The sequence below is a fragment of the Antechinus flavipes genome, chromosome 5 (assembly GCF_016432865.1).
Source record: "Antechinus flavipes isolate AdamAnt ecotype Samford, QLD, Australia chromosome 5, AdamAnt_v2, whole genome shotgun sequence".
Lineage (NCBI taxonomy): Eukaryota > Metazoa > Chordata > Mammalia > Dasyuromorphia > Dasyuridae > Antechinus > Antechinus flavipes.
In genome coordinates this window covers 33,693,901-33,748,900 of record NC_067402.1, presented here as the reverse complement: position 1 = coordinate 33,748,900, position 55,000 = coordinate 33,693,901, and the positions used below count along the sequence as shown (strand labels likewise).

The window sequence follows — 55,000 nt, the reverse complement described above, 5'->3', positions numbered from 1 at the left end:
ATGTCCTCATTATAAATTTCTATGCACATTTATTCATTTTTGTTGTTGTTCATTCATTTTTTTCAGCCTATTTATTGGCTTTCAACTTTATGTTAAATTTGCGCTTGGTACTAAGGATGGCGTGACACTGTCCCAAACTTCAGGTTTTTATGCTGTTGTTTTCAGAGCTAGTTCTGGGGGTCACTATGTTTTCAGTCCTTACAGGGAGGAGAAGGGGAAGGTATGGCCAATGCTTTCCTGTCCTGTCTTGTGCTCTGGTCTGTGAGTTAGCACAAGTACCCTTTCCACCTAGACCTGTGATTAGGATTTTTGCTTCTGCTAGTGAACTCCTTGACTTGGGACTGAAACTTAGAACTGCACATAGGCAATACAAGAGGTCTCCATGCAGTCCCAGCAAAGGGTCCACCATAATGTGCTTCTGACCAGCTGTTCAATCTTTCGTGGACTGAAGGATCTGGAAGCCGCCACTTTTTACTCAGCAGGCAGGGACTAGCACTGAACTAGGCTCTACTATTATCCAGGGAAATAGACCTTTCCTGCTGACCTTCTAAGTCTGGAAAATTGCTTTATTTTGTCCTTTTGTTAGTTCTGCTGCTCCCTAGTTAGTTTGGGCCATTATTTTAATGTTTGCAAGAGAATGTACAGGTGACTCCCTGCCTTTACCCTACTATACTGGCTCCATCCCTAAATCTCTTTACTTTCACTTGACTACTACAACTCAGACCTAGGGAAGGGAAGGTCTTGAACCTTCCTGGCTTTAGTTTTCAAGTGGCTCTTTATTCTTCACTAATCAAAAAGTCTTACTCCCATAGCATAGGAAGATGAAATGGAGATTTGGGGAGACTTAAAGTGGGTTTAATATCATGTGGGCATTAATTATGGCGCCGCTTAAGTCCTGGGAAAATGTTGTGTGAAATGAGTGTTCTGAGCAGCAATTCTTGTTGCTTCTACTTTTTGAGGGATGAAACTTTTAGCAAGAAAGTTTGTCTGATGACTGTTAGAACCCACCAGAGGGCATCACATCAGGAGACAAAGGGTTAACTTGTTCTGCAGTCTTCAGAGAAGCCAGTAGAGGACACTCCAATCTGGGCTAATTAGGATCCACCATGCTTTGCGATTTTAGATATCTCAGCAAAGTTCTAAGTTCACAAAGCAAGACAAGTTTAGGAGCCCAAAGTTTAGCTTCAGATTGTCCTCTAAAATGATGAAGTCAGTGTTCTTATTCTTTCCCTTATTCCCTCATTACGAGAGTGCTAAGTAATTAGTTATAGCGGTGGAATGCTAGACTTGGAGTCTAGAAGACCTAGATTAGAATCCTGCTTCAGGGACTAGTTGTGTTAACCAGCTGCGTGCCATCAAGTGTTCAGGGACACCCGGTGGCAAAGTGGGAAGTCAATAGTTGCCTCTCTCCACAATTCAGCAACTGAAGATCGTCGAAACTTCCCTGAACTTCAGTTTCTTTTTCTATAGAATGAAGGTAATAATGTGGGTAGTCATAGTTTTATGCCTATGTCAAAGGGTTGTTAAAATTCACCCAATGGGGCAGTTCAGTAGTGTAGTGGAGAGAGTTCCGAGTCTGAAGCTAGGAAGACCTGAGTTTACATTTGTCTTCAGAAACTCATTAGCTGTGTGATCCTGCACAAATATTTCACCTCTGTTTGCCTCAGTTCCTCATCTGTAAAATGGGAACAATTATATCACCTACCTCTCAGAGTTGTTGTGAGAATATATTGATACAGTATTTGTAAAGCACTTAATGTGACCCTTTGCACATAGTATGCACTGTAGAAATGTTAATTACTATCAGATATTATGAATATAGGTGAAGTATTATATAAGTGTTTTCCTTTTTGTTGAAGATATTTCTTATCATGAGTGATCATGTGACTTCAAAGGGAAGTGATTTCTGGTACCTACAACTGAGAGCTTTTTAAGGCCATTGCTGTTTAAGGCATTTCTTCAGGTATCCTAAATGAAAATGCATGCATTTTGGACTATGATTGATGGAATCTATTTTTAAAGAAGTCGATTCTTTCAAAAGCATTTCTCCAAAGTGAATTGTTTTGGTACTCTATCTCCTCCAAGGAGAGACAACTTAGCACAACCAATAACCTGCTAGATTTGGCATCTAAAGAATTGAGTTCAAATCCTGGCAGCTAGCTGTGTGCATTTGAGCAAGTTCTTCTTCTTTGAGACTCAGTTTCCTTATCTGCAAAATGAAGGAGTTGCGTTCCCTTATAATCCCCATTTGTCCTGTAAGGTTGGGTTGTCATAGAGAGGCTGACTACCTTCCCCCTCAAAGTTCCATAGGTAACCATAAGGGGTTTGGATTTCTATCCAGTTAACTCCTCAATTGGATTTCTATGCAATTAACTTCTCAACAATGATCAACCAATTGGTATCAATTAGCTTTTACAAAAGGAATATTTACTTCAAAGGTATAACATTAACAGAAAAGACAAAATATCCCCCCAAACTGGGAGTGCTCTTTTTCCTCTGCACATAAATGGGAGACAGTAGAATCAGATTGGATACAAAGGTAGTGAGCCACACATGCAGGGAATATGTCAGATTGAGAAGTGCATCATGACTCTTGGCTCTGAGAATCCTTTCTCACTTTGTACTTCCCTTTCCAGTTCACTTCTGGATGGCAATGATGATGGACAAATCAATCCCCTGCTCAGCTCCTTTCAGAGCCTGATGTCTCTGTTGATGGCTCAATCCACTGCTGGGCTGGGTCAGGTAGGTTTTTTAGTTGCTACACCATCTGTTCATCTGACTTGGCTATTCCTGCTATCATGCTAGCAGCTGAGAGGATCCCTGGTAGTTTTGACAGGCTTTCCAGTATTACCAGTTTTGGGACACTTAACTCTTGGAATATTGGTTCTTATAATGGCAGAAAAGAATAAACATTAAAAAAAACCCCAAATGCTATTATGTGTTCATGGATACATAGTAGTCAATGGAAGAAAGGGTATCTACTGATCCTCTCCAACTCAGTATCTTGTCTAAATCTCTATTTGGAAGGAAAAGTGACAAAAGGATAAAAGGGGAGAGACATGTAATTAAACTCAGTTCTGGCTCAGTCCATCTGGAATCATTGACCCATCTGATCCCATAGCCAACCAGAAGACTCCTACTCATCATACATTGCTACTTCCCTAGTCACTCATGGCTAAAAGTTGTCTCTTTTCATTATACACTTCAACAACAATACTGTATGAGGATGTATTCTGATGGAAGTGGATATCTTTGACAAAGAGAAGATCTAACTCAGTTTCAATGGATCAATGATGGACAGAAGCAGCTACACCCAGAGAAGGAACACTGGGAAATGAGTGTGAACTGTTTGCATTTTTGTTTTTCTTCCCGGGTTACTTCTACCTTCTGAATCCAATTCTCTCTGTGCAACAAGAGAACTGTTTGGTTCTGCACACATATATTGTATCTAGGATATACTGTAACATATTTAAAATGTACAAGACTGCCTGTCATCTGGGAGAGGGAATGGAGGGAGGGAGGGGAAAAGTCGGAACAGAAGTGAGTGCAAGGGATAATGTAAAAAATTACCCAGGCATATGTTCTGTCAATAAAAAGTTATTTAAAAAAATAAAAGTTGCCTCTTTTAAGTTTCCATATACAATTGCATTTGCAGTAGGTGAGAAAGTATCTATACACACTCTGTATAGTTCACCAGGAATGCAAGTATGAGCATGTTCTAAAGTAAGGACTCCCATTGGCCATCGCCCCACAGAAAGTGTGTAGCAAACTGGAGGAATTTCTCATGAAAATCAGATTTCTCACATTACCTTGGTATTAAATCCTGAAATCCGATGCCAGACTATGCCTTTTTGGTGGTCCTCTTTGGGCACTGTTGTTGAATCTAACCCGATTTCTGATCCGGTGCCATTTTCTCCCTTTGGCTTCTAGTGGAGTACTGAGTTCCCAGTTGCTGATTTTGACTTATTACATTGCACTCTATCATCCTTTCTTCATGGGAAACTCCTGGCCCAGGACCTAGTTTTGCCTCTGGCCCCAAATGGGAAGCTTAAACCATTTCTGTGAAACACTTTCACTTGTGGCCTACGGCAGGTTCCATATTTGGCCCTTTCATGGAAAAATATGTCCATACTCTGTATTGAAATAAAAAGGAAATATTGTAGGATGTGGTACAATGAATTAGAATCAAGTGCTGAATCTGATCCTTTAACTTCAATCATTGATTGCCCATGTGATCCATGGCAAGTTACTTTTAGTCTCCGAGTTTTGATTTCCTTTACCCATAAAATAAGGATGCTACTCAAAGTGAGCTCTAGGATCCCTTCCATGGCATTTTCTTTCCAGCTGTAAATACATGATCCAAGGGGGCTTGGAACCCTAGCTGGTGTGTCATGGTAGATGAGTGATGGATTAAAGATTCATGGAGCTTCCTCCTGGTTGTGACTGCTTTCTCTGCACTTCTGCTCAAATTGCTAAAATCTTAGTCATTCCATCAGTAAGAAGGAACCTAAGTAATAAAACACTGACATAAATCACCATCTCATAAAAGTCTTCATAAACATCTGAACATCAGTCCTAATGATTAAATTGTGAATAATCCAAATCTAGTGAAGGCCTTGGTCCAATGGGAATATCTGGGTAGGATTTTCAGAATTATGACATTTCAACTGGAAAAGAGTAGCAAGACCTGTTTGGTCTGTTGGGAAAGAGCACCATGAGCATGAAGGAGAGAGAAGATTTTTGGCACCTCCCAGAGAAAAAAAGGAGAGATGGGGGGTGGGGGGAGAGCAATCAGCAGCAACTCATGATGCAAGAGACAGAATGTGACTCAGTGCTGTCTGGTCTTGGGTCGCTGCTGGGGAAGCTCAGTTATAATGCTGCCCTCCGAGGGGTACCTTGTGAAGTTTATATTCTTAATGTTTGTAATTAAGCTCTTAGCTATGATGGTGATTGGTGTCTAGTAAATTTTTATAGTAAATAATACTGCAAAAAGAGAACATGGAGGATTTGAAATACATATGGAATGAGCTGAGCAGAGTGCAGCTGATGGCCTACAAAGAAAGAGGAGTGGGTTGGGAGGGGAGTGTAAAGGGAAAGAGGGAAGAACTTACAGAAGGCAAGGAAACAATTGGAGAAATGCCAAAATGTAGGCCCTTTCATCATTCCGGGAAAGTAAATGCTAGGAGGCACCATGAGCACCGCAGACATCAAAAATGAGAGAAGAGGAACGAAATCAGCCCTAGGTGAAGCAAGTGACGAGTAGTGAAGGGACTAATTAGGAGTGTAAAGAGAAAAAGGCACCACTCTCACATATGGAGTAGATCTTTAATTACTTTAAATAGGCTGAAGACTCATTACAAATTAAGATTTTCTCCCTGGACATCCTCTGATATTAAGATTTTTATTTTTACCCTCTCCTTCCCTCCCCTCCAAATATTGGACGCCATCATGTCACTTGTGAGAGCACACAGTGTTTGTGGGAAATGCCAGGGGACTTCTTTTTCTCGCAGAGTCCAGTTGGAACAACCAATTGTCTTTCCAGTATGACCGCTCTCTGTTGCATTATGTAACATTCTACGGGGAGGCAAAGGAAGGAGGGAGGTCTTTCTGAGATGAGGGAGAATTCAGCCATAGAAGCATGTGCTCCAATTTCTGGTATCGTTACCTTCTCGGAAAAGATGTGGGGTGAAGGACTGATGGTTCCCCCATTCTTGAGAAGAGGCTCAAAGAGATCATCAACGTTCTCCAACCTGTGTCCACTGGCTTGTGCCTCTTCAAAATCAACACTGTGTTTGCCTTGGCTTTGTATTCTTAGTTATCTCACTGTCCCGACACTAAATGATCACTTGAACAGTTTACAAGATGGCAGACTAATTCCTCAGCTGAAAAAGGATCTTCCAGCATCAAGAGAATGGGAGCAAAATACTTGAATATTGTAAAAACAATCCTAATTACCCCTAGGGATCTCTTCCTTCTACTTCTTGTGGCAGCTAGATGGCCAAATGTATAAAGGCTGGACCTGAGTCAGAAGACTTGAGTTCAAATGCAGCCACAGACACTTGTGATCTGTTAGACTTTGGGGAAATCATCTAACTGCTCTTGCCCTCAGTTACTTCATCTTTAAAACGGGACTAGTAATAACATTTCTCATTCAAGATGTTCATGAGGATCAGAGGAGATATATTTCTAAAGCATTTTGCAAAATTTCAAGTGCCATGGAAATGCACTTTTATTTCTCATCAACATCGTTTCATTATTTATAGCCAAAGGCACTTCTTTGTTCTTGGCTTTTGTCATTTCTGTTTTTAAACACTTTGTCTCAGAAAAAAAGATGGAGGTGGTGAGATATATATGGAGGGAATATGATGCCTAAAATGTCTCTCATGACTCCTGGACCAAAAAGTCTTTGCTCATTTTGCACAATTCTCTTGCAGTTCACTTCTGGATCAGGCATGGGGAATATTTGACTTGAAATCTCAGCTCTCCTATTTCCTGTGTGACCATGGCCAAATCACTTAACCTTTCTGAGTCTGAGTTTCCTAATCTGTAATAATATGAGATATATCACTGAGATAATAGTATCTCTTATACCTACCTCATTAGATAATTGTGAGACTCAAATGAAATAATGTATACAAAGTGCTTTAGAAACTTTCAAATCCTATAAAAATGTCAATTAATTAATATTTATTTTTATTATAGAAACAAAATAACCTTTCCCCCCTCTGTACATAATAGTCTCCAGGCATATGACATATGGCAGGGATGAGGAAAGAATTGACCATTTCATCTGTGCAACATTTATTAATTCCCCACCATGGACAGAAGCCAATGGAGATGAACCTGGCATTTACAGAATCCTTGGAAAACCAGGGATATCTTTCATGAGTTTAATGATCTTGAATGAGGAAAGTGTTATCTTTATTTTCAGTAATTTCTAACTGAAATATAGCATTTATTTCAAATATTAATTTTTAAAATGATTAAAATTTAATTAAAAATTTAAAATAAAAATTCCACAATGATTCTGAGATAGGGTCCATAGGCTACAGCAGATTACCCACGGGATCTATGATATACCAAAATCCCGAATGTCTTTGAAACTGATGATGGATTTTAGATTCATTGGAGGAGGTGAGTTTGGGGTTTTGAGGGAATGGAGCCTTAAGTCTAACTGAAAATGGTTCATCGAGGGAGCTCACAGAGAAGAGATCAGTTCCAGATTAGTCAAAACAGACTGTGAGGGCCAGAGGCAATGGAACATGGCAGCAGGGGCTGAAAGGATGGAGCAACCACAATTCAGGGGCCACAGAGGGCCAGCCTAGTCAGCCAACCCAGCACATAGTCTTCCACATGTGCTTAATAAATGTCTGTTGAATCCAAACCAGACACAAGGAAGATTAAAGACAAGGGTTCTGAGAAGCATCAAAGAACCTGGAGGGAATCTGCTTCCCTCAGCCAGTTGGTTGGATGCCCCAAGGCTGGGCACATACTGCTGGCCCCATCTACCCCATCCGTGGTGGGTAGAGTCTAGCTGCCCACTATTTTTTGTTCTAGGATTCTCGGTGGACTGGGAAGCCAGGAGGAGGTCCCACCTTCAAGGGCTTAGAAGGATTGACCTGCTTGGAAAATCTGAATAGATTTTCATCACCCAGAATCAGTGCCAAAGTCATGCCCCATGGGATCTGGACAAAATAAGTGAGACAGCTAAATTAGTTTGCTGCAGAAACTCTTAAGAAAGTAATAAATGTGCTGTGCCAGGGGTTAGGAATTCAATCTGGAAAACTGAGTCTCAAATATAATTTCCTTCCTCTCTGGGTATTCCCCATAGCTGCCTTAAATACTTCCCACAATCACTTTTGTAAAGGCATATTTACAGTGAGTGACAATAGTAATGATGAAGGTCATGATGATCCTGACAATGAGGGTAGTTGACATTTGTTCAGTGTGTGAGTTCTTAACTTTGATTCTGTGAACTAGAACTTATATTTTAATACAATTGGTTTCCTTTGTAATTCTATATGTTCATTTGATGCATTTAAAAATATTATTCTTTGAAGAGGTCTGGAGGTTTCATCAGACCTTCAAAGAAGATCAAGGAAGATAAAAAAAATAAAGGAAGGAAAGAAGGAAGGGAGGGAGGGAGGGAGAAAAGGGAGAGAAGAAGAAAGGAAGGAAGGAAAAGAAAGAAAGTTAAGAACTCTGAGTATAGGGCTTCAATGTCTACAATTTTCCAAATATATTTCCTTAAGAGTATTAGAATTAGAATCAGGAAAACCCAGGTTCAAATGCTACCCTAAAAACATTATCTGTATGACCATGGATAGGTCACTTTAGTTCTCTCAGGTTTTTGAATTTTAAATCTCCTATATAAATATCATTTTTTTTTTCTTCTCTACTGATAAATAGGAGACCAGCTTTCAGTTGTGGAAGCCCAAGTTCAAATCTTGCCACTGACTCATACTGTTTGTGTGACCTTGAGCATATCAAGGAATCTTAAATTAAGATCTTGGAGGGACCTCAGAGACCATCCAGTTTATTTCCTTCATTTTACAGATAAGGAAACTGAGGCCTAAAGAGATTAAATGACCTGCTTCAGGTCGTTGTGAGTAAGAATCAGAATTGAGACTGAAGCTTAAATCCTCGACCCCACAATCACTATTTTCTCCATTGTTCTCCATGGGTTCTTTCTGTGTCCCAGTCTCTCTAAGATTATAAATATCACAATAATTATACAATAACAATAATAATAATAACTAGTACACGTTTGTGTGTGTGTGTGTGTGTGTGTGTGTGTGTGTGTTGCTTTAAAGTCTGCAAAGCACTTTATATTATCAGCATTGGAAGAGGGAGGTTTTTTCCCTCAGGGAAAGTTTGGGAAAATAAATACATAAATGAATAAACGAGCACACGCACATGAACATTCGTACAGAAATGCACACAACTATAACAACAATAATAACTACCATTTACATAGAAATTTTAGGTGTGCAAAGCACTAACAAAAAATGTCTTACATTTGGTCTTTACAATGACCCTGGGAGATAAGGGCTATTATTATCATCTCCATTTTATAGTTGAAGAAACTGAGAAATATTAAGTACCCAGCGGCACTTATCAATTAGTGTCTGAGATGTGGTTCAAACCTAGGTCTTCCTTACTGCAGTATTAACTCTCTAGTCATGGTATCACTTAGCTGCCTAATCTATATAGATTTATATTATAAATTTATATAATGTAGATTCATATATGAATATGTGTAGACGTATAGAGACATATAACAAATATATGTATATACAAATATACAAATGTATCTGTATGTAACATATAAATATGACACATATAAATTGATATAGGAATACATGTATATAAGATAAATGTAAAATATATGTGAATATATTAAATGAACCATATATTAGTATATCTAAATATATAATATAAATATATATGTAAACATATATATATAAATATAGATTCATAAATATAAATTATGTGTGAATATATTATATAAATATAAAAATATAAATATGCCACTTACAAATATATAAGTATATCTAAATATATATAGATTCATATAATATATGAATAGATGTATATCTAAATATGATGTATAGATTCATATAACATAGATTTATAAACACACACATAAATATGTGTGATCTTTCTCTCTTACTTTCCTTACATTGTTTCTTCCCCTTCTTTCTTTCTCCTCTTTTCCCTGCCTTCCCCTTCGCTCTCCCCTCTCTTCTACTTCTCTTTTCTTTTCTCTCCTTTTTTCTCCTCTCCTTTTTTCTGTTCTTCTCTCTTTTTCCACTTCTCTCTCATTTAATCCCCACCCGAATAGTATTATTTCCCTTTTACAGGAGAAAAACCATTATGGAGAATGGCAAAACGACTGGCCTGAGATCATACAGCCAGCAAGTGGGATGTGCTCTTGGAAGAATGGAAATGTTTTCAGGAGTGTAGAAAGTAGGGAGGAAGTTAGACCAACTGGGGGGAAAAGTCTGCAAAGTTCAAAAGGCTAAAACGGTCTCAAAACACTCACAGAAAGGCCAGAACTGCTGAGCTCCAGACAGGATTCAGGGCAGCTGTGACATGTGGAGCCAACTCCTGGTTTTGGAGCTCTCATGCCATCCCACCGCCCGGCCAGATCTCCCTTTCCATCTTTCTTTAGTTGCTGCCCATGTGGTAGTATGAGATAACTCAATTAGCACAAACAGATAAGGGCATATTAGAGTCCTGGGAGGAAGACATTCCTAGTTGGAGTCCCTAATGCATACAAGGAAAATGGTTAGATAAAGCCTTATTTAATTATATTGCAGGCGGGAAGGGAGGTACAAGGAATCATGCTGTAGTTAAGTATTTTTTTAATGAACTCTTCATAGTGGCTGTGTGGTTCTTGCCAGCTTGTCAGAGAGTCATCAATTACTCAGTCCAGCCATCCCTAGACGGGCAGATATCCCCTCCCCCAAGATTTTTCCATTATTTATGAACATCTATTGAACCAGATTCTCTGGGCTTTTCCTCTGAAATACTTCCTAAATATTTATCCCCGGTGAGGTGCCTTTATCCTTCCTGAGGGAACTCAGCCTCCTCCTCTACTCACCCGGCCTTCAGACCTTTCAGCGACATTGTCTTAAGTTTATTTTGCCTTAATTCTTTTGAGTCCCAAGAAGGTTGTCTACAATGTGGACAACAAGTGATGCTCTTGCTGCAGTCTGAAGTCCTACGGGAAGAGGACCCCACTGCCTTCAGAGGCCGACAGTCCCACTTTGGGCTGCTCAGAGGGTTAGGATGTGTTCCCCCTATATCGGGCTTAAGCCTATCCCTCTGCAACATCCACCGGCCACTTTGGTTCTACCTTTGAGGATGGGTAAAGCAAATGTAGCCTTCTTTCACAGGAAACCTTCAAACTGATGAAAGCGGAGCCCTGTACCCCAATTCTCCAGGTCCATTTCCTTTAACCTATAATATGGTCTCTAGCCCTCTCCTCAACCTGGTCCCCTTCTTTTAGATATATTTTAGCTTGGCCATGTCTTTGGTGCAATGTGGCACCCAGAGTTGAACCTAAAGTTCAGGTTTGACTAGTCTCATGAGTCTATCACCTTTCTGATTAGGAGTTCTATATCTCTCTGTGGAGCTTAAGTAGCATTCACTCTTTTGGGGTGCTACATCATAGAGCTGGTTTATATTGTTTAACCTGCCATCATCATCATCAACAAGCATTTATTACACCCCAAAAGGGGCAGTTAGGTGGTACAGTGGGTAAAGTGCCAGGTCTGCAGTCAGGAACATTTTCCTGACTGGCCTTAGACACTGTGTCACTCTGGGCAAATCATATAAACCTGCCTCAGTTTCCTCATTTGTAAAGTGAGCTGGAGAAGGAAATGGCAAACTACTCCAGTATCTTTGCCAAGAAAATGGCAAATGGACTCACAAAGAATCAGATTGAAATGACAGAACAACAATAAAAAAATTCTTCCAAAATAACATACAGTAATATTCGGTGCCTTTAAAGGAAACATTCAATTTCTCTAAGCCCCTGTTTTATTAGCTTACGTACAAGGGACTCTGATCACTGTGTTCAGTGGCTGTATAGTATTGTACTAGGTTCTAGACAGCTGGGTGATTAAGTGGGGTGGAGAACAGGGTATCAGGACATGGAGTTCAAATCCAAATCTGATTTCAGACTCACTAGCTGGGTGACCCTGGGCAAGTAACATGCCCTTGGTTTGTCTAATTTCCCTCAATTGTAAAATGGAGAAAAGTAACACCGACTTTGTTAGGATTGTTGTGAAGATCAAATGAGACCTGATTTGTAAAGCACTTAGTATAGTGCCTGGCATGTAATAGGCACTAGATAAATGCTTATTCCTTTTCCCCTTCCTGTTTCATAATGATAGTTGGTACTTAAGCTCCAAATAGACTCCCCTCCCAGAATTTGGTAACAAGACCCACAAATGTCACCCTGGAAAGGTGACGTTAACTGAAGCGTGAAATAGAAGAGATTAGCCATCTGCAGAAGTAACCCAGCCTAAGAGATGCTTTCTAAATGTGTTGCTGATAAGGCTAGGGCGTGCCCCAGATTTCAATTCAGCCTTCGTTAAAGGCTGGGGAGTGCTCTCAAATCTCAACAATTTAAGTGAAACTAAGGTAAGAGATAGGAATCTTGGGAACTGTAAACTGGGGGTGACGAGGACAATGCGAGGGTGGTGGCCGTCTGTCTCTAATGGGTTGGTTAAATGCAAATTCACCAAAGGGTCACGGATTTAGAGAGATCTTCCTGGTAACTGTGTCAGCCCCTCATGTTGTGAGACCCAGAGAGCCTAAGTGACCTTTCCAAGGTCATAGAGATTCTCCATCTTCAAATACAGGGTTCTCACCATTGCCGCGTCAGAAACTCTCAACTGAGAAAAACCAGTTTCTGAAAATGCTGAGAATTAGAATTTGAATATGGAGTGATGTCTGTAGGGTGCAAACAGCCCACCCAAGAACCCTGTTCTCAACAGCTAGCCCTCACTGGTCTCTTTGGCTTTACCATCGCTTTAGCAAATGAGTCCATTTGCCCACTGTGTTCCAAGGGTGATGCTGTACCACACATGCTCAGTGAGGCAAGTAGGTGGTGCAGCAGATAGTGCTAGGAGTTGCAGTCAGGAAGACAGACATTCGTTGGAATCCTGCCTTAGATATCCACTTAAACACCTGCAGACTCAGTTTTCTCATCTGTAGATATCCATTTAAACACCTGCAGACTCAGTTTTCTCATCTGTATAATGACAATAATAAGGGCACCTACCTTACAAGTTGTGAAAGTCAAATGAGATACTGAAGGAAAAGTACTTTACAGACCTTGAAGTAAAATACTGGGGATAAGAACTGGACTTCTGATTTCACTGATAGAGATTGTTGTTTGTCTTTTGTTCTCAAACATGACTTCAGGAAGGTGATTCCATGACATGTAAGTGAATTGGATTTAAGTGAGGGACAGCTGTGCAAGGTCACCAGCCTCCCTTTCCCCTCCAGAGCCATCTGATCCAAGGACCAGATAGAGATCAGGACGACTGGAGATGGCCAGTCAATGGGAGACCTTGACCTTTTAAAGCTAAGGTCTGCAACAGGCCTGAAGATGCACCCGTTCAGTGAGTAAGGCTAGGAAGGCACTCCCAAATGAGGAATGCAAATTGGTACCTTTTCTAGCCTTAGAAAATTGCTCAGGGCAATAGTATCAGACTCAAATGAACCTAAGTACAAATATCCCTGCAGGCTATAGATTGATTCGGAGAACTCATTAACATTATCTATAATCCATTATCTTTTTAATTATATCATTAAATATTTCCCAATTACATTTTAATCTGGCTCAGACTATACTTGGGAGTTCTGGGAGTAGGCATGGGATTTGTGACCGCACCTTTGATGCCTTTGGCCTAGAGCATCAGTAGGATAAGTGACTTGCCCACAGTCACACAGACAGTATGTGTCTGACATAGAATCTGAACCCAGGAATTTCCCCATCATCTCTACCCACTGGGCCAAAGCTTCTCTTCCTGTGGCAGATGTGAGCTACTGCAGTCTCAGTGGGAATCTGCTGCTGGAAAAAGTAAGTCCCACCACCTTTTCCAGAAGTAAAAGAGAAATTCTATTTAAGAAGGATAACTGGTTAGAATTTTTATTTTTATTTCCTTCCATTTTGAATTTCTCTGGAATCTCATTTATGGATGGACAAGAGTTCCCTCAGAAGCTTGAGGCTTTTGTAGGCCTGTGAAAGGCAGTGTAGCACAATGGAAAGCACTTATTTTAGTGTCCCAGGAGCTGGATTTGAGTCTTGCTCTGCTATATTTTGCCTTGTGATCTAGGGCAAGCTAGGTAGGCTTTCTGGGCCTCATCTATAAAACTATGGTTTTGAACTAGGTGCTCTCTCTCCAAACCTATGCTCCTAACACACTGCTAGCAGGCAGCAGTGATACTGGCCTCTCTCTGAAAACAGGAGAGACAGGAGTTCAAATTCTGCCCTGACATAAAGCATTTTTTTTTCTTTTTTGCCGCTGTGAACCTTCCCAAGCTACCTTGGGGTTTACTGGTCAGATTTATTTCTTAAAGCCAGGCCTTAACCCCAAACCAATCTAATTCTAATTGGCCACTAATAGGTCCTAGGCCAAATCCTATTTGATCTCTGGGTCCTGAGTGAGTCAGATTGAATGGAAATAGCAGTCATTTCTGCTTTGGCCAGAAACCCTGAGGTCTTCTTCTCCCAAATTCATTCATTCACTCATTTATTTATTTAGAATTTTTTGGACTAATTTAAAGAGAAGATTCTTTGTCTCAGCTGCACGAATGGACAATGGACGTGGACTCAGTCAAGCTGAGATTTTAGCTTCAAAGGCCAAGGTTTCCCCTTTCATCCAGGGCCATCTTCAATCATCTTGATCGACATCTGACCATTGAGCCCAGATGGCTCTGGAAGAGAAGGTGAGGCAGCAGACCTTGCCCAGCCCTCCCTCAGTGAAATCCAATCCAATGACATGTCATGTCATCCCCTCTCCCATGTCAAAGAAGGGCAAACAACAACAAACAACAACTGACTCTGTCCCTGGATAAGCTAAGAGGTTAAACTCTTGGGGCCCCAATTGATTCCCTAAAACCTTTGAGCTACAGTAAGTTGAGGAGCTTTTACACAGATAAAATAAACTGTCACTCTAATAATAATTCCCTTTTAGGGGCTTTAAGGTTTGTTGAGCACTTCACATGCACTATGTCATCCTCAACAACCCTGACAGGCAAATGCTGCTATTATTCCCATTTTACAGATGAGGATAATGAGGTTCAGTCCAACCAATAAGCATTGTGTCACCCCTAGAGAGATTCAGAGAGGTCAAATAATAAAAGAACTGCCCAATATCACACGGTGAGCGTCGGAGACAGGGCTCTTGAATGCCAAGTTCGTCCCTGGAGCCCCTCGGCTATGACACAGGCCGACAGAGCAGTAGCGATGGCAGCAGCCCCTCTCACACTCTGCAGGGTTCTAAGTTTGCGCGCCTTCCCTGAAGGTCTTTCTGTCCCACTCCGGGAGCTGGGTCCAGTTCCCGTGATCCCTCAGGCACTGGCCTGCCCTCAGCATGGGTCAGGACTCCCCATTAAGAGGGAGCCAGCAGCCGGGTAATGCAGCCCCCCAGCGCGCCCTTCCACCTCCCAGGTGCCCTTTGCTCCCGCACGCTAGGTGGGCCGCGACGCCTTTGATTTGGCATTCTGCTAATTTGCCAGCCACCGTTTTGGTGCCGGGGGTCGCGGGGCGTCCCATCGCTCTGCCTGGTTTCTGGGCGGAGCTGCCCACCGGGCGGGAGGGGCCCCGCTCACTCCGGCAGGTGCAGAATCTGCCCCTCGGCTACCCCGTCGGAGCGCTCCACGGGAGCTCCACTCGGGGTTCTCTTTGACCCGCTCCTCCCTCCGGAGCTGGGGTGGGGGGCGGTACAAGTAGGTGGCCCAGCTGTTTGCTCTGCTGCCTCCGTACCTGGGGGATCCTGTAACCCCCCAGTTAGCGTCGCAAGATGAAAATGGCATTTAGACTTTAATAAACTCCCCCTCTTTCTTTGTTAGAGGAAAAAAAAAAGGAGGGGAGGGGGCCGGGCGCTGTCCAAACAAAAAAACGAGCCTAAAGGGCAAAGCTCGCGAGCCCTGCCAGGCGGGGCGGCGGGGCGCAGCGCAGGGGCGGACTTCCACGCTCGTTCCTCCCCAGAGAGGGCACCCCGCGGAAATTCGGGGATGGGGCCGGGGGCCGGTGCGTCTCTCCCCAACACCTGCCTCCCGCCTCCTAGCGCACGCATATGCCGGGGTCGGCACTCCCACGGTTTGGCGCATTTTCATTTACAGTAGCATGTATATTTTATAAGTCTCCGTGTCCATATTTCTTGGTGATTTACTTGTAAATTTCCTAAATGGGGAAGCCACACAAAGGTCGCCAAGCTGTGGTCTGAATTAAATCGCGTTTCCTAATAGGAAATAATAATGCAGACAGCAGAAACGTATAGGCAAAGGGGAAAATGCATTCTCAACTGGAAAGTTATGGAGTGTTTATAATCAAGGAGCTGATTCAGAAGGGGGGAGGGGTCCCTGTCATATAAATCACCGAATGCTCTTAAAGTTGTCGTCCTGAAGGACTAAATCTTTCTAGCCTCGGCTTCCCAGTTGTCCTAGACAAATAATATATTCCCAAGTACACATGTGTGCCTCCTTCTCCTTGGACCCCCCTCCCATCTTCCACATATTTTGAGGGTGGTCTCAGGAAGTAAATTTTGCAAATGTTATATTTGGAGGGTCCCTAACAGTGTTCCGGGCTTTAGGAATGAGCTGTTTTATTTATCATTATTATTATGTATTTTTATTATAATATATTTTATTATTGTCGTTTCGGTAGGTCTTATTATTGCTACTATTGTAGATGATGGAAGGAGAAAGCCATTTCAAACAATTCTGATTATTATTAGTTCACCTGTAACAATCTCAGATGTATTAGGTGATCTAAGATCAATAAATATGTTGGGGAAAATAAAAGAAAGGCAGAGTACTACTATTAGAAGAGAACTGCAGCCTTTTGCTCTATCTGGGGCTCTTTTAAAAGCACAGTGAATAGAACACTGGGCTTGGTATGAGGAACACTCATTTTCCTAAGTTCAAATCTGGTTTCGAACACTTGCTAGCTATGTGACCCTGGGCAAGTCACTTATCATGCTTGCCTCAGTTTCCTCCTCTGTAAAATGAACTAGAGAAAGAAATAGCGAATCATTTCACTACCTCTGCTAAGAAAACCACAAATGGGGTCAAAAGTTGGACATCACTGAAATGACTCATCCACAACAAATTGCCTGTAAGGAGCATGGAATGAATATAAGTTTCTTGAGGGCAGGGACAATTTCCTATTCTTGTCTTTGTATTTGTGGTAATAGCTGCCACATAGTAAGTACTATATGCTATTATTGTTAATAGGGTGAAAGCAACGTTTAAAGAGGGCCTTTAATAGAGCTGGAAGGAACCTTTAGCACAATTCTTTCACTTAATAGATAAGGAAATAGGACTAATACTTCCCTAATGTCACACAGCTATCAGAGCTGGGATTTGAAGTCAGGTTTTTCGCTTTCAAATCTGTTTCTTTTTTTGTAATGTAGTTACATGTAGCTCTTATCTCACAGGATAACTAATTATAAAATGATATAATACTGTTTATTATTATTTTGATTATGATTGTGATTATTACCCAAAGCCTTGTAATAGTACAAGTAAGAGAGTTGAACTAGATATTGTCTAAGACTCCTTCTAATTTTAGAAGAGCATTCCATGCTTTTCTTTCATGACCAGTACTGCATCTGATTAGCTCTTGTCTCTGAATTAAGAGATTGAAGGGGTGTCCTTGGGGATACGGAGATGAAATGGCCATCTACTCTATTCAATTCTTAGCATCATTTGCTTCTGTGGTCGTTCTCTTATTGAGAAGCCCAATTTCTTGCATTTGCTTTTGAGAATTTTAAGTTGGTTGGAGGTTGTGTGCCACTAGGGTTAATGACTCTCTAGTTCCCCCATCCAAGGAGAAGGAATTATGCTTCTAGAAGGTTACGAGAAAGGTGATGGCAGTCTATAAAGAAGGAGAAAAATTCAAGAAGATTGGTTATTTTCCATTGTAATTCTTGCTTATCCATTCTTTACGTATAATGAGTCTGTTCCTTGTTCTCAGGGGCATGCTTTCAGACCATCTGGAGGCAAATAATAATAATAATAATAATAATGCAGAGTTACCAGGAGTGTTCTTGGAGAATTCAAGTAAAAAAAGTTTGGTCCAAAATCAGTTCCATTTGTTCAATAATAAAGAGAATCAGCTACACCCAGCAAAAGAACTCTGGGAAATGAGTGTGAACCACAACATAGCATTTCAACTCCCTCTGTTTTTGTCCGCCTGCATTTTTGATTTCCTTCTCAGGTTATTTTTACCTTATTTATAAATCTAATTTTTCTTGTGCAGCAAAATAACTATGGATATGTATACATATATTGTATCTAACATATACTTTGACATATTTATCATGTATGGGACTACCTGCCATCTAGGGGAGGGGGTGAGGGGAAGGAGGGGAAAAGTTGGAACAGAAGGTTTTACAAAGGTCAGTGCTGAAAAATTACCCATGCATATATCTTGTAAATAAAAAGCTATAATAAAAAATAATAAATGTAAAAAAAGAAAGATTGAACGTGTTTTTTTTTTTTTTTTAAAGAAAGTTTGATCCTATTTTAATTGATGAAGAAACTAAAATATAAACTTTATTAGGTTAGGACTGTCTCAGACCAATGATAGATGGGTAGGATTGGAAGTGGCTTAAGGGCCATCTCATCCAGTCTCTTTAATTTTCAGGAAATGGAAGCTTTCCTAAAATGAAGATGTCTTGGTCTCTTGTCCTTAATCCAGTGCTCTTTAATTAGTCTAAAACTATAGTGTGATTAAGAGGAGAGCCAAGTGGACAATGTGTACTTTGAAATTTTTATCCTTATCCTGATCCTGATTATTAGTGCTCCCACTCCCAATTTAATCTCCTTGAAGACCAAGACTATTTCACTATTTTGTCTTTGTATTTCTAACATTATTGTTTAGTATTTAATAAATATTCTGTACATTCTTGATAAATAAATGGATATCTATAGTAACAGATCTATTTATTTTTTGATCTTTTATTGCCAAGGATATCTAGAAACACAATATTCTGACTAACTATTGCATAGTCTACCCTTTTAGAAGCTCTTAGTAAGATTTCCCAGTATAATGGGGGGAAAAAAACCACACACATGCATATTACTTCTATAGTCAGAGGACTAAGCAGGGTGTGAATCCCAGATCTGGTGTTTATCACCCAGTCTGATTTTGAACAAATCTTTTTACTTTCCTAGGACCCCTGTTTCTTCAATTGTAAAATAGCAGTACTACTTTGCAAAAGTATGCTTCAGATCAATAATTGCCAAAATATTTGTTAAAATAGTGGAGATGTTAATGGAATAGACTGGTTACATAGGTTCAAATCTTAACTCAAATATATAATAGCTTCTAGACCTCAGTTCCCTAATCTGAAAAATGGGCATAGAACTTTATTCTCAAGGTTGTTGGGAGAATCAAATGAGATGATCTATGTAAATCATTTTCCAAACTTAAAAGTACTATATAAATGGCATTAAATAAGATCATTTATGTCCTTCAATGCCCAGGCTTTGATATAAGTTAGGTTGTCACTATAAGCTATACTGGCCCTCTCTTTTTCCTCAAGGGTGGTTGTGTCTATCACCGTTATAATCTAGAAAGAAACTCTGACTTTCTGGATGAAATTAGCTTTCTATGAGAGAAGCATAGCTTTCAAATTTGATTTCTTCTGATAGATTCTAAGATCTAGAATTAGAAAGAACATCAAGGTAGAACACCTTTTACATAATACTAAAATACTTAACCTGTAGTATTTCATTTGATCACCATGACAATCCTGTGATGCTTTTATTATTTACATTTTGCAAATAAGACAACCAAGGTTAAATGTTCTTCCCGACTTCAAGTTAATGTTCTATCTACCATTCCAGGAGGCACCATCTTGTTTGATTATTTTATAGTTGAGGACACTGCAGCTAGAAAAAATAAATGACTTATTAAAGGGTGTGTGTACCCTAAAGGGAAGAGCTGGGATTCAAATTCAGATCTGGTGTGGCTAAGTTCAGAATTCTTTCCATTGAACCACACTGCCTTTTCTTTTTAACCTTCACGGTTGACAGAGTTTCTCCCAGTTGGCTTTGCCCAGGGGATCCTAATAGGCTCAGTAGGAATTAAAAATCCTTTTTGGTTGCTGACTGCTTTGGGAGGCCCAAGATCTGTTCTCTTGGGAAGCTTGGGTTGTGCACTTTCTATGAATAATTCTGCTAGCAGGCAGTGAAGGCTTTCTAAGGACATAGTGTCACCTCTCTCCTGAGCCAGCCAAGCTCACCGAGGTCCTGTCAAGCAGAGAAATGTTTGCCTGTGAGTTTAATAATGGTAGGCTATTTGGGAGAGCCAGAACAACAAATGGGGACAAGGAGGGACAACCTCCGATTGAGGGGAACATATAAGAAATCTTTGAGACACAGAGATTTTATATCCTTGGAAACAGGAATGAATGATTTAAAGCTTATTTGTTTATGTTTGTTTATCATTTGGGTGCCTAGTGTTCCTATGATATAATTTGCTTCACAATTTTAGGATCCTATTTTACATACTAATAACACCTTACACTTTCTGTATATAGTGCATTTCATCCAGAGACTGTGTGGGTATCTATCTATAGATACACAGACTCTCCTGTTTATCTACACAGTGTAGTTAATACTGTACGTAGAGAAGGAGAGATACCAAGTTACCCACCCCTGACAAACTCTTCATCAATGAAATGTTCCATTGGAGGAGGATAAAACATAGCAACAGAATTCCTATAGGCTTTCAGGGGCTGCTGACTGCATTGATTGAGTAAGCTGAAATGTGAATTCTTTCTCCTTCTCTTCCACTGAATTCAACCCCGGCCAGGTAAATGTGGCCAAGGGAAGAAATGTGAGTTTTGCTCTCCCTCCAGCAGGTCAGTCCTTTGTCCACTGTCAGTCAATATTCAGTCAAAAATCATTTTTTTAATATCTGTTATGTACCAAACACTGTACTGAGTGCTGGGGCCTGAGTAACTGATTTAATCATCTAATAAGAATGTTATGGATACTTAGGGAAGGATCTGTGTTTTTTGTTCAGCACGGGGAGTCATTGGGGTGGAAACTCTTTCTTCCCAAGAAAATTACGACTCATCTCTGATTTCTTCCATAATTCTCAGGGAGATGCTAGTTCTACCTAGAGGTTGTGACTTTCCCAGGGTCACACAGCTGGTAAGTGGCAGTCGTGGTATTGGACACCAAGATCTTTCTGGCTCTAAATCTAACTCTCTGTCAACAATATCTACTCTGGTTCTTAAAAGTGGAAACTTGGCAAAATTAAAATATCCCGAAAAAACATATTGAGTTCCAAAATGTCCTCAGAATATAACTCTATAAATTGGCTTTATTATCATACAAAATAGTGTCAATCATCTTTCTTGACATTTGCCAAATTTTGGACATGTTTTGATATGACCTAGAGATGATAGACCTGATTTGCTTATAATATCACTCTTTATGTCTAAATCATGAGCCCATTTCAACCTTATCTTGATATAGGGTATCAAGTGTGGGTCAATGCCTAATTTCCAATTTTCCAAACAACCTTTGTCAAATAGTGAATTCTTATCCCAGAAGCTGGGGGTCTTTGGATTTATCAAACACTAGATTACTATAGTCATTGACTACTGTGTCTTGTGGACCTAATCTATTCCACTGATCGACTACTCTATTTCTCAGCCAGTAGCAAATGGTTTTGATGACCACTGCTTTATAATATAGTTTTAGGTCTGATACAGCTGGCCCACCATCATTTGAATTTTTAAAAATTAATTCCCTTGAAATTCTTGACTTTTTGTTTCTCCAGATGAACCTTGTGATTTTTTCTAGCTCTGTAAAATAATTTCTTGGGAGTTTGATTAGTATGGCACTGCATAAGTAGATTAATTTAGGTAGTATTGTCATTTCTCATTATATTAGCTCGTCCTATCCATGAGCACTTGATATTTTCCCAATTGATTAGCTCTCAGTTTATTTGTGTGGAAAAACGATTTGTAATTGTGTTCTTATAGGTCCTGACTTTTCATTAGCAGGTAGACTCCCAAATATTTTACATTATTTACAGTTATTTTAAATGGAATTTCTCTTTGTATTACTTGCTATCTGGGTTTCTTTTACACTTGGCAGGTGTACAAAGCTAAACTGATCCTGTAAGGGGATGGGGATATCCTTTGTCTGCCTTATCATTTAAAATGTAAAAAGACCTAGCTAATGTCAGAGAATATACTGAGTTTCTCCTGTGGAAGGTGAGAGGCAGAGAGGAGAAAGCAAGGAAAGACAAATCTTAAAAGTTCTTGACCTGATGACTGGAGGAAGAGGCAAATAGCAGCTCATATACTTTTAATTTTGAAGATGAGGATCATCTCCATTCCTGCTGACCAATGTCTTGACAATGAATTCAGATATCCTGAAGGAGAGAATGAGACTGATGACTTTGCACAGCCTTACCTCACTTAAATGCTGCAAGTCAAGACATCAACCTCCTGAGAAGGAAGGACAAACAGAAGATATATCTTTTAATTTCTTAATTAGCAGAACACATTGTATTCCATTTTACAGAATACATAGTGCATTTTAATTCTAGAGTTTGACTCATTGCTCAGGCTTAGATTACCCAGGATTCCACCCAGGACAGTAGACTTCATTCTTCTATAATTCTTCTATATAATTATTATCAGTCTCAGATAGGTTATCTATTAGAAGGCTGGAGGAAGGATAGAGAGGAGTAAAATTAGGGAGGGGGAGATGAAGTACTTATGGTCAGAGGTGCCTGAATTTTATGTGTGCTAATTAATATCTCTTTTGTCTTAAGGTCAAGTGGGAGTCATTGGTGCCTCCACTGAAAAGAGCCGCTACTGCTACATCTGGAAAAGGCCATCACACTCAGAATCTAGAGGTTTCTGGATTCAAGGTATCAATTATATTTGTTTTGTTCCCAAATAACATAACGTAGAGTAGAACAGTGACACACACACAACCCACGACACTTCTGATGTGGACTGAACCAGACTAAAATGTGGATTCTCACTGAATTTAATATTTTTATATATTAATAAATATATACACACGTGGTTTTCTAAGTCAACGTGCAGCCCTTAAGAGGCTTGTTATGGGTTAACAGCCTCCATTTCTATTTGCCTTTGACATCAGTAGTCTCAGGTTTTTTATCTTTTAAATGAAGGGATGATTGGACATCTCTCATGTGTCAAGCACTCTATTTGGCCCTGCGGATAGAAATACCAAGCACACCCCTATCCCTTCTCTCTGAGGAACTCAGCCCCTGTGAGCTCTGGGGTCCCCAGGATCCCTGAGGATCGGTAGCTATTATCCTGGACTTACAGAACTCTCTTATTACAAAATCCGTGGGAACCTATGGCATTGTCTCATCATCCTGAATCATCATGATTCAGTAAGTGAATGGTTGGTTGCAGAGTCATATTAATGTTGGGGGGGGGGTCCATCATCCAGTCATCCAACAACTTATTCTTTCCCATGTTGAAGCAGAAGAGAAAGATTGTTTCCTCATCTGTGAAATAAGAGGTCGGTCTCAGTGAACTCGAAAGGTCTAGCCAGCTCTAAAGCCGGGCTTTCATTCTGTCCTAGGACTTAACCATGGCGTGGGCTTTCCTTTATATTGTTTGCAATCCTGTCTCCCCCCCCACTCCCCAAGCGGTGAATATGGATTAACAACTTGACTTGTAGGCCTGACTTTAGCCCAGGGTAACAGAAACCTGCTGGGATATTATGCCCCCTCCCCAACCAGTATTTATAATAGGAATAAGCCCTTACAATAAAGTCTCTCCAACAGGCCTTGTAATGATAATCACACTAGCAGGTGCCACCACAATAAAGAAACCAGCCTCCCCATGAACAGATATTAAATTAAAAAGATCAATCAATCTGGATCCCAAATTCTAGTCCCAGCATCATTCCTTCCAACAAGGGAGGGCAACCCAGTTCATCAGTACATGGTAACAGGTGAAAGACCTTTGGATTGGCTGGATTCTTTTTGTAGCCTGATAATAGGCAATTCTACTGTGTTTTTTTCTCCTTCTGATTGCCATTGCTGAGTTGGTAAGTAAATGATGCAGGAACTACTCATGACCCCAAGACATGAGGAGAGCATCATATTCTCTGTCTCTCTCTAATTCTATGTCTCTCTCTCTCCTCTCTCCTCCCCATCCTGCTTCCCCTCCTTTTTTGTTCTGTTCTATTCTTTTTAGTTCTCTTCTCTTTTTTCTCTTCCTGTTCCCTCTCCCTTTTCTTTCTCCCTTTCTCTATCTCTCTTTTTCTTCCTCTGGGTCTTTACCTCTGTCTCTGTCTCTGTATCTCTTTCCTTCCCCCCTCTCTCCATCTTTCTCCCTCTTTCTCCCTCCCTCTCTCCCTTACCCATTTTTTTGTCTCCCCCTTCTCTGTCTGTCTGCCTGCATCCATCTCTCTGTCTCTGTTTCTCTCTCTTCCTCCCTTCCTTTCCCCCCTCTCTCCATCTGTTTCCTCTTTCTCCCTTCCTCTCTCCCTTACCCATATTCTTTTTATCTCCCCTTTCTCTCTATTTGTCTGTCTGTCTCTCTGTCTCTGTCTCTCCCTCCCTTCCTTTCCCACCTCTCTCCATCTGTTTCCTCTTTCTCCTTCCCTCTCCCCTTTACCCATATTTTTGTCTCCCCCTTCTCTGTCTGTCTGCCTGTATCTATCTCTCTGTCTCTGTCTCTGTCTCTCTTCCTCTCTTGATTTCCCCCTCTCTCTCCGTCTGCCTCCCTCTTTCTCCCTCCCGCTCTCTTATACTTATGTTTTTTTTTTTGTCTCCCCCGTCTCTCTGTCTGTCTGCCTGCATCCATCTCTCTGTCTCCCTGTCTCCCTCCTTGTTGAAGTTGTGGCCATTGCTGTGATGGACCGGTGAGTCACAGCTCATTGGTCTCTCAGCTCCAGGAATGCCACAGGAGAACAGTTTCTTCTTTTAAAAGTATGACATCACCTACACTATCCCTTGATTCAATTACCGTCAGAAACACAGTCCACTGTCTCCTGCTTTCTTACTTTTCTGCTGCTGTCTTTTATTTAGTTATTTAGTTATTTGGGGCCCCCCGTTTCCCTTAGTTACAGGGCAAGGAGCTGTCCGGGAATGCAGATCCCTCTAAATCCCCCTGCCTTGTCTCTCTTGCCCCCCACCCCCAATTCTGTTTTCTCATCTAAACCTCGCTCTTCCCTAACCTTTTACTCTCTAAAGCTTCGCACTTATTAAATGCTTACTGTCTGCCTCTCCATTCTGATGAACTGACAAACAGTTGGCATCTATTAGTGTCTCAGATGGTGTGGTTGTGTTGGGACTGGTCGCAAGAAGCAACTCGCGGGGCTTTGGTGGAATTTTAACCCCGAGTCCCTCGATGTGGACAAAGGCCCCTGGACTCTCCTTGTCAAAATTCTATGCTGCTTTGGGCAGGATCCCTTGGCGATTGTGGTTGGGTCCCACATCTTTGCCTTTAGAGTCTGGGAATATTCCCATAGGAGTCTGTCTGGGAATCATCCGATCCTGAATCTCACCAGAGGGTCGGTCCCAAGATATTCCTCTTTTAGGGCTGATTACTGATCAGCACGGAGTAGTGGACAGAGTACCAGTCTTAGAGGCGGGAAGACCTGCATTCAAATTCTGCCTCAGACATGCACTGGCTGGGTCCCTTCTCAGTGGCCCAGGCAACTCTCTAAGATGCTGGAGAAGTGACTGATCTGTATCCGTGGAGGAAATTTGCTCACAGGGAGCTCTCCATACTGACTTGTCTGGTATATAATAGGCACTTAATAAGTTTTGCTCACTGAAGGCACAAGTTCAGAAGGAAAAAAAAAAGAAACTAAAAGAGAAATATCTGGAGTTGTCTCGTTCAGGGTCAGTAAGATACTGTATTTCCCCATGGGGAGATCTATGGAATTCACTTAACAGTTAAGGTGGAATGCCCTATATTGTTTTGATCCTGTTGCTTAAAGTTCTGGAGTGAAAATATAACATATTAGACTTGGACTGGGAAGACTTGGCTTCAAGTTCCCTCTGCACCAATTATAGTTCCCCTTCTTGGTCCTGGGCTTTGATTTCATCCATGTAAAGGAAATCCTGGGTGGGGAAATTCCCTCTTCTGAAGCAAACAGGAAACTATTCTGGGGCTTTTACTATTAGTGAGCTAGGATAGTGTCCAAGGGATTTGATTGGGATTGAATAGCCAACATGTGCTCAAGGCAGCATTTGAACCCAGAACTTACTGGTTGTGGGGCAGACAACTTGTGCATCATATCATCTTCCCTCGCATGAGAAAAATGAACACTTTAGGCATTATTATTACTATTTGCTGAGGCATTTGGGGTTAAGTGACTTGCTCAGAGTCACACAGCTAGGAAGTGTTAAGTGTCTGAGGTCAGAGTTGAACTCAGGTCCTCCCAACATCAGGGTTGATGCTCTATCCACTGCACCACCCAGCTGCCCTGCCTTGGGCATTTTTGTAATATTTTAAAGTTTGCAATATATTTTGCAAACCTTATCTTTCTGGACCTTTCCCACCAACCCTATGAAGTAGGAAAGGCAAGTGTTAGCATTCTCATTTTGCAGAGGAGCTAAGTGAGTTAAGCCACTTATCCATGGTCAAGTTAGCCAGAATTAGCAGCAGGATTTGAACTGACACCCCTCTGACTTCACATTCACCTCTATAGCCATTGGATTATGCTGATACTTCCTGCCTATATCATCCCATGGCAAATCGTTTCACCGCTTTGAGCTTCAATTTTTTTCATCTGTAAAATGGGAATAGTAAAGAGTCAGAATAGTTTCCCTACAAGGTTGTTGTAAGGAACATATAATGGGAAGTATTTTAGGATCTATCTCTTCTTCGAGCAAAATCACTAGACATCATTGTTTATCTAATTTGAAATTACCTAAAAATACAATAATATTATTTTGGAGACACTACTTAGAATGTCCATTTGTGACCGATTTGTGAATAACAATTTGTAACTATAAAATAAAGGTAAACCAAGTTCTAAAAGAGTGAATAAAAAAGAAAAGTAAGGAAAAGAACATCTAAAAATCCAACTAGCAAAATCCCCCCACAAAAAGGCAAATTCATTTTCATCAGCATATGCACCAAAGATCTCTCCCCCTTCCTTTGATTCAGGACATGATTCACTGGTGATTGAACTTTGAAGAAGAGAGTAGGATATGCAAACTAAGAAGAGGAGGAGACTATTTTTATTAAATCATTTTATCAATCACTGACTGAAATATCCACCCTCCCTGCTGTTCCCCATTTTGAATGTTTTCATGTTAAGAAGGGAAGACATGCAGGTGCAAGCTGTCTGCCTCCCTCTCCCCAGTCAGAGTCCAAACCAATTTACCCTTCTCCCCCACCCTCTCTTCTGCTCCCTGAATGTTCCACTCCCATTCTACCCTCCCCCCAAAATGTTGCCAAATCTATGGTACCAAAATATTTCATGCAAATTAAGGCTTGGTTCAGAAAAATACCTGTGAAGAGGTATTCCACCATATTTCTTGACTCGAGATGCTGTGCTCATTTCCAATGACATATTTTTTCATCATTTTGAAAATGTACAAAAGTTTGCTAAAGACAATTTTATCCACCTGATGGAGATTGTGAAAAAGGTAGTACTTATCCCTAATGCAACCATCATTCATCAGAACAGGAAATCATTTTGGAGAGATAGGGTTGTGATCCAAGTGAAGGCTGTTCCTTGGGGCTTAAGTTTTCCAAAGGCTTAAGGGTAAAGAGGAAAGGGGACAAAGGAGAATAGGAAGGGTATTTTTTAGGGGTGCGAATTATGTGGGGAATACAGAAATTTTGTTTGATGGGTGGAAGTAGGACAAAAGTTGCCAGCTGCTTGTGGACTTTTTCAGTCAAATCCTAACTCCTACTCCTACTGCTATTACTCCTCCTCCTCCTCCTCTTCCTTCTTCTCCTTCTTCTCCTTTTCCTCCTCCTTTTCTAACTACTCCTCCTACTCCTATTCCTACTTCTGCTACTACTAATACTATTACTCCTACTGCTATTCTTAATCACTACTCCTACTCCTACTCCTTCTACTCCTCCTCCTCCTCTTACTACTATTACTATTACTCCTCCTCCTTGTCCTCCTACTATTACTCCTCTTCCTCCTCCTCTTCTTACTACTACTACTGCTACTACTACTATTACTATTACTACTATTATTACTACTCCTCCTCCTACTATTACTACTATTACTACTCCTACTACTTCTACTTCTACTATTCTATTCCTCCTCCTCCTCCTCCTCTTACGACTATTATTACTTCTACTCCTACTACTGTTACTCCTCCTCCTACTACTATTACTCCTATTACTATAACTCCTCTTCTTCCTCTTCTTCCTCCTACCACCACCACCACCACCACTCCTCCTCCTTCTCCTTCTCCTCCTCCTTCTCTTTCTTCTCTTCCTCCTCCTCCTCCTCCTATTATAATAGTAGTGATAGTAGTGATGATGATGGTGATAGTAGTAATAATGGTAGATAGTAGTAGTGGTAGGAATGTCGATGGCGGTGGTAGTAATAGCAGCTGCAGCAATAGTAGGAATAGTAGCAGAAGTAGTAGCAGTTGTAGGAGCAGTAGGAGCAGCAGCTGCAGCAATTATAGTTGTATGGTCAGGGAAATTCATACATCTCTTGCTTTATAACCAACAGTTTTTCTAATAATATTAGAAAATTCTCACTTGAGCTGGAGTCCTCTGCTATCCTCTTCTCCTTACTATGTATTCTTACTCCCAACCCAGTATTCACGGGAAAAACATGTTTTGACAAAATAATCAAGTCTGTAGCATAGTTATTAAATAAAACATCTAAAAAGTTTTAAAAATTCATTTTGTTGCTTATAGTTTTCCCCTGATATAGTGCTCAGTCCTGTAAGACCCTCTCTTCTATCAAAAGAAAAGGAATTAAATAAAACTTCCTGATACAGCGGCCATATTTGATGGAATATGCAACATTCTGCCCCAGCTATCCTCCACCTCTGTACCAAGAGGAGAGAAGTGTATTTCCTCATTTGTTCTGAGGGATCCAGTTCAGTCACACTGTGGGCTGTGTTTTACTCAGTGGAAATGCATATGCGCATGTTTGTGTGTGGTATTGTACTGTGTAAAATAGATGCTAAATGAACATCTATCTGCCCACTGGAAAGTACATGCTGATTATGCTCGTCACTGTGCTTTTCACTGACCATCGGAATCTGTATTGCCATTTATGGTGCGTGTTTATTTTCATTCATGGCAAAAAAGTCTGGCTCTTGGGACAGATGATCAGATTCAGTCACAACTCTGACATTACCTATGTGATCTTGGATAATCTTAATTTCTGTGAGTTCAGTTTCTTCAAATAACAGAGAAGAATTTGTGAACCATCTACTATGTGTCACCTACTATATCACTTGCAACTACTGTACATTGTAGAGTGGTACACCTACTGTGTCACCTACTATATCACCTGCACCTACTGCTACATGCTGGAGATACAGTTTCTCTTCTGAAGGAACATCGATTTTAATTTAGGAGATTTTATAAAAGACTTTGTGCACAGGATAAATGGTTCAGGGAGTTTAGGGAGGGGGAGATAACTAGCAGTTGGAAAATCAGGAAGGACTTCTGTAGAAAGTGAAATGTCAGCTGAGTTCTGTAGGAGGTAAGGGATCTTATTAGGTGGAGGAGAAGAGAGGGCCCATATCACAGAAATGGTCAACAAGAGCCCTAGGGATTGAAGTACCTCAGGTGAGTTTATTTTTAAACACGAGGAGACTGGACTCAGTGATCTCTGGCACAATAAACGCGAAGGCCTTAAGGACCGGACCCTATGCCATCCTTTCTATCCTTACAGGTTGCAAATCTTCTCTGACTGAGGCCGTTCCATCACTCACTGATCTATTATGTACTATCGTCTTCCTCAGAAAGCATTATCTCTTGATAGACCGGTAGATGGATGAGTCCCCAAACAAAGATATGAACTTTGCAGGGTTTTGGAAATCTTAAAGTATTTTAAGATACCCAAATCAGAGATCACTTTTCTATTAGTTCCTCCTGAATATAATTTAAAATATTTAGCTTGGAGAGAAGAATACTTGGGGAAGAGTGGGCTGATGTGGTAGTAACAATAACAGCATCTGTCTTCAAGTCTTTAGAGTATTATAATGTAGAAGAGGGATTAAATTTATTATGTTTGGTCCCAGAGAGCAAAACAGGGATTAATGGGTAAAAGGTGTAGAGAGCCCAATTTCACCTTGATGGATGTAGGGAAGTTTTCCCATCTGCTACCCCAAAGTGGAATGGGCTGCCATGGGATGTAGGCCATCACCAGAGCTCTTCAAACACAGGTTGGATCACCACTTGGACCCAGAGCAGAGAGGTTTTTGTTCAGGTATGGGTTAGATTAGCCAATCTCTGAGGTTTTTTCCATTGCCAGGATCCTGCAATTGTGTGATTCTATTTCAGTGTTTAGTGTTTTTTTTTTTTAAACGAATGGGCACTCCAAACATTGAAAATTACATGGAAGTGTTACAGAACACAGGAAATCTCCCTAAATCTACTTGACTCTGCAGTAGTCTACCCCGTAATTACTTTCCTTTGTAATACTTGTCTTCTTAAAAAATATATAGTATTTGTATAAATATACACACGAACAGAGTATATGTATTAGCAGTGGGAACCAGTTTGGTGGCTTGAACCCTAAATTCACTCCTCTCTTTGTAAGGAGAGCCCGCTTAAACTCCTTAATACCCTGTTCTTTCGGGGCTCGGGGACTTGCCCTTCTTCTTGTCTTCTGCGGTTAGTCCTTGTAAATCCCCTCCACTTGGCTACCTAGAAATTGGGGAAGTTCTCAGCAAATTCCCTTTATACTTTATTCTTTACACAGGAATGTAAAGCAAATGTGTTTCCAACCTTTTTAAATAATTAAGGTCTTCGAGTCCTTGTATCATTCTGGCTGCCCTCTGTTGTACCTTCTTGATTTCGATAATATTCTTTTCATATTAATGCGATCAGTCTTGTAGAACTGCTCTCACTGCATTCCAAATGGAGGCTCACCACTGGCCCCCCTCCATTAGAGTGTGATAATTGTCTTTGACCTGCATTCCGCAGCTGTACGCCTCGCACTCTGCTTTCTTATATTTCCAAGGCCAGGTTTCAATTCCTCCTGCTCCTGTTCTTTCCTACCCCGTGTCTTCCATGGCCATTGTGATCTACCAGGTCCGAAGCCTTGGAGAGACCAGAACTCCTTGTGCTTGCTTGCTCTCTCTGTTTCTGTCTCTGACTGGCTCTCACTCTGTCTCTGTCTGTCTTTCTCTCTCTGACTCTGTCTCTGTCTGCCTCTGTTTTTCTTTCTCTCTCTGGCCCTGGAGCTTTATGTGTCTTTCTTCCTCTTCCTCCTCTTCCTCTTCCTCTTCCTCTCCCTCTTCCTCTCCCTTTCCCTCTGTCTCCCTCTCTATTTCCTTCCCTCTCTCCCTTTCCTTCTCCTCCTCCTCTTTCTCTTCCTCCTTCTCCTCCCCCTTCTTCTCCTCTCCTCTTCTTCTCCCTTTTTTCTTCTCCCTCTCCTGCTTCTTCCTCTCCCTCTCTTTCTTCCTCCCCTTTTCCCTTTTCCTCTCCCCCCCTCTCTCCTTCCCTCTTTCCCTCTTTTTCCCTCTCTTCCTCTTCCCTCTCCTCCTCTTCCTCTTTCTCTTTCTTCTCTTTATTTCTGTCTTTCACTCAGTTACTGTCTGTTTCTACTCTCTCTGTCTCTGTCACACTCAGGCATACACAACTGAGGCTGTTAAAATCCACTCATTTCCCATGAGTTAGTAGGGATGAGAATAAAAGAAGAGGTTAGGTAGAGACAGAATTTGAACTCAAGTTTTCTTTCTGCAAATCTTGTTACCTCTTCTGCTTCCTAAATAGAGAGATTTATTTTTTTATCAACAATTGGTTATTATAATTATAAATAAAAAATTTAAGGTACCAATAATTACAAACAAGATTCTTGATTGCGAAGTATCTCTAACATGGGAGTCCCTCTGATATTGAGCCCTCTGGTTTCTTTTAGAATGTGAAGTAGTGTACATAGGAAGAATGCCTTACCCACAATGGGGGACAGTGGAAAATCAATGATGGATTCCAGGTCAGGGGTCCTGAGTTCAAATCCTCCTTCTGTTACTTACTATCCACGTGCCTTTGGGTAAGTTAGCTGACATTTTCTGGGCTTCTGTTCCCACATCTATAAAAAAGAGAGTAATATATTTCATGACTTTTGGGGTCACTTGCAACTCTGTCTGTGATCCTATGAGTTTATGAACTTTTCAAGAACTTACTATGCAGAGGACCAACACCTGATCTTCTGTCTTCCCTCTCTTCCTGTCACTGTCATGGATGTAACTAGTCCCATGTATCAGTGAAGACCCCATGGCCCAAAGGGAATATGGCATTCACTAATATGTCATCAGTTTAGGCAAGGGAGAGAGATTTCCACATTGGCTGCCCAGGCCAGGAAGACATATTGTTTCTTGAAATTCAGCCTTCAAAGGAGAATTTCTACTTTTCAATATTAGATAAATAACCGCTTACCTTTATATAATGCATTATGGCTTACAGAGAAGCACTTGGTTCTACATATATGTTTTTAGTGTGTAACGCCATTTGGATCTAAGTGACTTGTTTATATTTGCATCTTTGGTGGATGTGCCTTTATTTAAGTATCTAATTAAGTTGTTATTATTTTTTAATTTAATTTAATTTTTTTTCATTTTTCATTTTTCATTTTTATTCATTTATTACGAGTGGCAGTCTTTCATCTTTATGATAATAGATTAAGAGTCTGAGCTGAGAACTGAGATTCTTTGGTGGGGGTGATGGCAAATTGAGAACCACTGGAAAGGATGGTGTGGGCAATATTGGATTGCATTGGCTAGATCAATACTATTTGAAAGATGTCCTTAAGATGATACCTTCAAGGATTTAGAGCTGTGAAGTCATCTTATCTATTCTTCTCTTTTAAATTAGAGAAGTGAGAGGAAAGCTCAGTGATTTTCTCAAAGTTAAACTAGAATCAAAAGACAGGATTTGTAGCCAGGCTTTCTGGTTAGAGTACTTTTTCTGTCTTCCCCCCTCTCTTGTTCTATCCAATATCCCTTCCTCTTAGCCCCTCTTTCTGGGCATTAAGTAGAGTCAGTGACGACTTAAGAGATTGTTGTTGTTCAGTTATTTCAATCATATCTGAGTCTTTGTGACACCATTTGGGGTTCTCCTGGTAGAGATCCTCGAGGGGCTGGCCATTTTCTTCTCCAGCCCATTTTACAGATGAGGAAACTGAGGCAAACAGGGTTAAGTGACTTATCCAGGATTGCACAGCTGATAAGTTTCTGGGGTCAGATATGAATTCAGGTCTCAGCCTGGAACTCCATCCACTATGCCTCCAAGCTACATTTATGGATCCATCCAGTTAGCTGTTTGTTGATCTCAATCTTCAGATAAGACCTCTACATGGACAGCTCCATATAGTTATTGGATGCATATTCAGCTATGAACACACAGACTTTCACTCTGATCCCTCAGTGGGGTGCGGAGGTGAATCTGAGAAATATGTACCAGGTTCTTCTATATTGGAGAGGCTTTGAGTGCAACCCCAGCAGCTGACTGAGTTGCTTTCTGAGGGACTGTCTGGTTATTACAGAGAGTTTCTTCATCAGTGGACTGGCCAATTATAATGAGCATTTTGGCTGCAATAACCCTCAAAACAGAGAAAAACACAAAATTATATTTAGTCTTACCCTGCCCCCTTTGCTTTTGAAGTGATAGTGACAGAGAATCAAAAAAGGAGGCTGAAGGTGCTAAGAATCATACAGTTTAATTTGGTTTTTAGAGCAACTAGGTGATGATGGTTAAGAATGTTGGACCTGGAGCCATCTAGCCTTTGTTTACCTCAGTTTCCTCAATAGTAAAATGGGAATAATAACAGCAAATAATCTCACAGTATTGTTGTAAGAATCAAATGAGATAATCTTTATAAAGTACTTAATATAGCACCTGATATAGGTTCCTTAATCAATGTCTTGTTGTTATAATTATTATTATTATTCTTTTGGCACTCTAAATATGAAATTCTTATCCAATAACTAATAAATAGTATATTGTTGGAGAAAGTGAATTATAACCCTCTTAATGTTCTTATGTAATAAACTCCTTGAGGCTATACCACCTTGCCTTTGTAGACTGGGTTCCTAGAGGGCAACTACTACATAAGAATCAAGGCGTACCCTTAGGTTCTTGCTCCTACAATTCTATTTCACAAGCTCCCACTGGTGTGAATTTCATTAATAATCATCCAGTAGATTTGATTAGCTCTTTTTAAAAAGAAAATAGTATGTATGCTTCAATCTACATTCAGACTTCATCATTTCTTTACCTGGGTAGCATTTTCCATCAGGAGTCTTTTGAAATTGCCTTGGATCATTGTACTCCCGAGAAGAGCTAAGTCAGTCATAGCCGATCATCAGACAATGTTGCTGTTATTGTGTAGGATATTCTCCTGGTTCTGCTCACTTCACTCAGCATCTGTTCATGGAAGTCTTTCCAAGTTCTTCTGAAATCTACCTGCTCCTCATTTCATTTTTGTAATATTTTGAATTCCAATTTTTTTTCTTTTTTCTTCTCTTACCTCCTTTTCCTAAAATAGTGAGAAATCTGATATGTTATACATGTACAATCATTTTAAACATATTTCCATATTTGTCATGCTGTGAAAGAACAAAAGGGAAAAACCATGAGAGAAAAAGCAAACAAAAGGTAAATCAATTAACTCTTAATAAAATTATTCATTAACGTGGCAGAGTAGTAGCTATAAAACATTCCCCTCACGAATGTGAGATGTAATACTCTCCCACTGAGACACATAACATTTATGAAAAAAGTGGACACAAATTTAAGAGTACAGTGGTAGTGGGCACTCACATAAGGCTACAGACCCTCAAAGCCCTTTTCTCTCTATTCTGAACCCTTTACAGCCACAGTGTCTACTGCTAGGGCTAACTGAACCTTGACTCCAGGACTGATATTTGTTTATGCTGTTAGGGGCCATGGTTTTTGAAGTTTCTCCTGGCCTTTAGTGACCATTTCTCTGCATGTTGTATATTTTCCTCTACTCTACTTTGAACTATTCAGAGGACTCTCTGCTAGGATATTTTTTCTTGGGTGGGTAATTTCGGTATTACACATTGTCCTTTAAAAAGTAAATAGATAGGTTATCTCTAACTAGTGGCTTTTTTTTTTCTTTCCAACTCGCCCAAATGGCCAAATTCTTTAAATTCTGTTGATTTAAATTCCATTGATTATCTATTGAAAGATACTAAGTGAACATTTTTTTTATTGTTGTTGCCCAACTAATCAAGTTGCCTTTTCTGACTCCATCAGAGAGGCTTTTATGTGTCATAAAGGGATCACGGTATAGTTACCATGTCAGTAACTTATTGTGACTACATCTTATGACTATTCATCTAAACTGAAAGATAGGGAATCAAATCTCTCCAGCTGACTCCTTGCATATGCTATAAATGAAACAAAAAGAAATATAGATTCTGCAGCTAAATGGAACGATAGGTACTCCTTGAAGAAACAATGTTTTAACAAGGTCGGTTGATATCATATGTCCAAAAGCAATAAGAAATAAAAAACATTATTTCCCAGAGTAGTATTCATTTCATTACAGCATTGATAAGTCTTTGCAAAAAGACCACCATGAAAATAATTGCAGATTTTTCAAAACATTTGAGGATGAAAAGGAAAAGAAATTCCACATAATACTCGTTAATGTTCTTTGAGATAAATCAACATATGCTTAATATAAAGGTGGTAAAAATCAAGAATGACAATAATATGCAGGAAATCAGATTCAGGGAAAAGGACTTCGAGTGGTCAAAATCTTCTTAGATTACCCAGAAGCCTCGTGCCTTTATCTCCTAAATGTTTTCTTCAAGAAAAGAATTGATAGGCCCATGGGAAGCCAGTCAACACCTTGCCAAGCTCTGTGTCTACATGCAAGGAATACCAAGAAAAGCCAAAATAGGTCCTGCCCTAAAGGAGCAACATGTATATAACCAAGTGCATACAAGAAGTATACATAATAGATGGCAGATAGTGTCAGAGGGAAAGCATCAGAAACTGGGGAAACTGGGAAAGTCTTCCTGCAGAAGGTGAGAATTGATATAAATTTTGAAGAAAGCATGGGAAACTTAGAGGTGGAAGAGCACCAAATAACATTGCCAAAAAATAGATTATATTTTTAAAAAGAGAAAAAGAGATGCTATTGCAATAGGAATTATCTCTGAATGAGCTATCTGTGTAGAGATCACCAAGTTCTTAGAGCAAAGATCAAAATTAGAAAAAAATCAAAAAGACTAAGGAGAAAAAAAAAAACTATACTATATAACTGAAACAACTTAATCCTGAATTATTTATAAATGGGAAACAGACAATAGAAATGACATTGAAATAAATTATAATAATTTTATACAGCAGTTTATTCATGTAAATTCATTGCTACAACATGAAAATCAAAAGAGCCCAATAAGTGTATTAATCAGATTTATTTGTCAAGTAAAGAGAGATGGTGACCAAAGATGATTCAGGTTTATAATATGAACTCATTTGTAGAATCTTGTGAAGGATGATTATGACCTGTATCTTCTGACAAAATAGAAAATCATAAAAGCAACTTAAAGGAAGTTAAGCAACAGATTCCATTAAGCAAAATTACCTTTGGGATATTTAAAGATACAATTGGAAAGACAACATAGAGAAGAATAGTGTAAAAGATTTGTAAAGATGATTGTTGCAATTTTACTAATCAAGGATATTATAATTAATATGTATGTGTGTATGAGAGAGACAGAAAAAGAGACAGAGAGAGAGAGAAGAGAGACAGAGAAAAAGAGAGAGAGAAAGGAGAAAGAAAGAGAGCGAGCGAGCGAGAGAGAGAGAGGAGAAAGAGAGAAAGAGGAGAGAGAGAAAGTGAAAGAGAGAGACAGAGAGAGACAGAGAGTCAGAAATAGAGAAGAGTTGAAATGAGGAAAACAACAGCAAAAGCATCTGCTTTGGACCAAAGTGATTTATCTGGAAAAGATACAGCATATCTGTTGACAAGTTGATATATAAGGAAGGGAAGACACCAAAGGAAAGGAAAATACTCAGACTTTGCTAATACCAAAAAAAGTGAGAAAATATAAGCAATCTATATGTCTATTCTCCCACCTATACAAATTTGTTATGGAAGGCAGTTTTACAGTATTCAAAACCATGAGTTTTGTTAGTAAAGAACAAGTAGGCTTTTATAAGCAATAGTTAACAATGGGCTAAATCTGCATCATTTCATAATTAAGTAAAAGATATTGAGAATAATTTTATATTCTCATCTCATATTCCATTGTGCTTATAATTATTGATTATTTAAAAAGCCTTTGATATGTTTAAAAAAAAACTACTTTAAGTGCCCTATCCATCCAATAAAACCATCCAAGATTTCTTGAAAGATGTAAGAATAAGAGGAGACATCAGACATATTAAATAAGGAAGATATATGATTGTCAAAGGTATTTTCCACTGTAATAGAAGAGATTCAGCAGTGTCCAAGTTGAAGAAGACTTTCCTGTGGATGGTGAGATCTTCAGATGTTCCACTTAGAGACAATATTGTTCTTAAGATAATAAGTCCCATACCAGCTCCGAACCTCCTTGAAGAGATCAGTAATCACTCAGATTAGTTTGAGCTGACAATCTACATGGGAAAAATCAAGTGGATGAAGAATTTTGACTGCCCAGCTTGCAGCATGCATGTAGATGGAAAAAAGTCCATATATATTCATGCTGCAAGCTAGGCATTCCAAATTCTACATGTATGTCTGTGTATATGAAACAGAACAGTTGGATGAGGAATTGGAATGCATCTGAGTGTAAAATTACCATCTACCAATATAAATGTGTATATGTGTGTGTGTGTGTGTGTGTGTGTGTGTGATGGACAATACAGATGGACAATAAGTTGGGTCCAAAGATGAACAGGAGGTGAAAAGCAGGCTGGATTGCCCTCAGGAAATTATAAAATTCCTTTAAAGTCCCTAAACTTCTCATGGAAACAAAGGTCTATCTTTTTAATACCAATCTTCTTTCCTTTTTCCAATGTGATAGAAAGACAGAAAGTAAATTATTCCACTGAAGGTCCTGGAGATGTCCATGGCACATAGGAGCAGATTGCAACATATAACTCAAGAGAAACTTGGAAGAAGGACTGCCATCAATGAAATGTATGCCAGTAAAAGAAGATGGTGGGTCATATGACTAGGGGGAAGGATGACTGGTAGAAAGCCAGAATGTGCTACTGATTCCCTCAAATTGTCATAGGAAAGAAACCAATAAAACTTTTGGCCTTTATGAAGACATGAACAAGAGTCTCATAGACATGAATGGATTTCAAATTGTATCTTTCCTTTTCTTTCTTTTCTTTCTTTCTTTCTTTCTTTTCTTTCTTTCTTTCTTTCTTTCTTTCTTTCTTTCTTTCTTTCTTTCTTTCTTTCTTTCTTTCTTTCTTTCTTCTTCTTCTTCTTCTTCTTCTTCTTCTTCTTCTTCTTCTTCTTCTTCTTCTTCTTCTTCTTCTTCTTCTTCTTCTTCTTCTTCTCTTCCTTCTCCTCCTCCTCTTCTTCCTCCTTCTCTCCTTCCTCCTCCTCTTCCTCCTTCTCCTTTTCTCTCTCTCTCTCTCTCTCTTCTCTCTCTCTCTCTCTCTCTCTCTCTCTCTCTCTCCTTTATTCTCTCTCTTTCTCTCTCTCCTCTTGTCTCCCTCCCTCCTTTCTCTCTCTTCTTTCTCTCTCTCTCTCTCCTATTTTCTTCATCCATACACATCTATGTGTACACATATAGATATCTACCTATCTCTTTGAAATTTCTAAATATTTCAAATTGATAACTCACACCAGCATTTAAGAAAGTGCCTTTACCTAGATGGAGGGAGTTCCATGCTGGGAATTTCCCATACCCCTAAAATCTCATTTCAAAAGCAACACTCCCTTAAAAAAGAGAATTTTTGATATGGAAACTCCTTTCACTGATGTAGTTCAGTTATATATCTTAAGGGAGTACCCTCTGATCATTAGGATGTCATGTGACTTTCTTATGGTGATATAACTGGTATGTCTTCTTGACTAGTGGAAGACCTCTAAGACCAGGCCTCTTATCTACTAAACGAGCTGGCTGCCTCTCTAGACAGTCAAAGAAATCACACACACACGTACACACACACACACACACACACACACACACACACCCTTTTTTTTGTATGGGAAACCAACTTTTCACTATGTAAATCAACAAATAAAGTACAAGTTCTTTCTTTGCTAGATTTTTTATTTTAAAAATGATATAGAAAGGAGAGCATCCCAGACAGGTGGGTACAAAGTGGGAATGTGTGGGGAAGAGGGAAGCCACTCCAATTTATTCTTGGTCAAAAAGTCATGTATTTTCTTTTCTTTTTGCTTTCTTTTTTTCCCAGGGTCACACGGCTAGGAAGTGTTAAGTGTCTGAGGCCAGATTTGAACTCAGGTCCTCCTGACTTCGGGCTGGTACTGTGCCACCTACCTGCCCCCAAGGATTTGCTAAAGCAAATCTTTCTCTCGTGTTCATGTGAGGTTGTCCAAAGCTGGACATATGTGGCTGACCCAGAAAACTTTCTGCAGTGCCTTTGGCACCCCCAAACAGATAAAGGTCATTTAATTTAGCTTATTTTGTAAAAAAAAAAAAATCATAAAACAAAACAAAGCTAAAAAGCTAAATAATCCATGATGTTCACCTGTAATCCTTTTCTATCTATTGCCTCTGGTTTTTATTTTATGTTCAATCTCTTTTTGAAATATATATATAAACACACACATATGTGTTCATATATGTATATATACATATACATACATGTATTTCCAAGGTGTATTCCAACTTATTTCTCAATCCCTGGTAACAATTTGTGTTTAGTGCTTTTCAGAATTTGTAAAGATTCAAGGAAATGAATATTGTCTTTGCTTACCATCTATTTACCATATGCATATAATGTGTGAACCACATCATTTTCTTTGTGTGCTTTTTTTCTTGTTCTCTCTCTCTCTCTCTCTCTCTCTCTCTCTCCCTCTTTCTTTTTCTCTCTTTCCCCTATTTTCTGCATCCATACACATCTATGTATACACAGATAAATACCTACCTGTATCTTTGAAACTCCAAAATATTTCATTAGGAGAAGGGGACCAAACTAACTTTCACCTATAAATAAATAAAATATAGATTTAATTAGCAAGGGGGAAAAACACACACAGAAAAACCATCTTCTGAAGAACAATATATCGTAATCTGGAGCCACGTAACTGTGTCAAGGATGTAGCGTGCTATTACCAGCTCATATTTATACTCCTTATATATGCTTTCCTAGCCAACACCACGAAGCCCAATGCTGTAATTAGCATCTTTTCTGCAGCAAATTGTCATGTTCCACCCAGGCTAATGAAGGAGGGGAAGTTTTACCTGCTGGAAACTGTTGCTTAGAAAAAAAAAAAAAAAAGGAAGAAGAAGGAGAAGGAGAAAAGGAGGGAAAAAAAGGGGAAAATCACCCAATCCAACCCTGAGCAGCGCCTCCTAGAACATGATTTCCCCCTTTGAAAAACGCCTCTGTTATTACCTGCGGTAGGCCGGGAACGCTCACATGCTATTTTGTTGATTGCACTGCCCTGAGAGACTGCACATTTGAATCCCATTTGTGGCAGCGGGGCTAGCCCAGAGACTCAGAGCTGGAGGCTCCTGGGATTCCAGTCTCCCAGCTTCCACTCCAGCGAAAACCCCTAAAGACACTGGCACCGATGCCAGCCCTGGAGAAAGGCAGAGATGGCTCAAGAGAGACTGAGAGCCCACACAGGATGGAAGTGTATCTTTAAAAAATCAATGCACAGTTTTTATTCTCAGTCCCCTCCCCTATTTCTCTTAACAGAGAGATAAAGAGAGGGTCCTCGGTTGCTTTTCGATGAACCGGTCGCATTCAGAAGAGCGCTGTCATTTTAATGTCCTTTTGGAAAGCGCACCCACAGTGTCTGAATTCCCATTAATGCAAAGTTCAGATAAAGCTGATGAAAAGCAGCTGCCATCTTGATAGTTGCCATGGCAGATGGCATCAGCCTTTATGCCTTTATCAGTATTAGTATCAGAGCACACTCTGTGTTCCAAGCTGAGATAAAAATCACTGAAGCTGTACCTGGAAAGGCAGAGAGGGGCTCCCCACTGCAGGGCTCCCCCCCTGCGGAATCTGGGCTTTGTGCACCCTGTGGCCGGAGATGCCCCGAGACAATACACTCTTGGGCTGTGGGGGTTCTGTGGGGCTTGTGGTAGTGGGCGAGCCCCAACCTGGACAGAGCTGTCCCACGGAGCTGGGCCCTCCCCACCCCCAATCCCAATCTCCCAGGTTACCCTCAGAAAGGTCCCACAGAGTGCCCGGCTCAGCCTGGCCAGCCGGCGTGTGTGTGTGTCACTGCCAGTGATGACCCTGCAGATACTCCCCAACCGGGACTCTAGGGAGCATCCGAGAGGTGAAAAGGGTTCCTCAAATGTCAGGAGTGTGGATCACAGATTAGCCTGGTGGGCTGCTGCAGATGCCTCACACAGACTTCCAGTGGTTCATGGTGTGAAACCTACTTCTAGCCTCCTGTCTCTCTCCGCTTTTCTGTCTGTCTGTCTGTCTCTGCCTCTCTCTGTATGTCTGTGTCTATCTCTGTCTCTGATTCTGTCTCTTCTTCTTCCCTTCCTTTCCCTCTTTGTCTTTCTCTCTGTCTCTGTCTGTCTCTCTGCCACTCTGTTTCTCTCCATGACTCTGTCTCTATTTGTCTCTTCTCTTCTCTTCTCTTCTCTTCTCTTCTCTTCTCTTCTCTTCTCTTCTCTTCTCTTCTCTTCTCTTCTCTTCTCTTCTCTTCTTTTGTTCTCTCTCTCTCTCTCTCTCTTCCTCTCCTCCCTTTCCCTCTCCTTTTCTTTCTGTCTTTGCCTCTCTCTGTATGTCTGTGTCTATCTCTGTCTCTGATTCTGTCTCTTCTTCTTCCCTCCCTTTCCCTCTTTGTCTTTCTCTCTGTCTCTGTCTGTCTCTCTGCCACTCTGTTTCTCTCCATGACTCTGTCTCTATTTTTTTCTTCTCTTCTCTTCTCTTCTCTTCTCTTCTCTTCTCTTCTCTTCTCTTCTCTTCTCTTCTCTTCTTTCTCTTCTCTTCTCTTCTCTTCTCTTCTCTTCTCTTCTCTCTCTCTCTCTTCCTCTCCTCCCTTTCCCTCTCCTTTTCTCTCTGTCTTTGTCTCTCTATCTGTCTCTTTCTGTCTCTTTTTCCTCCTCCCCCCATTTCTCCCTATCTATGTCTCTGTCTCTTCTTCCTCCCCCCTCTGTCTCTCTTTGTCTATGTCTCTCTTTCTCTCTCTCTCTCTCTTTCTCTCTCTCTCTCTGTCTCTCTCTGTCTCTCTCTGTCTCTCTCTTCCTCTGGCCCTTCCTTCTCTCCCCTCCCCCTTGCCTTCCTCCCTTCTCCCTTCTCTCTTCCCTCTCCTTTATTTCTCTCTTCCCTCTCTTCCACTCTCTCCTGCAGTCTGCCCCCACCCTTTAGCCCAAGGGTGCTGGTAGCCCCACGTCAGCCCCCAGCTCCCCCAGCTCTCAGCCTTGGCCCTTGTCCAAGTGGTCTCTGCAGCCCGCACAATGGCCTGCCAGGTCCCCCCCAAACCCTGCATGGTGACAAGTGCCCCATAGAAAGCGATTCCCAATATTAAACCTTTCTTAACCCCCCCCCTTTATTGCAGGTTTCAAAACATATTGACAAATCCCCCCCTGCTCTGGCGGCCCCCCCCATTTTTAGTTATGCATATAGTTATTTTTGGTAACATTGTTGCTTGATAAATAGAGGGGTTGTTAGATCTCGAGTTATTATGCAAGTGTTAGCGACACAGGCTGCTAAACCATTTGGCTGTTGCTTCGGTGGGGATAGGAATAATAACAAAGGGGAGGAGGGCAAGGGAGTTATTTTAAATTAAGTGCATATATATGGATCTATATGACATTAATAATAAGGGTTGAGAGCCATTGGAGTTGGCTTTCCTCTGGCATCCAGACGCTTCCAGGAGCATTTTAAGAAAAAGGGGAATAATTTCCCCATTTCACTCCCCCCGCCACCGATGGAGTTGTTTCACAAGGGTTTCCCTCACGTGCCTCTCTTCTTGACACTAGTCCATCCCCACGGCAGCTGCCTCCGTCCATACCCCTGAAGCTTCAGTCCCAGGTGCCCGCCCTTCTGAGGAGATAACCTTATTTATTTTCTTCATTCAGTGCTCCAAGCAACTACATTCCCCATCCCAGCTATAAAGGAGGCCAAAAGGGAGCCCTGGATTTACTTCCCCCTGTGGGGTAGAGTGTGCTGAGGCTGGGTTTCCCAGCAGATCCATATTTTGAATTTAAGAAAGTGGGGTTGATGGGAAAAGAGTTGATGTGGATTTGTGGAACTTGGATCTCCATTGGTCACTTTGACTTGTAGATTTCCCACATTAGAAATGATAGGCTGGAGAAGATTAGCATGGAGAGATTAGGGAGCGGCAGGATAGTTTCCTTGAAGTCTGGGATCAGTGTAGTCAGTGTGCTACCATGCCCATTCAGTCCCTGAGATTACCAGAGCTCTTGGTAGCTCTTTTATACTCAAGCAACTAGGAAGCTGGGGGCGGGTAGGTGGTACAATGGACATAGTAAAGGGTCTGAAGTCAGGAAGGTTTGTCTTTCCTGGACTCAGACACTAAGTATGTGATCCTGAGCCAGTCACTAAGTCTGGTTTGCCTCAGTTTCCTCATCTGTAAGATGAGCTGGAGAAGGAAATGGCAAACCATTCCCGTATCTTTGCCAAGCAAACCCCAAATGAATATGAAGAGTTGGATATTATTTAAAAAATGACTAATAAATAACTAACAAATATTAAAATAAATAAATAAGATAATTAATAAAAATGACTATAAAAAATGACATTACCACCAGCTTCCACCATTACCTCCATCACCACCACCACCCCTGTCACAACAACAGCACGAGGAAGTCATATCATAACTTGAACCAAACAATTTTCAGAGGTGACTTTTGTGCTTTTCCAGATAAAAAACTAGCTCAGCCCATATAATGAGTAGAATGAAATGCTGCTAGATAATTCTTCAGTATACCAGGGCTGGCCAAATGTTGCATCATTAGTGGGGAAAATACAGGTTACCCCACATGCTACCCAAAGAAAAATGTCCCATCACCCCTTGTTTATGCCCCATTATACATTTTGGTCCTAGAATCAGATAAGTTTGAGAAACTAGCATCAAAGTCACTAGCCATTGATTTCAATACTACCTTTGAAACATTTGCAAAGGATAACAGAGAAGAAATAGGGACTAGGTTTAGAAAGGAAGGAAGGATGATAGTAAGTGACTGTCCTTTGAAAGATAGTACGATGGAGTGCAGGGATTCTCAACCATTTTTTCCCCCATGGACCTTAAGCAATGGGCCCTTTTCCAAATTATGTTTTTAAATGCATAAGATAAAATAGATAGGATCATAAAAGAAACCAATTATATTGAAATATAGCTATCAAAATATATATTTTTAAATCCAAAGAATGTCGGATTAATTACTTCTGGTTTGGTGGAAAGAATATTGGACTTTGAGTGAAAGGGGCATGAATTTTAATCCTTTTTCTGACACTTAATAGCTGGGCTACCATTTAACCTTTCTTAGACTCTGTTTCCTCATCTGGAAAATGAGGATAATAAAAAGTACCTACCTCATGAAATTGTCATTATGATCAAATTAGAATGAATATATGTATATATATACATAATTTTATAAATCTTAAAGTATTATATCAATGTGAATTATTATGGTAATTATCATGGTGATTGATCACAAACAAAAACTGAGACTCTACATGTTTTTCAACATGGCCCATAACTTATTTTCAATGTAAAACTGTACCTGGGTTGTGTTCTCCAGGATTAAAAAATGATGACCAACTTGAGACCTTGGTGAAAAGATCCCCGTCTAAGAGTTCTGCATTTAAATGTAAGTAGCTGAAGGAGGAAGATCCAGGATAGATGTGGCAGATTGCCCACGTCTGATCAATTCTCTGCACTGCCACAAATTTTCCATGTGACTATGAAAAGGCTATCACCTCTTAGGAACTCTATCATTGTTGTGTAATACAGGGACCAGTAAAATTGTCCCTCTAACATGCCCAGTGCAGATGACTAGGGAGAACTGTGAATTGGATAACTATCCTTGTGAGACTTAGAAAAACTCAGTGCTGAGCCAACACCAAAATGAGGCTGTTCCTGAAAAGTGCTAGGGTAGGTGTCTTTTCTAAGGCTGAATTTGGAAAATTTGACTTCTTGACCATAGCATTTAACTAATTAAAAAAAAAACCTATTGAATTGTTGAATTTTTTTCCTTCCTAAAGCAAGTAAACAAAAGGTCTGAAGGACTTCAGTAGAAAAAGACCCAGCTGTAGAGATGTGGAGTGGCTGTTTCGATTGTTTCCTTTTGGGACTGCAAAGTGCTTTCAGGGTTATTTTGGTCAAGGAGATAAGCAAAGTTTTATAAACATCATAATAGCTGATATTTATATCATGCATTAAAGGTTTGCGAAATGTTTTACAGACATTATCTCATGTGATCTTAGAATCCAGAGCTCTCCAGGACCCAGATCTTAGTTTCAATGGGAAACCTTTCTTGATTTTCTCAGTTGTTGGCATTTCTCCCATGTTCTTTGAAATAAGTTAGTATTTACTTTTTCTATAGACTTATCTGTGACCGAGTATCTCTCCCTATCTCTCACTTCCCCCTTAGAATGTAAGATCTTTGAGAGTAGAATGTCTTCCTTTTGGGGGCTTTATTTCCCAAGTCTAGCAGTGCCTTGCATGTAGCCAGTTCTTGATAAATGCTTAGTGATTTGGATGGAATTCTCGAAAGATCCCTGAAAGGCAAGTAGCTCAAGTTTTGTTATTCCCATTTTACAGATGAAGAAATTGAGGTTTGGAGGGATTAAGTTAATTGCATCTGATCACATAGCTAGAAAATATCAGAAGTGAGAATCCAGTTTTTGATTCAAGTTCTGCCACTTCATGGCCATGATGCTTTGCTATGGTTCCCCTAAGTATTTATCAAGCACCTGATATGTGCGAGGCACTAAGTTGGGGTTAGGTACAAAACAAACAAACAAAAAAAAGTAAAATAGTACCTTCCTTCAAGGAGCTTTTTTTCTTCTTTTTTGTTTATGGCATGTGAATGTTTTGAACTATTGCTGTGCCGTGAGAAATGAGGATTGTAATGTATTCAGAGAATTATGGGAAGACATATATAAACTGATACAGTGTGAAGAAGTTTTCATTCTGTTGGATGAGAAGGTGGATTTAGAGGGAAGAATAATGAGTTCTGTTTCTGATGTGTCAGGTTTGAGATTTCTATAGTACAACAAACTGCTGGAGGAACAGGACAAGAAGAGAGATTGGGACTGGACAAATAACCCCAAATCATCTGTTTTGAAATAATAATATGTAGAACATAAGGATAGGAAGTGTTAAGGATCAAACTCATGATTTAGAAAATAAATCCAAGAAGATTTTGGGGGGAAATAGCCATGAATAGCTGGGATGGAGTTAGAGGGCACAATGAAGAACTTTGTTTAGAAGGTGGTACTTGAGGTTAGTCTCAAAAGATGAGAGATTTTAAGAGGTAAAGGGAGGTACAGTCCAATATGACTAGTTCCAAGATCTAGAGATGAAATAGAGAGCTCATGAGCAATAGCAGAAGCAATTTGGTAGTCTACAGATGGTGGGAAGGAGAGGAATATATAGAGAGAGTGGAAAGATAAGTTGGGGCTAGGTCCTGAAGGGCCTTCAGTATCAAGCAGTAGAGTTTATATTTGATCCTGGGGGTAATAGAGAGTTAATGTGATTTATTGAGTAGAGAAGTGCCTTGGTCAGATCAGTGATTAAGGAAAATCAGTTCGGTAGCTGGAGGATGAAATGGAGTGAGGAGGGAATTCAATTAGGAGGCTACTGTGATGCTGTAGGTGAGAAGTGATAAAGGTCTGGACTAAAATGGTGGCTGCATGGGGAACAAAACAATAAGATTTGACAATATATAGGATGAGATAGAATAAGGACTTGAGGATAGTGGCAAGATTGCAAACCCTGGAGACTGGATGGAGAGCCCTCGATAGAAATAGGGAGATATGAGTGAGAGGGTGGGTTTAGGGGGAAGGAAAATGAGTTCTGTTTTGGATGCGTCAGGTTTGAAATTTCTATGGGCATCCAGTTTGAAGGATGCAACTGTTGGAGGTGTAGGACAAGTACAGACAAGGAAAGAGACTGGAACCGAACAAATAAATCGGAGTCATCTTTATTGAGCTAATAAGTAAATGTGTGGGTACTGATGAAGTCACCAAGTGAGAGAAGATAAAGAGAAAAATGCCTTGGAGTGTACTCAGAGGTATAGGGATGACATAGATGGTAAGCCAGCAAAGAAGATTGAGAAGCAGTGGTCAGGTGATGAAGATCCAGCTGACAGTAGTGTCACAAAAGCTCTGAAAAGGGTGGTTGACTATGCCAAATGCTGCAGAGAAGTCAAGGGGAATAGTTGTGGATTCAAGGAAAAAAAAAATCAGATAAAGAAACTGAAATTCAGAGTGGTTACACAGTTAATGCTTGTCAGGCTAGATTTAAAGCTAAGTCTCTCTTTAAAATTTGTACTGTTTTCATTTGAATGCACTGTCTTTTATAAAATATATTTATGTCTAATGGTAACCATTTCTGGGGCAGAGATGGGGGAGGAAAGGCAAAAAAAGAGAAATGTACATGGTGACTTTATTACATATTTAAAAGGAATACCAAAAAGGTACTTAAAATGTAGTTTCATGTGCAATCATCTTTTTTATCAAATTATGTAATGGAAGTGCGCGTTTTATTCTATAGATTGAAAAAAAAAAGATTCTAGGATGGGTTAAAGTCTACTAGAGATAGCATGTTTTGGTACAAAGAATACTAGGATGAGGGTCAGGAATCTTAGATTCTTAGCACTTACTAGTTATATGATTATGGGTAAGTAATTTATTTGTTCATTCAAGCAGCATTTATTTAAGTTTATATTATAAGCTTAATTATAATTACATAAAGTGTCAGGTATTGTACTAGGTGGTAAGGATCTGAAAACAACAACAAAAGAGTTCTGTTGCTCTTATGTTCTATTAAGAGAATATTTTTTACTGATCCATTAATACAAATTATAATCTAAGGTAATTTTGGTGAGGGGTATTTTTAATAAGAGGGATCATGTAGAAGGTAACATCTAAGCTGATCTCTGAATGGTGTGAGGGATTCTGAAAGCCCAGGTCAGAAGGGAGAGCATCTGAAACATGGGGAACAGACAGCCTGTTTAATTTGCGAATCTTGGTTTTTTTCATCAGCAAAATGGAAGACGGAACAAAGCGTGGGCTAAATGGTCTTTTCAATTCTAACAATCTCTGATTCTAAGTCAAATCATCATGGTGTGTACATATTATTGTGTAGCGAAACTCCCTCACTGGGGCACCAAAGGACCGTTATGCAAGTGGGAATTTTATTTCAGATTTATAGCAAGATTCTACTGCAAATGCTTAGGAACAAAAAAGTAATACTTGCCACCTACTCTGACTTGAGATCCATTCTGGAAGCAAGAAAATGTGCCCTTGACCCCGTCTTTTCTTTGTCTGAATTTGCTCCAAGATTTTCTTTCTGGTTACAAGAAGTAATAGCATGAAGACATGGCCAGAAACCCTCCTCCCTGAAAGCATAACCCAGTTGAGTAATCAACTGGAATTTTAGAATAGCTCTAATTTTCTATTTACTCTTTTTTTGGAGCAAAAAAGAAGTGGGTAATTTTCAGAATTTGTGGGATATTACAGATTAAAGAGAACTTCATCAATACCTAGGTTTTACCTGATGAGGAAACTGAGACAGAGAGAGATGAATCATTTGCATGAGATCACACAGTATGGCTCCCCAACTATTAATCTATCCACTAAAAGGAAATAGGATGTAAGTCAAGGAATGATGAATTTGGAGGTACAGGCTCTAGATTCAAGACCTCCTTCTACTTCTTATGACCATATCACTTTGTTGTCTCACTGTGACTCAGTTTCCTCATATGTAAAATCAGGGGATTAGACTATTCATGCTATGCAGGTAGCTAGGTCACATAATAGGTAGACTGCTGGATTGGGGAGTTTGAAAGACCAGAATTCACACCCTAATTTAGCTGTGTGACTCTGGGCAAATTACTTTAACCCCTCTCAGCCCCAGTCTTTTCATTTATAAATGAGTATATTACTACCTAATTTCTAGGGTTATTAAGAAATTCAAGCAACATGGGTAAAATGATTTGCAAACTCTAAAGTTCTTTCTCCCTATTAGCTATTATTTTAATTAAATTGTTATTATTGTTGTTTGATGCCTTTTGAGGACATTTCTAGCTTTCAATCTGATTCAAAGATCACCCCTGAGATTCATGAGAAGCAAAATGTTTCATGGTGGCGTGATCATCAGATTTAGCATTAGAAAATATCTTCAATATCTTGTACTTTAAAACTTCTTATTTTGCATTGAGGAAGCAAACCCAGAAAGGCTAAGCAATTTCCCCAGTATCCTATAAGTAATAAATAACAGAGTCAGGATTGGAAATCAGCTCCTTTGGGTCCCAACTCAGTACCCTTTTTATACCACCACATTGCCTCCTATTTTGCTCATCTTTATTTTAAGTCCCTCAATATTTCCTAAGCATCTCCTATGAGATTCCACCCATCACTAATGAAGATTATCACTAAAACCATTCTGTTTCACCTGGTTATAAGATGAAGCCTGTTAACAGATTTGGAAGAACTACATCTGCAGTATAGTTCTCCACAGCCCGGCTGTCCTAATGCCTCCAGCCAGTCTTGCGTTCCAAATTAAATGGAGTAGCTCTCCTAATGGAAGACATAGTGTGCTTCCATTAAAATAATACTGCCTATGCTTGAGTTTGGAATTTATGTACATATTTATGGACTGATCTGTCTATTGATGGATCTCATTGATGGCTATTCTGCTGTAAAGTGAATGCGAGTCTGGCGCCATGAAACGGTCTATTGTGCTGGAACTCTGCCATTGTTAGTGCACCCACTCCGACGGGCTCGACCCACCCCCATCCCTACCCTCCATGCCCAAACCATCATTGTCCATGAGAAGCTCCTCAGGTCAAGTTTTCACTCCAGACAATTGAAGATAGATCCAATGATGGTGATGTGCCCTGAAGTGCCCCTACCAAATTTTTGTATCTTTTAATGGCTTGCCCTATAGCTTGGCACATAAGAGTTAGCTAGGGGAGAATATTTTCAGTGGATGGATTTCATCCATGAGCTGTGGCCAGACCGGAGAAGTTATGCTGGCATCGTAATGGATTCTGTGTCATCTGCCCCATTTTGAGAATGCTTTGGTGTTAGGAATCTCACCTTAATGATTTATTTCATCAGTATGTGAGGATTTAGGTTAATATTTGCTACAGACTCATCAAATATTAGCATTAGAAGAAGCCATTGTAATCGCTGAGTGGAATATCTTGCATACTTTAGATTTGGAAATTAAGGCTCAGTGGTTTCCCAAAAGTCATATTATTAATGAGAGATAGCATCTCTGTGATGATCTGAAAGTAAACAAAGAAGGACCATGAGATTTTGTAGATGTCAGATAAACATTAAAAAAAGAAATATGAAGTAGCAGTTGAAAGAAATGACTCTGCTTTTTTTATGATTAGTTTTTGTTCTGATTCCTAGTTTCAATCAAACAAAGGTCTTGATAGTAAGATTTACTTTGCTTTACTTAAGACTGCAATTTCCCCCCCTAAAATAGAATTCCTGAAATGACTTTTGGGTTCATGGGAATTACAAGGAATTTCCTAAGCCTAAGTCAGATAGTTTCTGGGACCAGTTGAATCAGTTCTAGATAGCAGGCAGTTAAAATAATAGAATGAATCTTAGCCTGAAACATTCTTCTGACTTTTTTTTTTTGATTGTTGCCTGACTGGACTGTCAGGAAAAAAAACAAAAAACTGTAGCTGGAATGGCAAAGAGAGGCTTCCTAGCCACTGAATCTCAATTGATGGTTGTAAAAAGCAAAGAAACGGGTAGTCCTGAATTATCTAGATGACTGAAATCCAGTAGATGGAAACACAGAACAGCTCAGTGGCCACCTGACCAGCTGAGAACTCCAGTACAGAGCCAATATACTCAATAGACAGAAGACACCCAGGAGAAAATTTTAAAAAAGGTGTAGAAAAAGATGTTCTATCCAGTAACAATAGAGAACATCATGATATCATCAGAATATATCAACAGTACCGTAACATCAGAATTACGACTGTCCAAGAACACATGTCCTCTGGCCACATGAATTTCTTATGTGTGTACCTCCATACTGTGCTCTTGCTACACAGGTTTATGTTTTATGCCTTTCCATGAACATGTATCGTGTCTTGTCATAATGTGCCTTTTCATTGTTATAGTGGGGTCTTATTATTTATGTGCTCTGATGATTGCTTTTATTTGAAAGGAATGAATCCTGTGACTGCTATCTAAAAGAGAGTGATCCTGTAAGGGGTAGCTATCATTTTGAGTGGAAGCTAACTCACAGAGTGTCTCACTTCTTGGATGGTTTCTCTGAGGTCCCCTTTATGGAGGAATCCAAGTAGCTCACTGTGTAAGTATGTAGTATAGTCAGGTTTAGAACTTGTCTTTTCTGATTCCTAGTTTAGTATCTTTCTGCTGCATAATATGATGGTTCTGTTACACAGTCATAGATGAATCAGGTAAAACTTGGAAAACCAGAACAGCATTTTGAGTTGTGGAAAGCTACTGCAACACTGGGAAAACTCTGGGGAGCTGTAGTGGACAAAGCCTGAGGAACGGTGAATTATTGTTCTCTGCTACTCTAAATAAATGAAAATTAATTGTATTGATGTGATACTTCCTTCCAAATAGTTCCCATATTAATTGTCTTCATGAAGGCTATGGAAATAAAATCTAGGACATTTCTTATCTTCATTTTTCAGATACAGTAACTGAGGCATAGAGATTTAAGCTATGTGTCAAAAAGAGATAAACATGGTAGCAAAAAAGTGATCATTTTAGATATGAAGGATTCTCCTGGTTCTGATTCAGAGACTTCTGGTTCTCACTGCAGCAGGAATCAGCAGAAAAGCCCAATTCAAGTGAAATTTATGGCCAGAATGGTTTTTGCATTGTGGTATATTGGAAAGAATAGATTTAGAGTAAAGAAAACTGAGCTAGCATCTTGGCTTAGTTATTGTATAATCTTAGAGAAGTTCCTTATTTTCTCTCCATCTCAGTTTCTTCATCTGAAAATTAATAGACTTTATTAAATGATCTTTTAAAAGTACCTTCTCAATTTTTAATCCTATCATTCTATTTGCAGTTAAAATAAAGCAGAAACAAAGCCAGTCTTAGAGTTGGTCACCGATTCTCTGCTTATGGAATAACCATCTCAAAACCATAAAGATTATTTCTCTCTTTTCAGATCTCCCGTAATACAAAGTCCATATACTCATTGTTATTGCTTGCTAATTATTTCAAGTGAATTAATCTTGCAACCCTAACAAAGCTTCTTTTTTTTTTTTTTTTTTTTTTTTTTTTTTGCAGGGGAAGGGGAGGCAATTAGGGTTAAGTGATTTGCCCAGGGTCACACAGCTAGAAAGTTTTAAGTGTCTGAGGTCAAATTTGAACTCAGAGTCTTTTGATTCCAGGATCAGCACTTTATCCACTGATCCATCTAGTTGCTTCAACTATGCATTATTTCTAAGCTACATATTGACATCTCAACCATCAACTGTCAGTTACACAAGAACATAGTGAAAAGTAAAACAAACAAAAGCATTTATCTTCTCTAATAACAAGAGAAATCAGAGAAATTATATAGATTATGCCAGTCTAGTTGGAGTGAATGAGCTCTCTAACTGGAAGTGAGATCTTTTATTTTTTTTTTAAGTGAAAATACTATGTTGTGATCTACAGTCAGTTCCCAGTCCTCTCTCTGAGTGCAAATGGTTCTCTTCATCCTAAGATCATTGGAACTGGTCCAAATCATCTCATTGTTGAGAAGAGCCACGAGCATCAAAATTGATCGTCATATAATCTTGTTGTTGCTGTGTACAATGATCTCTCAGTTCTGCGGGAAGTGAGATATTTTAGCTCAACCAAGTGAGAGAATCTCCAATCTCCTCTAGTGGAAAATTCCCCAGAGTCTAAGCTAGGACTAGAGGAACAATTGAGGTTCCAGCTCTTCTACATGATGGCTTCCTCCTGGAGACTTTCTGTCCCTTCAGGAACCTCTCTCCAGAAGAATAAAGATGTGTCCTCTACCAAGCTTTTTTTTTTTTTTTTTAACCAATTCTATACCACAAGAAGAAATCAATCTTTACCAATGAGGAGAATCTTACAGAAATAAATTGGAACTCTAGGTTCCATATGATATATACAAAGTAGATACTATGTATTCCTAAGAGGGTAAGGCTAGGGAAGGTACTTAAGGAAGCCAGAAATTTTGTAGCCAGTTGTCTATAATTAGACTTATAAGAGGAACTCAGTCAATATTTATATACTGATTAAACAAAATAAAATAACTGGAATTGAGATAAAAGACTGGGGTTTGAATCCCAGCATTGCCATTTACTACCTGTAGGACACTGGATGAATCACTGTCTCTGAATTTCAGTTTCTTCTTATGTAAAATTAGTACACTAGACTAAATGGACTCATCTCTCTTCAAGATATAAATCTATTCTTAATAATTCATATTTTTTGGCTTCACTATGGAAGCTTTTCTACTTTCTTTCTGGGTCATAGATTCTCCTCTCCATATTGCCCCAAACGTTCAATGATTTCCACTCTTTTAGTCCCTGGGCAGGGCTGGGGATGTTGTCTTTCCACATCTTCTCATTCTCTTAGGGTACATGCATGTTCCCGTGTGTGTGTGTGTGTGTGTGTGTGTGTGTGTGTGTGTTTGTACCTTCTAAATCTTCTCTGAGTGACTCATGTCCCCTTCTGGCTCAAAGATCCAAAGAGTTTAAATTACTCTTGGGGTTCAAAAGGAACTCTTTTCCCAATGAACTTACAAATTCTAGAATTCTAGTTGTCAAATCCTTATAAATAAAATGGGGATAATAATATCCATAAGATTTATGTCACAAAGCTGTTGTCAGGATCAAATGAAGTAACAATATACTTATACAGAACTTTGCAAACCTTAAAGCACTTTTAAACTATCATTGTTATTATTATTATTATTATTATATTATCATTTGTAGTTGTCATATTCTTATATTCTGATAATTGGCCTTTTTCTTATCCTCTTCTAAGCCCTTTTCTGTGCCTACCCCCTTCCTCTTAAATGTATTCAATTATTCAGTGAGCAATTATTAAGCCGCTATTGTATGCCACACACTTTACGAGTCACTAATGATACAAAGACAAAAAATTAAAATTAAAAAGAGAATCTTTTGTTGCATAGTATAAAGGGGAATAGGTATATAGATGGTGCAGTGGCCAGAGCTCTGTATGTGAAATCGGGAAGACTGATCAGCACTCAGACACTTACTAGCTATGTAACTTCGGGCAAGTCAATTAACCCCATTTGCCTCAGTTTCCTTATCTATAAAATTGACTAGAGGAAAGAAATGGCAAACCACTCCACTACCTCTGCCAAGAGAACCCCAAATGGGGAACATGAATAAAAACAACTGAACAACAATAAAATTAAAGAGTCATAGCTCTAGAATCCAAGGATCTGCTTTCCTAGTGGGGTCAGCCATATTTCTCTATTTCCTTGTTTGTAAAACGAGGGATTTTGGCCAAGATGGCCTCTGAAATTCCTTCCAGGTCTTGCCCTAATGCTTCTTCAAGGAACTTACATTCCATTATGGGAAATAATATAATGTCTCAATAAATAGACATAGCAAGCAATGACCTTTAGGCTTCCTTCTCTTGCAGAATCCTCCATTTTGTTAAGGCACTGAGGCAGTCAGTTTGCCAGGCTGTGGATGATGAGACCCTTTGTCTCTCCTCCCTCAGTTGCTTTTTTGCAATTTCCCAGTTTGTTAGCACTTCCACTATGGCAC

At 39.8% G+C, this 55,000-nt stretch overlaps 1 long non-coding RNA gene across 1 annotated transcript; it reads right to left on the bottom strand.

The window, feature by feature from the left end:
* Nucleotides 1-31,504: 31,504 nt before the first annotated feature.
* On the bottom strand, nucleotides 31,505-40,873 carry LOC127564329 (uncharacterized). The gene is made up of 4 exons (XR_007954235.1): nucleotides 40,455-40,873; nucleotides 39,984-40,042; nucleotides 34,162-34,422; nucleotides 31,505-31,977 (listed from the first exon to the last, which is right to left on the bottom strand). It is a non-coding gene; the product is annotated as an uncharacterized LOC127564329 (long non-coding RNA).
* Between the last annotated feature and the right edge of the window lie 14,127 nt (nucleotides 40,874-55,000).